The 72089-nt window shown below is 35.5% G+C and overlaps 4 protein-coding genes and 1 long non-coding RNA gene across 5 annotated transcripts; 2 read left to right on the plus strand and 3 right to left on the minus strand.

Moving 5' to 3' along the window:
* Positions 1-10691: 10691 nt before the first annotated feature.
* Positions 10692-20493, minus strand: LOC101249593 (transmembrane emp24 domain-containing protein p24delta3). Its single transcript, XM_004248767.4, has 4 exons — positions 20055-20493; positions 13240-13446; positions 11132-11208; positions 10692-11049 (listed from the first exon to the last, which is right to left on the minus strand). Exons 1-4 carry the CDS (start codon positions 20271-20273, stop codon positions 10905-10907), a joined length of 648 nt encoding a protein of 215 aa, XP_004248815.1. The 5' UTR covers positions 20274-20493; the 3' UTR covers positions 10692-10904.
* Positions 20494-21163: 670 nt separating this feature from the next.
* LOC138339099 (uncharacterized) lies at positions 21164-43152 on the plus strand. The gene is made up of 3 exons (XR_011212150.1): positions 21164-21411; positions 42460-42505; positions 42596-43152. It is a non-coding gene; the product is annotated as an uncharacterized lncRNA (long non-coding RNA).
* Positions 43153-58346: 15194 nt separating this feature from the next.
* Positions 58347-58924, minus strand: LOC138338801 (uncharacterized). The gene is made up of 2 exons (XM_069289887.1): positions 58744-58924; positions 58347-58561 (listed from the first exon to the last, which is right to left on the minus strand). Exons 1-2 carry the CDS (start codon positions 58922-58924, stop codon positions 58347-58349), a joined length of 396 nt encoding a protein of 131 aa, XP_069145988.1.
* Positions 58925-61436: 2512 nt separating this feature from the next.
* Positions 61437-61997, minus strand: LOC101260487 (uncharacterized). Its single transcript, XM_004248904.1, has one exon. The coding sequence runs from the start codon at positions 61995-61997 to the stop codon at positions 61437-61439; it is 561 nt and encodes a 186-aa protein (XP_004248952.1).
* A 1340-nt stretch (positions 61998-63337) lies between these two features.
* On the plus strand, positions 63338-64213 carry LOC109121264 (uncharacterized). The gene is made up of 3 exons (XM_019215932.1): positions 63338-63431; positions 63518-63626; positions 63811-64213. The coding sequence occupies exons 1-3, from the start codon at positions 63338-63340 to the stop codon at positions 64211-64213; spliced, it is 606 nt and encodes a 201-aa protein (XP_019071477.1).
* Positions 64214-72089: the final 7876 nt, after the last annotated feature.

Consider the following 72089-nt stretch of genomic DNA (forward strand, 5'->3'; position numbering starts at 1 on the left):
TGGATATGATGCAGAAGTGTAGCCATTTGCACCTCTAATTTTTGGACCCTAGCAAGCGGGACCAGCGCCGGTAGAGGGGTTGTGCGAGAGGAGCTCGGGGCAGTGCTACTACCTGGGATAGACTCGACCGGGGTAGTGTTAGTGGACACCGCCTGTGTAGCCGTGCGGGCCTGGGCTACCGTATCAGCAAGTGAGAGCAGCTCTGAACAGGGCCCTTTGCGTGGAGCCTGATGAGGCCGACGTCAACAGTGCCCTGCGGGGTCTTGAACTGATCTGCGTGCCATATACACACCTGCGGACCTACAGAGAGAAAAGATCATGCTCGGGAAAGGGTAAGTAGTAGTGACCTTGAAAGCCCTCTCGTGCATGAATGCCTGTAGAAGCCACGCGAAATCCACCTCGAACCCAGCAATCATCGCCGCCATCAACACTGCTCGATCCCATGTAACAATATTATCAGCGGTTGTGGGGGAAACCCAGTGGCGGACAATCAGCCATAAGAACTTCACCGTGAAAGTTAGGTTGGCCTTGTTGATGGCCCCCTTTGGCTCCGTCACCCAGTCGGCACCCTCTCCATCAACTGACATGTGCAGGGCCATCCACTTCTTGGGGGTCTCTCTCAGCGATGGCTCGCGCAGGAACTGGCCATCTTTAACAATCTGCCATCGGTAGTCAAACTCGGCAGTGAGAGGGGTCCGAGTAGCATCAACACCCTCGTCGTATAGAAACCGGCGGATGGACGGCAGAGAAATGTCAACCTGCACGCCTCGTACTCGGACCTGCTCGAGTGGGTCCTGTTTGGCGGGGGCAGCCCGCCTATCTATCTGTGATCGGAGAGTCGCTACGTAGGATGCGTAAAACTCTCGGACCATTTCTTCACTGTAACGTCCCAACGGACGTGCTATCCACTCCAGGCGATGCCTGGTGAAGAGATTATGGATCTCAGGCATCGTCATGAGACTCCCTGTAAGGACCCGCCGCTCCAAGGTGAGTGTTCGAGTCATTACTCCTTTGTTAGTGAGGAACTTGGCGTCAGAGTAGACTTGCAATTGCCCGTCAACACACCACCGGTTGGGCTGGTCAGTAGCTGGGGTGGGGGCCTGAGCTGGTGAACCTGATGTGGATTCCGAACTGTCAGCCTCATCAGACGAGGCCGAATCTGCAGCGGTGGTGGGTGCGGGAACCTCAGCAGAGCCGGAGGCTTCCTCCGACCAGGATACTCCTAAGGAGACAGACGCTCCTTCTTCATTTGTGGCTGACCCAGAGGGTGTGCCGGTCAGTGTGCGCTCCTCATCAGACTGGGAGACAGTATCTACGTCGAACGCCACCTTTTTGGGTGTGGCTCTGGGAGCACGTGTAGCACGGGAAGGGGATGAAGTGCCTGAGGGCACGTACTCGGGGTCACGCTCATCATTAGAGCCAATGACCATGCGGGCAGACGGGGCGCAGACTTCGATCGCCCGCGTGCATAGATTTGATCTTGCTTGGGTGCCATAGTAGATAGTACCTGTAAAGGATCAATATTATTACGAGAAGTGGCAAACAAGAGAAGCAAAACCACACAAAAAAATTAAAACAGTATGACATTTCTATGGTAACAGTGACACACGACGGGCCTGGTGACGGCTCGTCGTGACTATGACGGACCATCATGGGGTCCATCATGTTTTACTTAGACTATGTATATATGGAGAACCCTGAAGGAGAGTCTCTGACTAATATGGCGGTATGTGCAGGACGGACCGTCACAGGTACGATGGTCCGTCGTAGGTGTCTGTCAGAGGACACTTTTAGATAAAAATGAGAGACCCTTAGGAGAGGGGTCTTTGACCGTCATAACGGTCATGCAGAACGGACCATCGTGGGTACGACGGTCCGTCACATGTGTCCGTTGAAGGATACTTAGAAAGAGGGAGAGACCCTCAGAAAGAGGGTCTCTGACAACCAGAACGGTTGTGCAGGACGGACCGTCGTGGGTATGATGGTCCGTCACATGTGTCCGTTGAAGGACACTTGAAAAAAATGGACATTGGGGCGTTAGGGATTTTGGAACAGACCCTACGACGGTCCTTCGTGGGTCCGACGGTCCATCATTGGGGTTTCGTTCTGTAAATCAGTGACATAACTGGGGGTACCCCATGCAGTCCCGACGAACCCAAATCAACTTGTAGTGTTTTTGACATACATTTGTCTAACCCAGCTACCTAGGAAACTAGCAATGCGAAAGCACCTATGTCTAGGGTTGTAAACACAGCAATTTCGAACATTTTTAACCTAGGTTAGACAGAATCTTATATAAAAAAACAAACATATGACGAAGAACTATGCTAATACTAATTAATAAATAAAAATGCAAGATAAATGAGTAGAAATTAGAGACACATACCTTAGAATTGGAGAAAAACAAGATGGGCAAGTACTCGGTGACCAAGAAGACACCCACAGCAGCAACTCCTACTAGTAGATTGTAACTTTTAGGGCTTTGGAGAATTTTGGGGGAACAATGATCGGTTGATAGAGGGAGAGATTTTGGAAGTTGAAAAGAGAGGGAAATAGGGGGAGTAGTGAAGGAATGGGGGTGAAATGAGGGGTTGGGGGGTTTAAACGGTCTGATTTTGAAAAAGACTCCAGCTGGGTCGGGTCGAGCATGACTCATTAATGACGCAACGACTCCCCGACGATGGTCCGTCTCATTTGTGATGATCCGTCGTTGGGTCCGTCATGTGTGCCCTAGTTTGAGAATAACAGAAAGACGTACCTGGTACGACGGAGGCATACGACGGTCCGTCGCTGGCGCAACGGTCCGTTGATGTATCCGTCAGTGACTGCTGCAGAGTAATTTTCTGCAGAATTTCCTGGTGATGTGCCTGCAAATTTAAAAACCCATTAGTAGAAAAATGCTACCATTACTAAAAAGACTATAAGTATTGGGTTGTCTCCCAATAAGCGCCTGATTTAATGTCGCGGCACGACTGGGGACACTTGATTACTCAGACTTCATCAAGATGGTATGCCTCTATCACTTCATTCCCCGATGCTTTATGCCCAAAATAGAGTTTTATTCGATCTCTATTCTTCTTAAACCGCACTCCCTCCTAGGCTTTTAACTCAACTGCTCCATGAGGGAATACTTGGTAATCAAGTAAGGGCCAGTCCATTTGGTCTTGAGCTTGCCCGGAAGACAAGGCGACCCAGAACTGTCTACAAGTACCAAATCCCCAACCCTAAACTCTTTTTTTGCACTTTTTTGTTCATTCTCCTTCTTCATCTTTTCTTTGTGGATATGGCGGATACTGATTGGAGCTCACCACTCAGCCTCATAGTCCTACACACGTTGAAGGTCGCTTCTTCATTGTTCAACCGAAATTTCATCTGCCCCTTTTCCATATCAACTAAGGCTCTACCTGTAGAAAGGAATGGCCTCCCAAGAATAATAGACACTTCAAATCGAATTCACAATCAAGAATAACAAAATCAGTCGGAAAGATGAACGACTCCACTTTTACTAGCACATCATGGAGTATCCCTATAGTCCATTTCAGTGTCCGATTAGCCATCAGTAGCTGCATCGCAGTGGGTTTTGGGTCACCCAAACCCAACTTCTTGTAGATCGAGAGGGGCATGAGATTTATGCTTGCCCCCAGATCATATAATGCTTTCGCAAAATGTAATGACCCAACTGTACAAGGAATAGTGAACGCACCCGGATCTTCTTTCTTTTGTACGAGGGATCTTGTAGCAATAGCACTACAATGTTGCAGTCTATCATCATCCTCAAAAGTGACCGATCTTTTCTTTGTGACCAGATCTTTCATAAACTTCGCATAACCGGGCGTTTATTCTAAAGCTTCTACCAAAGGCACATTGATAGAGAGATACTTTAGCATTGTTATAAAACGCTGATATTTACCATCCTCGGTCTTTTTCACTAATCTCTGAGGGAAGGGTGGTGGTGGTCTAGGCATGGGAATTACCTTCATAGGGACTTCTGCATCTTTTCCATTGCTCTCTTCTTCCTCACACTACCCTTTACCACCTTATCATCATCCTTTCTCACATTTTCCTCATTAGATGGCATAGGTGGGTCAATGGTTTGCTTACCACTCCGAGTAGTGATCGCCATACACTGCGCATCATTTTTTGGATTTTGGACAATGTTGCTAGGAAGAGTGCCCGGTTGCCGTGTGTTCACTGTCGCAGATAATTGGGCCATTTGCAACTCGATCTGTTTAATCGATATTGCATGTGTATCAACTTTTTGCCCAATACTAGCTAAATCACACCTTAACTCTTTAATGTGCTCATCACTAGTATCGAACCTCCTCATCATTTTGTGCAACATATCCTCAACTCGCGCCATACTATCTCCACTATCCCTAGGAGTAACTTCACGATTTTGAGGAGGGACATAGAGCCCATTCCTATCATTTCTGTTACCGTAGTTACCCCTGTTGAAGTTGTTGTCGCAGTTGTAGTTTCCATCTCGGACATAATAACCCTCACGGTTATAGTTACCATAGTTTCGACCTTGGTTCCCTTGACCTTGGCGCCAATTATCCTGATTTGAGCCTTGGGCGCTTGGTCGGAAACCCCCCGTCTTCTCATTTACTGCATAAGTGTCCTCCGCATAATAGCATTCATCATTAGGAGGTGGTGGTTTAGCCAAGTAGTTGACTGCATTTATCTTTTCTGTACCCCCAGTGACATGTTTTAGTACCAACCCAAGGTCAGTTCTCATCTGAGCCATTTCTTCACGAATCTCATCTGTGGCTGGGTTGTGAGTGGACTGCACTGCGAAGGTGTTTCTCCCTGTATCAGACTTCCTAGTACTCCAAGCTTTATTATTTCGAGAGATTTTCTCTAATTTTTCGGCAATTTCAGCATAAGGACATTCCCCATAAGATCCAACTGCTATAGTGTCCAATACCACTTTATTATTATCATCATGTCCCCGATAGAAGTATTCCTTCAGTGACTCATCATCTATACGGTGATTTGGAACACTTCTCAAGAATGAGGTGAATCTATCCCAAGAACTACTAACTGACTCTCCTTGTAGTGCCACAAAGTTATTCACTCTGTCTTTGTGGTTTAGTTTCTTGGAGACCGGATAATAGCGTGCTAAGAAAACATCCCTTAGTTGGTTCCAAGTGAAGATTGAGTTGTATGAGATCTCAGTGAACCATATAGCCGCCTCTCGCGTCAGTGAGAGAGGAAACACTCTGAGCCCTATTACATCTAAATCTAAATCAGGCTTTCCTACACAGCTTTTACACATTGCCCTTAACTTAGCTATATGGGCATGTGGATCCTTAGAAGGTAGCCCTGAAAACAAACCTCTGGCAGTGAGCATTTGCATCGGGCTACTCGTTACCACAAAAGTGTGGCCTGTGGGTAGAGGAGGCAAAACCAGTGGCCCATCGGAGTCTGCTATGTTATCATAGCCTCTGTAGTATGCTTGGGGCCGTGGAGCGGGATTTTGTCCCTTCTATTGGTGTTCACCCGGAGCATCGGGTAACAACTGACCATGAACATCAACCAGAGTTGGGATGTTCTGGTTCGGATAATCATCATTTATTTCCAAGTTTCGATTCATATTGCTCAATGTACGCTCTAATTCGTGATCATAGGGAAATAAGGGTTCTCTTCCTCTCCGTGTATTTTTGGCATACAAGGAGGATAGTTCTTAAAAAATCAAAAACAATAAAACAAAGTAAAATCAAGAAAATATCAACTAAACTATAGTAATAAGTTCAATTTAATCTAAAAGTTATAATCCCCGGCAGCGGCGCCAAAATTTGATACGCTCAAACTTACTTCTCAAATAAGAAGTAAAGCGGTTGTGTCAAGTAAATAACCCAACTAGTGAGGTTGGGATCGTTCCCACGAGGAAAATAGTCTAGACTTAACTTTAATCTTTTATTACTTTTGTTCAGTCAATTACTTCCTTGGAAAGTAAAAACAATAAAAGGGGGTTTTTATTTCTAAATGAATGAAAATAACTACCTAAGTTGAAAGAGACACTTAACATCTTTGAATGTTGAATTTTAATCAATTAATCAAAGTAACTAGGGTTTACGTGTTCCCCACAGGTTCATAACTTCATAATTCTAACTATAACAATTTTTTCCTAGTATCTTGCATGCAAAGTGATAAGTTATGTATTTCTAAATCCTTGGTCCGGCATCTAGAAAATCTCACTCCGCACCTTGGTCCGGCTACGTGTGTTTCTCTCCTAACCCTTATCTTTACCTCATATTAAGCATCGTATTCGATATTTGACTAAGTTATTACCTTGTACCAATCAATACTAGCCTATTAGATAGTATATACTAAATCTATGTTGATAATTCTTTTCCTATTATCTACCTCCTTGGTCCGGCAAGTAGCATTAATGCGAGTTCTAACGCTGGTCATCCGTTAAAAAGACTTCTAAGCGAAAGAATTATTAATACAAGCAAGACACAATTCTAGAATCGTTATTTTAGTTAGGTTTTATCTCATTATTTGCCTATGGATCTCACAACCCTAGTTATGGAGTTTAGTTACTCATAGTCATAATCACAATATTCAAATATATTAAATAAGAATTCATGTACTTACTTCAATGAGAAAGAGTAAAATCCGAAAGTTTGTTTGATTTATCACCAATAATCACTTGCAAGAATCTCAAAATAATCAACAATCTCACAAAAAGTCTAATGATTCTCAAAAGTCTAACAATACAGTGTCTACTAATATGATGTCTAACAATACGTTGTCTAACAATGGTCCCGAGTCTAACCTCAAAAATGAGGTTTTTTGAACTATTTATAGAAAATAAAAACCTAATTAAACAAGGACTCTATTTGCTGGAAATCTGCGAAAACGCGGTTGGGTCAATGGACCTCGCGACGGATCGTCATGGTCACGATGGACCGTCATGGACTCCGTCGTCCCATACTTATGCAGTTTCTTCTGCTTCTCTCTTCATTACCCTCGACGACAAGTATGACGGACCGTTATAGGCACAACGGTCCATCGAGGGTCTTCGTTCCAAAACACTTCAACTCTTGGAATATGGGTACTGGGATTACTTCTCTGAACTTCATGACGAACCTGCAGGACGGACTGTCACAAGCTTCGTAACCCCACACTTGGTCAGACTTCCCCATCTTCCTTCAGCAGCTGCACTACGCTGCCACCTACGGACCGTCACAAGCACGACGGACCGTCACAAGCTCCGTAGGTGGTCTCTTCTGCATTTTTTCGCTCAAAATCTCCGCATTCATCTTTGGACAGATTTCCTGCAAAATAAAGAGAAACTTATATAAACATTAGCACAAAAATGCTTTTGGACACACTAAACTTAAGAAAAAAATATTAATAATACCGTGAAACCATGGTATATCAATTTTCACGTAGAATCTTGGTGTCATTATTTCTCTTTTATTCTCGTTTATTAACTGTATTGTTGCGTTTTACTTTTATTACCGCAAATATTATTTCTGTTACGAGTTTATTTACAACATATCAATCATCCAAAACCAAATTTTTTGGTTGAAAAACAAGTTGCCACAAATAAGTGATCTTCTTCTTTAGTAGTGACTTAGGCAACTGTTTCATCTTTTTGAAATTTGCTTTTGCAAATCACAACTTCATGACAAGTTGTTTGCAGTTCTTCTCTTCCAACATTTATATGGAGGATCTCCTTTTTTGCCACAATGCTTACCAGGTGGTTAGTTCTTCAAAAAATTACCCTTGCTTTGAGTTTTGTGGTTGGCTTCTTCAATTATGTCATCTTGCCTCATAAGCCTCCTTTGTTCCTGTGCCTGCAAAGAATTAAACAATTTTGCCAAAGTAATTTTGGACAGAACTTGTATGTTTTCCAAAGTTGTAACACATGTTTCATATCTTTTGGGCACTATAAAAAAGAAATATTTCAACAATTCTTGTATCTTTAAATTCAGTGCCTAGTAATCTTATCTTGTTGACAATACCAAGCAATCTGTCAGAGTATTCCTTGACTGTTTCTAATTCTTATTTGAATATCCTCATTAAATTTAATACTTCCATTCCTATTATTCTTTTACCTCTAGCATATTATTTCTTCAGATAATTCCAAATATCTTTAAGTGATGTGAGAGTTATGATTTTCGTGAAAATAGTTGTCGAAACAACAACAAACAAAGTTGTGTTTCCATTCGACTTAATGGTTTTCTTTTTCTCGTGACTCTTGATTTGGGCTACGGTAGAATTATTTGGCAGCGGATTAATTTCATAATCCTCTTCCACTGCTTTCCAAAGATCAAGAGTCTGCAAGTAAGTTTCCATTCTCATAGCCCATAGTTGATAGTTCTCACCATCAAAAATAGGAGAAGCCATTCGTCAAATACTATTTTCGAAATACATTATCCTACTCAACAAGTCTCTCAAGAAGAAGGCTCTAGATACCAATTGTTGTTCTTTTACAAAGAAATTAAAAAAATAACATAGAAAGACTCTGAGAAGAAAAAAATTGTAGAATTGTCAAAGGGAATTATTTTATTAATAATGCAAAGAGTTACATTTGTAGATATAATTTCTATTTAAAAATATAAATTATCAGTAAAATTCAAATAACAACTTAAAGAATTAACTCCTAAATATAAGTCAAATAGAATTCTAATAACATAATTTTAAAATACTAAAAATAGCTAACTAATTTATTTTTGCAATATCTCTCTAACACCGCTACCACTTGTTATGAAATGGCAGGGATGGGATCTTCTAGTGGTTGAATATGACTTCTAGTGGAGTATCGGGAATTAAGATGAGTCTGTGGAGGTTGGTGGTTGAAAGGAATCATGTATTTGTAAAGATGAATACTTTAGTTTTAGATGGGCTCTTTGTAGTAAGAAGAATCATATGTAAAGATGAATTTCTGAGTGGTGTTGGAAGAAAAATCATTGAAATTAGAGGGGGTATCAGTATCAATTTCTTGTACATGATTAAAAGTACTGAAATTCAGAAAGAAAAAAAAAACGTTTCATTTTTAAGTTGTCTTTTAGTCGATTAAGGTTAGGAGTTGTACTTGTGGGTATTGGTTGTTCCTCCAAAAGGCGATTCATTGGTGGCGGTTAATTTGCTTCAATTGCGATAGGTGTTTCTTTTCGCAAAACTAATTTTTTTATATGTATCATTTTTGTAAAAGAAGGTAACTCATGTATTGTCAAATCTGCTGAAATTGTTGGAATGTTCATAATCAGATCGTGTAGCGTTGGTGAAGGCATTTTGGTGTATGCACAAGTAAGTTTTGTGTGTCCTAACCGTCTATAGCAAGTACATAAGATGTTTCATCCTTTGTAGAGTATATTTTGTCGGTGATTCCTGATTTAAATGTGAGGCTTAAGGAACTGCTCTAAAAGTATCTTGATATAGAAGCGGAAGTACATCTGATCAGGAAGGATGTGCAAGTGAACACCCTTCATTAAAAAATTAAATATATAAATCAAAATTTATAGAATATACACATATACCTATGTTTGCACACCATTGACATAATCAGTTTGTTTGGCGTAGCGGTAAAAAGCATGCCATAAGTCACATTGAGGTTGGGGAATTTGACTTTGTTCTTTAGGACTTATAACTACTAATTAATTACTATTGAACATAATCGAAGCTTCAATTAGATATATTTCTTTGTATTAGATATTAATAATGTTACTAACAAGTTTCTACCAAAATAATTAGAAGAAAAGATTAGATGCAATTAAATATATACCATTCCCTTCAAAAACAAGTTATTATAAGAGTTATATTTGGATGCAAAAGAGTTAATAAGGAGTTAACTTCTTGCATAATTTTAAGTAAATTCAAAAAACTAATAAAGATTTGAATTTTTTAATTAGAATTCTCCTTCATTTTCTGTCAAAACTATATCCATTAAAATTAAGAAATAGCACTAAATTAATTTTTTTTTTTAATGTGTCATGTGTGTTCTCTGAAAATCTTGACCTGTCCATTTTAAACTATTATTTTAGTTTATATAATTATAGTATATTTTTATCACAATCTCATGAAAAAAAATTATTGACATCGATCATGGTACAGTCACTAGGTTAGTCAGATGGATGCAGATGAATATCCTCTCCATTACTTGTTCTCTTCATTTCCTCAAGTACACACTTGGATAAAGTTATGTGTCATAATTAAAAACTAAAAATAAAGATTTAATTGTTATTTTAAATCTCCACCTTTAGTGTTTAATTATGACACGTGACTTTCATCGATAGATGCTAACCCACTTGCTCAAATATTTTATTAGTTACTCTCTAAATTTTGCACACCCTTCTTATAGTCTCTAACTCCGCCACCACTGCAGACATATTTACCTCTAGTTGTAGAGGAAGTACATGCATCAATTTTAAGTAGCTTTCCAAGGATGTTGCCCACTCGAGTCAGTATTTTATGGTCGTAGAATTTTGATTGTAGATCCAGTACACGAACCCAGATTGCCTGAGTACTATAGTTGAATAATAGAAGCCACAACTTTAGAAAGTAATTTTGAATGAACCATGTAGAGTTGTGGCCATGTTTGTTTCTTGGTGAGAAATTATTTCCAAGATCAATCATATCAAATTGATCGGTAGGGTGTCCAGAGATAAATTAATGCTGCTGCTTCAGAGAACGTACAACAACATTATCAACTAATAAGTAACAATAAACAATAATAAAAGCAAATGGCTCCAAGTTATGTTGCATTATGTCTGAGTCCTTGTATACACAAAAAGCTGGACAGTAAATCTTATCTTTGTCGTATGACACGATGAAAGCTGGATCCACTAATATAACCAAAAAAAAAATGAATTGTTAAAGAAGAGTGAAAATATGGTAGTCTAAGGTTCTTTCTGCTATCCAGGAAAAAAGTTTCACCTAAAGATGGCCTAAATTAGCTTTTTCTTTTGGAAATATTGCTTCAAGTACAATATTTGCAGAACTGATGCCAAAATGCAGACTCCCAAAGACATGATACTGAACCAAGCTACACGTGCATTTGTCGTTTCACTCACTGACCGCATCTCTGATTCCCTGAAGGGGCAAAAAAAGTTGAGAGATGAAGAATAAATGCAAACAAATAAAAGTTATTGCCTCCATAAGCTAATATATATACCTGGTCTTCAGGTAAATCAAATTTTCATGAATGGCTTCCACAGCTCCTTCAAGCTTTCTCAGCTCAAGCTCAACACCCTACCATATGTAGAAAGTGTGAAAAAATCATAGAATTTTGAGAATACATCTGGATATCAAGTTATAAGAGCACAAAAAAAATAAAAAATAAAAAAGAATCATATATGATCCTTTCCCAGTGTGCAAATATGTAGGCAGGAATATCCATTATAGTATGCCAAACATATACCAATTTCAACAAAAACTTGGAAGTATTTTCTATAGATGATTTTCTTGAATTAAGTCATAAGGTGATTATTTTGTCTTCCCCCACAAGAAGAGGCGTGATGCTACCACGGTGGCACACCTTCATGTAAGATTGACAGGTTTTAACGGGAAATCAACAAGATACCTATTGTGGAAAAAGCCCAAGAACAAGTCCAAGAATTGTGGAGAATAATCAGCTAAGGCCTACACATATTTCATGTTTCAAGTCCAAGCCTTGGAGTAAGATTGGGCCTCAAAGGAGAGCCCAAGGACCAGCCACATGGAGACCCCAAGGAGCCAAAGTGAACCTGATTCGCATACCCAAAGATGCTGAAGAAATCAAGCCCAAAAGGCTGAAGTTCATTCCCAAAATAAGGCTGAAATCTCATGTTCAAAGGGGCTGATATTAATGCAACTTTAGGCTTGTGTTATAGTTAGTAGTTTGGAAACTATTCCTCATTCCGTAAGTGTTAAAGTGGGTAAAGTCTCACATTGGTTGGAGAATGAAGAAGCGGTTTGCTTACATGGACTAGGGCAATTCTCCCCTTATGAGCTAGCTTTTGCGGTTGGGTTAGGCCCAACTGTCATATTCATGGTTCTCAGAGCCAGGTCAATCCCCGTTTGGCTCCCGGTCCACGCTCCAATCGGGCCTGGGCGTGAAGGGGGATGTTGGAGTGGGTAAAAGTCCCACAATGGTTGGGACGGTATAGTGGTTTGCTTATATTGACTTGGGCAATCTTCCCCTTATGAGCTAGGTTTTGGGGTGGAGTTAGGCCCAGATATCATATCTTTACGGTGAGTGACAATCTTTTTGACCTTGCTTCCTTAATATTTATTATTTCCATTAAAATAGAATTCAAAGCACATCATATTTGGGATAGGATTGCCCTATACATATAACGATAAATTTTGTTATTTTTAGTTTGGATACAAATATTATGAATATTATTTGAGAGGTTTTTCTTCTTTACACATTTGTGAGTGTTGACTTGGAATTTATCTTACTCAATTCTTTAAGAGGTAAGATTAATTTTTAACTTGTATCTTTTTTTAAATATAACTGTGGTGTCCAGACTTAGCTTGAGCGCACCTCGACTAATTTCACAAGATACCTGCCACTTCCCATAACAACATGTACTACTCAACTCTATCCACCAAGGTTAAGATAGATGAGAAGAAATCACCTAGTGGTTTTTGTCTCTGAAGGGATTTGAATCAGATACCTTAAAGTTCTCAACCAATTCATTAACCGTTAGGCCACACCCTTGGATATCTTAACTTGATATCTTCAGTTTCTATTAAAGTTAAAGGAGGTAACTGAACTTACACTGATTGTTATCTCTTAGCCGCTAAAAAAAGGATTAAACCCCCAAATACCCAAATGTTTACTGTTACCAACTTTAAACACCTAAAGGAGTTTGGCAAAGAAAGTAGTAGTAAATGCTTCATTCGCAATTGCAACTTTCTATCTATCATGATCAACATATCCACAGGACATGCCATTCAAAACTTAGAATCACGAGAAATGCAAGAGAAGATCTAGAAACAATCTTTACTATTCTTTTCAATTTCATATATTCTCGATTAATTCCAAGATTATCATCAACTCAAATAGGTGTTGCCTCACTAGATGACCTGTCCATTATCATCCATATTGTTGGCAGTAGGACATTTCATGCTACCAACAAGCAACATGTATCAGTGTCATTTATTTATCTCAAAGTATGGGATGAATAGAGATTTTCGTAATCTGTAGTCTTGCTCTTGCAGTGACTACTACTCTCTCTATGTGGTTGGATCCAAGATAACAGGTCTGTACTCATTTTGAACTACTCAATTTCTCACCTCTATCTTCTCTTTTCTGGCAACTGATTCCCAATCCTTGGCAGTAATTCCATTTTTCCAGTCAATGTTTACACTGAGACTCCCACCTCCTGGATTATCAGCCCAAAAACATGCTAGGTAGTTGCCAGCCTCTGTAGTTGTGAAGGCAAACTGACTGTGTGTTACGTTCTCCTTATGATGAAGAGTATTTCCATATGGCGAGGTGACCTGCATAGTAACACACAAGACATGATTTTTGGTATTGCAACGAAGCAGTCAGATAAGCCTGTCTGAACAGTTGACATAAATCTATCCATATAAACCAATATACAAGCAAACTGCCATCTCTGTAACATGGCAAACCCTGAGAGGTTTAAGGGACAAGACGGAAACACACACTACCTCAAATTTAGTGGCTAACCAAAAGTTTTTGTTTACATGAAAGGTCTTCAGTATTCATTATATAAATATCAATACCACCTGAAACTACATAGAATTCCAGAACCCTACTCTACTTTCATGAGCATGTGCGAGTGAGTTTTTGACTTTTTTCTTTAGTTGTTAACAAACTGTGTGAACAATAACTACGAAAAAGATACAATATCCAGCCTTTTATTCTATATCTCTAGATTAATACTAATCCTGCAATGTAGATATGCAGATATGGATGTAAAGCAAAATAAACACATGATAGAATTTCAACAGTAACACAAATTACACCGAGCAAATTGAAAATACTTTAAAATGCCTTCAAAGCTGCCCCTAGGGATTTGATCTAGTTATAGCGTTATGTGTGGGTTAGGTGCATGCCAGGAATTCGCACCTCGCTCAAAAAAATAACCTGGAATTTATGTGGAGAAGGGTATAGGGGCTGCGGCAGCATTATCCAGAAAAGAATGTATGCATCAAACTTTTATAACGATATAGCAAGAAAACAACCTTCAGCTACTACAGGATCTTTATCAACCAATGAATGAGCCTACTTTACGCACTTCCACACTAAGCAGGCAAGGCTAACTACAAGCAACAAGGCATCACCTGCACCCTCCAATCCAATGACTATAGTTTCGAACTGTGCACCAAGTCGACTGTAAGGAATTTCTCGATTATCACAACGTAGCATTTAAAGCTGTACTTCCAAAATATATGGCAAAAAGTACGCGGAGAAAAAGCACTCAACATAACCATCTATTCTACTTAATTACTGCAGAACATAATGGTTTTGGTGTCACCATATTGCAAAGGACTGAAAATGTTATTTACCAACTTGCCATCATGAAGTTTCAACTAACCTCAACGTTAGATGTCACTATTTGCAATATACAAGGATGGGTAGGAAAGAATTGTAGCTCTCTCGGTACTGTCTTTATACACCAAAACTTTCTCCCAAAAGCAATTAGTGTTTGCAGATGACACTTTAGTTTCTGTGATTTTTATAGGACTCATCACTTAATTGGATACTTGGTATATGCATTAAACATGGTTTCAGGTGGTGTCAGACCCTAAGATCCACATTAGAAAGGGTGAGATCATACAAGTTAGAGATGTGGAGGATATTGAGATTCATGCACACGTTTTGAATTGTAACGTTGGAACTCTCTCCAGAGCATACCTTGGTTCTCCATTAGGTGCTTCAAATAAAGATCGAGCTGCATGGAATTTGGCTATATTGCTCGGACTCTCCAAACTGATGCCGCACCAGTGTTAGATTCTTCAAAAGTACACTATTTTTGGAGAATCCGACATGCACCCGTCGCAATTTTTTAAGAGTCCAAACAACATAGGAATTTGGTACTTCAGAGGTTTGAGAAAATACTTGTAAGTTAGAAGAAAGATATTTATACAAAGGAGGAAACGAAGTGCTTATTAAGAGTACACTATTGAGTATTCACACATACTTCATGTCTGGCTCCAGTCAGTGTTACAGAAGAACTGAGAAGATTTCAAAGAAACTTCCTATTGGATTCGGCAAACAGGGCAAGGAAGCTTCACTTGGTGTGGTGGGAGACTGTTACAACTTCTATGTATTGTGGTGGCCTTGGGCTAAAGACTTCAGAGCTTTCAATACGGCATTATCAGCCAAATGGTTATGGAGATTTTGGAATATGCTTCAAGGAGGGAGATGATAATGGAAATATATGAGGTCTTGGAAGGAGCTTGGAGGACTAAAAATATTAGTATGCCTCATAGATGCTGGTTGTGGAGGAATATTTTGAAAGGATGGGAAGTACATTGTTTTGTGTCTTTCAAGATAAGGGGATGGGAGGAGATAAAACTTTTGGGAGCAAAGGTGGGGTGAGGACATACATTAAGGCGTGCATTTCCAAACAAATTTAGAATGTCATGCAAAAAGGAGATGAGACTCCAACGTGTCCGGATGATACAAGGAGAGGTGTTATGGATTGAGGTTTATTACAAACTTTCATGACTAGAAAAGTGGCAGAATTCCAAACCTAATCGAGTTGTTTTACAATAAAGGAACTCGGGAGTATAACCCTGATGTATAGAGGAGGAACCAATGAATAGTGTGGTATTGTTAGTTATTTATCATTGTATGAGAAGCTTCTGGTTAGGGAGCAATGTTATCAAAGGCGCGGTTAAGCCCTGATGGTAGGCTCAAAGTGTGTTGTGCGCTTTGCCTCGTTTAATGTGCACTTCAGTGTTGTCACCAAGGTTCTAAGGCATACTTTCCTTGCCAACGAACCTCTTATGAAGTGGCAACACTAAACAATTGATATTTCACCTTATCGTAATTATTTTTCAATTTATTTGTTCATATATTTGTCATTCATGGTTATGTATTATTACTCTTGGACTAAACATATACATTTGGGCTTTATTTATAAAAGTTCGTGCTTTATTTGGGCTTAAAGCCCCAATGGACCTTAGAGCTTTTGCGCTTTTTGCTTTTGATAACACTATTAGGGAGGAGGTCGCATTTCCGCATAGTTTGATTTGGATACCTAAGATATAGAGAAAAAATGTGATTCTTCACTTGGCTAGCTACAAGAGGAGCGATATTGATGGTCGACAATCTAAGACAAATGTTACTTGCATTAGTTGGTGCTTCATGTATAAGCGTTCGACTGAAGATGTTGACAATCTAATCCTTCGTTGTCCGGTAGCCTAGAGGTTATCGTGAGAATTTTTGTGTTTGTTTGGAATGACTTGGGTGGTACTAGAAACTGTAAAGGATCTCATGCTCAATTATAATTGTGATAGGTGGTGGAAGAGAAGATGCAGGGTTTGGAATACTACTCCACTAGCGCTTCATGTGGGTCATATTAGGTGAAAGAAATAGGAGAGCTTTTATAAGTGCAGAGATTAATCTTGCTCAATTCAAAAATAACCTTTTATCCCTTATTTGATTTTGTGCACCCATGAGAATCTTTATGTATGGAAGATTGGGTGGTATATTTCATTAGGTTTTGTCTATTTTTTGGTGTACTTCTTGTATATGGGTAATTTTTTGCCCAGACATTATCAACAAAATTGTTACTATATCAAAAGAACAACAATCAGGCCTTAATCCCAACTAATTGATATCATGTAATTGGATTCTTTCTTTCATTTACTCTATTATAAACTATCAAGATTGATTGCAAATGTATGTCCTTTGACACGACTTTATAACCCACTCTACCTCATCCTTTCAACACCTTCACTCATATTGCACCGACGGACTATTGCATATAGAGTAATATAAAGATTAAAGACCTACTCTTATTTTATCCTCCATGTATAATTCTTGCACACTCTTTTAGATGTGACTAATTAAATCTTGCCAGATTACCTAAATCTTCTATGACACAAATCTACATCCGCATATTTATAACATTCATGTTAGGAATATGCTGAACGTTAGAGGCCTAACATGCAGTCCAATATGACTCTGCTGGTCTTACAGCCATTTATAGACTTCCTTTAACTATGTTAGGTATCTTATCACATAACATTTCTTCATTTCCATCATTGCAACTAAATGTTGCATGTTGCATTTTCATACACTATGACATTCTCCTATATTTGAGACTCGATATCTGAATAGTTTGTATTTAGGTACCATACTTTCCTTCTGATCTCATTCATTTGAGGCTTGATATCTTACAAATTATAAACGGTAAAGGGTCAAATATACCCCTATACTATTGAAAATGATTTATATATACCCTTCTTTATACCTTGGGGCCATATATACCCCTCCCGTTATACTTTGGAACATACCCCTAATTTTAACATAATGACACATGATAGACTGAAAATTAAATAACCCATCCCCAATTTCTTTGAAACGACCCATTTAAAACCCATTTTTCGGATGACCCACCTTCAACCAAATCCAATTACATAAGTCATCTTCATTTATTTAAAACCTCCATTAAAATCAGCCACAAAAGCTCATTGTGGAACTAAAGGAGGGAGTGAAGCCTCCATAAAAATCAGGGTAGAGGAGGAAGTGAAACCATTGCTTTCATTTTCTTTTAACTAGGATAAAGTAATTTTATTAATAGTAGACGACTAGTAGTACCAAGGGAGGACTGCATAAGTAAAAAAATAGAAGTTCTCACACCATCTCATTCAACTGTAATTTCAGTAAAAAAATAGAAGTTCCCACACCATCTCCTTCAACTGTAATTTATATTATAAGCTTCAATATCAACTTTTCTTAGAAGGTATTTGCATTATTTGTGTTACGAAAAGTTTTCCATTTTATCTTGTGAGATGCTTTTGCTGGTGTTGGTCGCCGAAAGTCGAGGATTCAATCTGGGTGGTATTAGCTTTTTTCACTTCTTCCTTGAGTTTCATATTCCTTGAGTTTCATAGTGAGCTTTCACGGAGGCTGATGCCTAATTTTAATGGAAATTTTAGGTAGAGAAGATGACTTCAAAAAATGAGTTTCTACGAAGGTGGGTCAGCAGAAAATGGGTGGGTTCAACGTAATTGGGTAATTAAAATTTGTAATGGGTTATTTGATTTTTAAGCTGACATGTGTCAATCTGTCAAAGTTAGGGATATATGTGGACCAAAGTATTACGGGAGGGGTATATATGACCCCAAAGTATAACGAAGGGTATATATAAAGTATTTCCAATAGTACAAGGGTATATTTGACCCTTTTCCAAATTATAAATCCTTTGTCTTCAAGCACCCTGAGTCACATTTTATTTCTCTAACATCTGAAAATTTATATTTCCGCTAGACCATTAGTAGCTAGAGAATAATATTAAATGTGTTTAGATATTCGACTACATGTGCATATTTTGTTGGTCAGGTTAAAATTTCCACAATAATAGTAAGAAATCACCATTTTCACATGTTGAATCAGGTAGAAACATATAACCCTTTTAGTACTGAAATCCTATTATAAAGATAACCAAATATGAGCACAAGAAGTTCAATGTTACAATTGGTTTGATGTAGAAGGACTCTGTTTACAAGGATATTTAACTCTGGAGAGCCTTAACGATTTGGAGGTTGGAGAACATTCAACAGCTTCTAATCCTACTCTACAGTCAGAAGGGGTGTTGTGCAGAATGATTCTTTGATTTGTAGAACAGAAAGGCACAGGTAATTCTCAGGTGAGTCAATCATGAAAGCCGAAGCCCTTTTCATAAAGGAGTAAAAGGAACTTTCAGCTACTGATATTTTGTTACTACAATGCCCAGAAGAATTTCCATTTTGCACCTTTTTCCTTCTTTGTGTGTACGCACTCAGCTCCCATGAAGAGCATTCTTACTGCTGAGGAATTGAAGAAAAGAACGATAGTGGTACCAGGTGGCAATGCTTCATTCATAAAGAAAAAGGGGGAAATGTGGGCCTTACGCTTTTGCATTGCATCAGAAATGTGGAACCTAAAGCTTCACACCAAGAGCTAGCTAGTTCATATCACGCAATTTAAACGATCTCTTCTGGTGCTGGAAAGGAAAATGAGGGGGGGAGGGGAAGAGAGAGACAATGTACCTCGTGAATAAATTTGCCTAGAGCACAAATGAATTCAGAAAATGAGAAAATAAAGCTTTATCGTCACTCTCAACCAAACAATATGAAGTCTAAAATTAAGCTCATACTGGTTTAGACCATTGAAATCTCAAGCTCCCACAGTTTCAAAAGAGAAACATTTCTAAATACAAGTCAATGCAAAATCAGGACTACATAAAAAGAAAAAAGAGAGATACAGCATTATGTGAAACTAGACTTGTATACAATAATGAATAAATCATCAGATGGATTTGTCAGCTTGCAAGGAAAATAAAACAATCATAGTGATTAGATAATCATCTGTAGACTTCGACCAAGCTAAAATTGGCTTGGTATACTAAGTCCAAAAATTAAAAATCAGCAAAAAGACATCTTGCTGGCACCTTGACTCTCATACAATATCCAGAAAATAATTGGGCAATAAATAGCCCAATCAGCTCCAAATTCACCAACAAATATAAGAAACTCAAGCTCGCAAGTTTTAACATATCATTCAGCAGAACTATCATTCCAGCTCATTCTAGTGGTAGAAAGCAACAAGATATTTTTCCAGTTTACTAATAATAAGCCTATAATCCTGAAGCTTAGCATATCTAAAATATTCATTGATATTAGGGCTGAAGTATAAATTTTTGGAGGGACCTACACTTTGATGTAGTATACTTCTATATACCTTTCTCAAAAAATAAAATATTCATTCATCTCAAATAACCAATTGAGGATTCCATAACTATTTACAGCTAGGTCAATTTCAAAATATATGTATATCCAGCATAAAAATGTTGGATCCATCTCTATGATGGATCAAGGAAAAGGAAATAAGATTTAAGAGCAAAAGTAGTAAAAAGTCATCATACCCTAGCGGAAATGGTGGGGGTAGGGTGAACATGATCGTCGGAGATGACAACATAATCTGCCAAAACGACGACGTTATTATGGAGTTCTTCGGAAACGCACTTGGTACCAGTCGGCGGCAGACTCAACCATATTGCTTCACCCTTGTGCAATAAACACAGAACCATCAAAGGCACCGCAAAATACATAAATCTTGGCAGGTTGCCACTATCCCCCATCATTTCCTTACTTGTCTTTTCAAAATTACTCCCTCTTAACTCTTGATTCTCTATTCTCTTCTGTAATTAAAAAAAAATATACTCTCTGATCTTTTGCTTGCCTGGGCCTGGAGGGCTATGTAATTCTATTGCTGTCATTCCGACCCTACACCTGGATATGGTCCATTTGCACAAATACCCTTCTTCTTTTTTTAATGTTTTTTCATTACTTTTAATACTAGTTTTTGACAAAGATAATTAACAATCAATAATTTTGGGTTAGACGATTATGAGTGTGTTTGGAAACCCACCTTGTTATTGTATTTAGACGCAATTATGTTGTCGGTTCTGTTTGACTAAAGCGTAATTATTGATCAACAGGTAATTAGTGTAATTGACAGGGATAATTACACGAATTAATATCTAAAAATGTTACTCAATTTTAAGAAATTATCTAGTTAATTCATTAAACTTTGTTTTGTATCAATAAAATCACTCAACTTAGATATTTGTACCAATAAAATTACTTACCTAAATTTTATTATTTAAATAAATTTAGCATGACAAAATAAAATATTTTTTATGCCAGGTTCATTACTAAAATAATTTAAAACCATGATTCCGACGTTCACATTGAGGATCAATCGAAATTTATCCTGAACCGCACTAATTTACACATTGAGGTTTTCCATGTTGAAGCATCCAGAAATCGCAACTATGCATGTGGATTGTTATTGCAGTAATTGTTTTTCCACTTGTATATATTGAAAAAATGCAAACAGAAAAAGGTAATATATCACCAAAAATCTAATAAACTCGACGTCAATACATAATACTGATAAAAAAAGCATATAAAATGCATAAATAATATTATAATAGGCATATTTAAAAAAATAGAAGCAAACAAAGTTGAGGTGGTGGGGTTTTAATTTTTATATTTAATTTTAATTTTAATATTATTTTAACTATATTAGAAGCATGATTATAATTTGGGTATCAACCAGTCTATTTCTTTGTAAATAAATTACTGATTGAGGGCATTTTGTCAATTCAGTCCACAGTTTTATCTCCATCTTGCTCCACGTGGTAGGTAGCGTGGCATATATGTTTGCTTTCACCGACCCCTACATTTTGGATTCAACTCTTTGCCTGCATTCTTAAGGTAATTCATCGTCTCTCTCTTCACATGCTTTCTCTTCCTTTTGTCTCTTGGTTTCAATTTTTATTTGCCTTAAGATTGTTTGTTGCATTTACTTTTATATATGAGTTTATAAAGTTCGAGGCTAAGTAGAATTAGAATTAGGGTTGTAAGATTGTTTGTTGCATTACTTTTATAAATGAGTTTATGAAGTTCGAATCTAAGCAGAATTGAAATTAGGACTGTAAGATTGTTTGTTGCATTTACTTTTATATATGAGTGGAGGAATATTGATTGTATTGAAGTGTTAACCTAATAAGGGAATACATGGGAGATATATATAGGAGATATAGGGGAGTACTAATCCTAATAGGACTAGGATTAAGGAGTACTAATCCTAATAGGACTAGGATTAGTACACAGTAAATACTAATATTATTTAATACTATTTATTTAATACTATCTGTTATTATCCCCCTCAAGCTGAGCTGAGCGGAAGCGAACGAAAGCTTGGAACTGAGGTAATCGTGTTGTCGGCTCGGGAGAGGCTTGGTGAGAATATCAGCCGGTTGTTCTTCAGTGGCTACATACTGCACAGTCATGGTGCCGGCCTGAACTTCATCGCGAACAAAGAGACAATCGGTATCAACATGCTTCATTCTGGTGTGTAGGACGGAATTCTTGGCCACACAGATGGTTGATTTGTTGTCACAATAGAGAGCAGGAACAGTGTTAGTGGCGCGGAGTTCGCGAAGAATATATGTGACCCAAATGGTCTCAGCAACAAGAAGAGCAAGGGCGTGGTATTCAGCTTCAGTCGAGGATCGAGAGACATTGGGTTTTTTTTTGTACACCAGGAGATCAGGTTCGGCCCCCAAAAAATGAGAAACCCCGATGTAGATTTTTTGTCATTTTTATCATTCGCCCAATCTGAATCTGAGAAACCCCGAAGCTCCAAGTCCTTGGGTTGAATGAGTAAACCACGACCAAGAGTGCCAAAAATGTACGTGAGAATGAGTTTTAGACAATGGTAATCATGTTCACTCGGTTGATGCATGCGCTGAGCAACTCGGTTGACAGCAAACTGAATGTCAGGACGGGTAATGGCCAGATACTGTAGAGCCCCAATGAGGCTGCGGAAGTGGGTGATATCGACAAAGGGGGTGTCGGCTCCATTTGTAGACGAAGAGACTGCCATCGGTGTTGGTTGACTGGTGCATTTTTCCAGTCCAGCTTTCTGCAACAGATCTCGAGCATATTTGACTGATGAAGAAACAAGCCGCTGCCTGTCCGAGAAACCTCCATTCCCAGAAAATAATGTAACGGGCCAAGGTCCTTCATTTTGAAGGTAGTATGCATAGCTCGAGTGACATCCTGAATCAGAGCTGCAGTAGAGCCTGTAATAATGCTATCATCTACATAGACAAGAAGAATGACTGCACCTTATGCTGAATGTCGAGTAAACAGACTCGTGTGGTGTACGCAACACGTGAAGCCGAGTCCCTGGAGGAACGTTTTCAGACGTGTGTACCAAGCACGGGGGGCTTGCTTGAGCCCATACAGAGACTTCTGGAGTTTGCAAACATGTTGAGGGAAGCGGGGATCAACATAGCCCGGTGGTTGCGTCATGTAGATAGTTTCATCAAGCATGCAATTAAGAAAAGCATTAGAAACATCCAAATGATTGATGACCCAATTGTTGCGCACAGCGAGTGACAGTACCAGGCGAATGGTTTCCTGCCGAATAACAGGAGTGGATGTCTCGGAGTAATCAAGTCCATACTCCTGATTGTAGCCTTTAGCAACCAAACGAGCCTTGTACCTGGAAATACTGTCATCTGCATTGTGTTTAATTTTGTACACCTATTTACAGCCCACCGGTGCCGCCCATGGGGCTTAGGTACAAGAACCCAAGTTTTCTGATCAGTCAAAGACTTAAACTCGTCATCCATAGCATGACGCCAATAAGCATTTTTTGAGGCAACAGAGTAGGTTGTTGGTTCACTATTGGGAAGGGGTATATTTGGTAGTATGGTAGCCTGAAAGGTTTTGGGTTTAAAGATATCGGCTTTGCCATGAGTTAACATGGGATGAGTATTGGGGGGTGGCACGGGCGGTGGTGATTCGGGGGTGGCCGAGAAGGACCTAAAACGGATCAGGCTGGAGATGTTGTGGGTATGGGGTGGTTCGGGTTGGTTGTGAGTGTGGGTGGTGGTTGCGGGTGTATTGTGGGTGACGGTCGAAGGGGTGATGAGGGGTGGTTGGGTAGTGGTTGGAGGTGTGGGGGAAGGTGGTGAGGGACCCCGTGAGTATGTTGGAAAAGGGGAAGGACGCCAATGAATGATGTATTTGTGGAGGAGGAAATAGACTCGTAGGGAAACTCATTTTCGACAAATTTGACATGACGAGATATATAGACTTTATGAGTTTGTGGGTCAAGACAGCGATAACCCTTGGAGGTAGGATGATAGCCCAAAAAAATACAAGGACGGGATCGGGGTTGTAATTTGTGAGTAATATGAGGGCGTAGCCAAGGGTAGGCAAGACACCCAAAGACGCGGAGGTTGGTATAATTGGGAAGTTCTTGGTATAGGAGTTGATAGGGTGATTTATTGGAGAGAGTGTGACTGGGCATTCTGTTAATGAGGTAGTTTGCGGTGGCTAGAGCTTCTACCCAAAAGGAGACAGGGAGATGAGATTGATGTAGAAGAGTAACCACCGTTTCAATGAGATGGTGATGCTTACACTCAGCCACCCCATTCTGTTCGGGAGTGTATGGACAAGAGGTTTGATGTATAATTCCCAGGGATTGCAGAAACTGGCCAAAGATTTTATTGACATATTCCTTTCCATTGTCACTTCGAAAAAGTTTAACATGAGAATTGAATTGTGTTTTGACCATTTTTTCAAAAGTGACAAAGGTGGTGTATGCCTGTGATTTGTGTTTTAGTGGGTACAACCAAGTGTATTTTGTAAAATCATCCACAAAACAAATATAATAGCGAAAACCAGCAAATGAAGGAACAGCAGTAGGACCCCATAGGTCAGAATGATTAAGTTGAAAAGGTGCAATTGTACGCTTCTCAGATAAAGTAAAAGGTAATTTATGAGATTTAGCAATTGAACAGGAGTCACAATTGTTTACATGAATGGAAGAAAAACCTAATTGAGACATTAAAGAATTTATTATTTGAGTAGACGGGTGACCCAAACGACTGTGCCACAACAGACTGTGGCCATCAGCCGAAGAGCCACCGGAGCCACAGGAATGCTTTCTGAAACTTGGTGGGCAGACGAACTTGTGCCAGGAAGAACGTACAGACCATGCTCACAGGGGCCCTGAAAAATCACCCTCTTGGTAGTATTGTCTAGGATCTGAAAACCATTAGAGGTGAACAAGAGTGAGCAATTATTGTCTTTTGCGAATTGGTGAACTGAAAGGAGATTAATTTTAATAGCAGGGACGTGGGTAAGGTTACCTAGGTGAAAGATAGCGGTGGGGGTTTTAATGGTACCCGTGCCAGTGTGAGAAATATGAAGGGACTCACCGTTGCCAACAGTAATACCATTGGAGCCATGATATGGATTTGGAGCGTTAAGCTTGGATAGATAAGAAGTAACGTGCATGTTGGCCCTAGTATCCAACAGCCATTCAGAGGAAGGGTCGGCTTGAGATGCATAATTGGCACGGTTATCACTATTTGGGCTCTCCTCATACCGAAACCAGCAACGAACAGCGGTGTGTCCTGTTTTCTGACAGATTTGACAAGTTGGATGATCCCGCTCGTAGGTGCCCTGCCCGCCGCTGGAAGATGACTGCCCGCCGCTGCCGAAGGAGTGTAGGCTGTTGTTGCTGCCGTGCTGATGACCGTCGTACGGCGGACGACTACCCTGTCGACCGTCGCGCCCGCGTCCTCCGCTGTTTCTGCCGTAGCTGCCGCGGCTCCCCTGCCGGCCGCCACCACGCTCCCCGCGATAGTTTTGGCTTGCGGTGAGGGCGGTGGCCGGCTCCATAACAGCGGCTTCTCGGAGAAGAAGTTTGCTCTCCAAATTCACGTTGATTTCTTCACTTTTTAGCCATGAGGAGAGAGTAGTCAGGTCAACGGGCGTTGGACTGATGCGAACCGCCTGTTTAATGGAGGAGTAAGCTGATGGGAGCCCCCGAACGACGCACATGACGAGATCTTTTTCGGGAATGATTTCGTTCACAGTGTTGAGGGCTGTGATGATGATGGAGACCTCGTCTAAATACTCCGCCATAGTTTTCGTGCCTTTGATAATTGTGTGGAGACGATCACACAATTGAAAAATATGAGAGTGAGAAATTGATGCATAGCGTGTTGCGAGGGCCGTCCACAGGGCTGAAGCAGTTGTGTAGGATCGGACGTGTTTCTGAACCGTGGGAGAGATGACCGCAATCAAACATGATCGGATTTGGCCATCCACGACTTTCCAGGCGGCATGGGCCGGATTGGTTTTTTCTGATTTGTCCGTGGCAGTGATGACTGCCGGCGGTGGTTCTGTGCTTCCATCGACGTATTTGAGAAGGTAATTGGCCTCAAGGGCTATAAGAACGGTGATTTTCCATGTAGGGTAATTTATGTCTGATAATTTTTCGGGAATCAGGGCATGAAGATGCCTGAGAAGGAGTTTAACGCCAGAAGGAAGTGAATCAAGAGGATCCACCTCGGTTGTCATGGCTGCCGCCGCCCAAGAGAAGAGAGGGAACGATCGGTGCCCTAAAGAGAGAAAAAAAACTAGAGAAAAGAAGATCTAGGTTTTCTAGCTCTTGATACCATGAAGGAATATTGATTGTATTGAAGTGTTAACCTAATAAGGGAATACATGGGAGATATATATAGGAGATATAGGAAGGAGTACTAATCCTAATAGGACTAGGATTAACGAGTACTAATCCTAATAGGACTAGGATTAGTACACAGTAAATACTAATATTATTTAATACTATTTATTTAATACTATCTGTTATTAATGATTTTATGAAGTTCGAATCTAAGAAGAATTGGAATTAGGGCCGAAATGGCTATACAAATATTCAGACAACCATTAAAAAGAAAAAATAAACAAACTTCTTTTCTTCTTCAATCCATTTTCCTCTAATATGGGTTCTGTCAAAATTAAACAAGAAAAACAAATAAAAGATCACTTTGAGCTTATTACTAAACTAAATTGGGAAAATAAATAAGTAGAAATCAAGAAAATTGTAATTGGAAGTCTTCGACATGAAGTAAACCGTGGTTACAAAAATGATGAGCAAAGAAGAGAACAAAATTGTAGCACACCAAAGTGGAGTTGATTCCATATGATTGGCAATTCTTCAGGGTCAATTCTTAATATATGTATGGTAACACCAATTATAATAGGCACAAGCAAAAATGTTAGAAGTTGATTAACAAGATATTGCTAGCCAAGTTTGACATATTTCCGCTTTACTAAAAAATTCATTTTTTATGATTACATAAGCAAAATCCAAAAAAGTGATTGATTGCTTGAATGTCGAGCCATCTACTCGCGAAATCACCCTGGAATAAGAGAAATTTGGGACGACATATTTTGGAGAAGAATGAAAAATATTACAAGTGAAGAAGTTGAAATTTATATCATGAAATTATTGCTAAATAATTAGCCATGTAAATGTCGAGTTAAATTACTGAGACAAATTATAGGCTACAAATAGAATATTATAATTTAAGCTGCAATATAAGATGTGATGTTTCCGGGTCGTTGAGAGAGATATTGAAAAATTGAACCTTTGGGAGATGATGATGATCATTCTACTTACAAAACAGTTTATGTCGAAGTCATTAAAAGAGCTTTTCCCATATTATTAAGCTATGACTTTATTTATTACATACATCATTATAATGTTCTCTAGCTTTTCAAAAAATTTCAATATATATATTATCGTATTAACGTACACTTCTTTTGGTAATGTTTATATGTAATCTCGACATGAAACATATAAGGTTGTAGACATATATCAACCCATAGACATTAGACAATCAGCATAAAATTAAAAAATATCAACTGCTCCTTCTACAGGATTAGGAGGTCACTCTGCAAACCTTTACATATATTATTACACTTAGGAATTCTATATGCTAAAAGAAATAACAAGTAATTCTCGGACCAAGAACCTGCAATAAGTACAAATAGTGTACACAATTACTTATTGGGACTTAATCCATGTTTTGGTACAATTGTACAAAGTTATTGACCTCTTATCTACTAGCTTTGACTTAAAATTCGTCTCCCTTCAATATTTTGTCCATGGGATATCATTAGTGATAGCCTAGAGTATCCTGTGTATAATAGTTGTTTTCTCTCTTTTATACCTTTAATTATGCTTCTTATGCTTTGGATATACATTGGTTCACTACTCTTATGTCAAACAACTAAATATGTTTTCTTCGTCCGAGATTTTCATCTGCGTCATTGTAATTACAGTTCACGCATATATTCAGGTTTCTTAACTTTGATAAATACCTCTCCTTTGTTTTTTTTAGTTGTCACAGTTAATCTTATTCGATTTGCCCATCTCTTCTCTGTTTCTTATTCTTACATTCCTGAAGAAATCTATTGCCATACAAAAATTTCAATAATGTCGAACAACTGTGATTAAAACCCCAATAGTATAACCGCCAATAAACAAGATAAGCGTCAAGAATTATACCTACTGATGGTACTAGACAGAAAAATAACTTCTTTGGCTTGGAAAAAGTGTGCAAACGTAGCTTATCTAAAAAATTGTGGCCTGCTTCATAACACTTTGTTTACAGATCAAGCTTGTGATGAAGGATAATACTGATAAGTTTTATTACGTCTTGGTTTCTTGTATCCTAGTGTGTAAAGGCTTTTAATCTTGTCGTACCTAAGTAATCTAGGACACTTGGTTATTCTCTACGTATATATATATATCTCGTGTATGCTGAACATATTATTATTGAAGAAGAGTTTTCTTGTATGGTATCGGAGCCCCAAGAGGTTAAAACAACCAAAAAACAGAATAGAGAACTGACTCCAGTGGCAAAGGACGATAATATCTCTAAAGCAGCATCTGGCTCGCTAGGACCAGATTTGATTGCAACAGCACAAACCTCATTCACTAATATACCTTTATTGTCACCAAATCGTGCACACCAGTTACCAGTTAAACTCACATCCTCAAATTTTTTATTGTTGAAGACGCAATTTTTTCCGATGGTTCGAGGATGCAGACTTGGTCATCATATCGATGGTAGTGCAGTGATTCCAGATCAATTTCTGACTGGTGATCAACCTAATTTTGCATACCATGGTTGGATAAGACAATATCAACTTGTGTTAAGTTGGATCGTTGCTTCAATCTCCGAAGGTATTTTAACTCAATTGATTGGTGCAAAGACGGATCACAATGCATGGAGCAAACTTGTGGCTGCCTATGCATCTGGTTCAAAGCCACAGATTTGTGAGTTGAAAACACAATTATACACACTACGAAGATATAATGAAATTATTAAAACCTATGCACAAAAGGTAAAGGGAATTTCAGACAAGTTGGTTGCATTGCAGCATCCCGTTAATGATGATGACTTGGTTGAATTCATTATCACTGGTTTGGGACCAACCTATCGTCCCTTTACAAGATCACTTGAATCGCGTCAAGAGGATATTTTTTAATGCTTTATACGGATTGTTGTTGAATGAAGAACAACAATTAAAAAGAGATGAGGCTCTTAATTACATAGCGCCGACAACACAATTCACTCACAACTCTGTTGCTCACAATCGTGGACGGGTTAGAGGTAGAGGTAATAGAGGTCGTGGTTTCGAATAAAGTTTACTCCAAGATGGATCATAATAGTGGTTTTCAACACCATACTCCATCCTCTAATATTCAGCCTTTAATCACAGTGCATCAACCATTATTTGTCACAATTGTGAAGGAAAAGGTCACATCGCACGAGTATGCCCGTCACCTAGAACAATTAACGGAACTCGATCTTTGGGCAAACCCGTCTCTAACCTAGCAAAGACGCAACCCTTGCCTACCCAAGATTGGTTTATGGATAGTGGCACCATGAATCATATGACGACTGACCTTAATAAATTTGATATTCACTCTGAATATAAAGGTCCAGAGGAGGTAACTCTAGGTAATGGCTCTAAACTACCAATTTCACATATAGATAAAAGTTCCATTACTTCTTCTGCCAAAAAGTTCAAACTTGACGATTTTCTTCATGTACCTACAGCTACTCCAAATTTGGTATCCGTAAATTCTTTTGCCAAATCTAATAATGTCTCAGTTGAATTTTTTCCTAACCATTTTTCGATTAAGGACTTGGCAACGAGGGCACCACTACACACACAACGTTGAGTAGTGACGGGCTATATTTGCTCCCAGTTACAAAGTTATCATCTCCGGCTTCCTTTGTAGCTTCTTTCAGTACTTGTCATGCTCATTTGGCTCATGCGTCCTATCCTACCGTTCGTCAAGCATTACCATCAATTGTTTTAAAGTCTAGTAAATCTTCCAGTGTATACACTACTTGTGCAGTCAGCAAAAGTCATATGGTCCCTTTTAGTGATCTAGTTTTCAGGCCTCCGACCCTTTTGATTTGATTTGTTCAGATGTTTGGGGTCTTGCCCTAATTGATGTAAATGAAGGTTACCGTTATTATGTGTTTTTCGATCACTTAAATAAATATACTTGGATATATTTTCTTTTCTTTAAGTCTGATGTTCTCTATGTGTTTATTCAATTTTGTACCTTAGTTGAAAAATATTTTGATTGTTCTATTAAATCTTCTAAAGCTGACTAGGGTGGAGAGTTTCAAGCCTTGACAATTTACTTACGTGATAATGAAATTACACAACGTTCTTCTTGTCCTTATACGCTTGAACAAAATGGTTGTGCTGAAAGAAAACATAGACATATTATCGAAACTGGTAGAGCATTACTACATTATGCTAATGTTCCCTCTCATTTTTGGACTAATGCTTTTGAAACTGCAGTCTACACCATTAATAGATTACCTACGCCAAGACTGCAAAATCAATCTCCTTTTTTTGATAATATTTCGAAATGATCCATATTATTCTCTATTGCGTGTGTTTGGTTGTCTTTGCTTTCCTTGGCTTCGTCCTTATTCGAAGGACAAATTATTACCTCGCTCTAAACCTTGTGTGTTCTTGGGATACAGTAAAATTCATAAAGGATATAAATGGTTTGATCCTACTTCCTCCAAATTTTTTGTATCTCGTCATGTTATCTTTAAAAAAAGTGTGTTTCCTTTTCTGATAGAATATATGCCTTCACTTAACAAGTAATGGACCAGGTCCCTTACTACACTTATGAATAAAACATAAGGGTAAATGCAGTAAAATCAACACAATGATTTTACGTGGAAACCTCCTTGCTTAAGGGAGTAAAACCACGACCTATCTCACAAGATTTTCAATCGTTTTCACTAATCTTCAAAAGCAAAAGCGAAACACGATTACACCAAACGTAAGAAAGAGTTATCAATCTTACAGTTAAGCAATAGTCCTCTATTGCTTAACAAGCCTAAGTAGAAAAACAATCTACCCACTAAGCTATCCCACCTGGACAAACTAGACTTCTAAAACAACACACCAATTCCTTTATAAATTCAGGAGTGGTTTACAATTTAAGAACAAGAGAATAAATTCCTAAACAACTAGACGAAAAGCTCCAGATATTGCTGTTGTCCTTGGAATAATTCTGCCTTTGCTTTGTAGTAGCTTTTGCAAGAGTTCTTGAAAAGTTTTTATCAAGTTGCAAAAAAAATTGACTAAAATGTTTAGGAAAGTGCCTTTTATATGGGCAAGTCACTTTCCTAAACTTCTTTGCCATTGGCTGGAAAAGTCACACTTTCTGACGCCATCGGGAAGTGTGCACCTATTTTCTGTACCGTCTCCAGCTGGCAATCGACTGGCTCATCATCATGAGAGCCTGGTACCTCTACTAGGTCCATGGGTTTGTTTCATCTACAATACTCAAATAAGAACCCTGCAATGCTCAAGTAAGAACCTGCAATACTTAAGTAAGAGACCCGGTACCTTTACAATGTCCCTAAGTTTGTCAAATCATCAAAACTACAAATAACATTTTCCCCCTTTTTGATGATGACAAACTATGATCTGAGATCTTCTCCAGAATTGTTCCCCCTGACTGTATGTTCCCCCTTACTGTATGTTCCCCTTTTGACTTATTTATCATTTAGCTACTCAGAGTTTACCTCCCCCTTTTGGCATTATAAAAAAGATATGCAGTAAACCAGTGATGTCAACATAAATACTGAGTAAGATCAAAGCTAATAAGCAATCAAATAGTAGAGGAAGAGCAATCACAAAAGAAGATTTCAAGAACAGCAAAGGAATAAAGTAACCAACATGCCATCATAACATAAATACATTAAAAACAAACTAAAAATCCATCAACACAATGATCAGCCACACAAAAAAAATGACACAGGGAAGGATTGATTAACAGTCTAGGAAGAGGGGGGAGTTTGAGATAGGGACTGGATAACAAGAGTGAGTCGTGCATTGGCAGCATCATTATCCTTGATGGCCTTTTCTTGCAGGGCAGTTATCTTCACCTTTAACTCATCATTCTCTTTCTCCAGAGCTTGAACAACTGAAGAACCAGGTCCCTCACTCTGTGCAGTAAGCAGTTCTGCTTTGAGTATAGCAATTTCTGCTTCTTTACCACTCAACCGCACAGTGAGCTCTTCAATCTCGTGTTTAAGCTGATCCAGGTCCTCAAAAAGTTGAGCCATCTTGCTTTTTGGAAAGCCTCTGCATTCAATGCATTCACATTCAAACAAGGTATGCTCAGAGATAGTTTGTTTAACTGTCCCAACCTTTCCAACACTAAGAGGAATTAAAAAATGCTTGAATACTTCAGTGAGAAAGTATCCATAACCCATTCCATGAACACCTTTCCTCTCAATGAGAGTTTTGTGAATGTGCTCAATCATTAGACTAGGAAGGCTCAGAGCTTCAAAGCTGCACAACATCTCCATCACATACAAGTCAGCAGCAGTAGCAAGTGTCCTCTTTTTTGTGCGAGGAAGGAGCACCTTGTTGACGAACTCAAAGACCAGCTGATACTCACTCTTCATGATTTTCTTATAGATCCCAGCAACCTTAGTTGTGGGTGTCTTAGAAATTATAGAGGCAAACTTTGAAGAGCAAGTTTTGCCCAGCACAGACCGGGTCCCCTCTGTAGGCACTCTGAAGATTTTTCTCAACACCTCCTCATCCAAAGATATGGCAATATCGTTTACCCGTGTGAGGAGACTCCCATCTTCCATGAATTGAACATTGTAGTAAAATTCACGAACCTCTTCTTCATAGAGGATGGGGGATTTCTTGTCGAACAGGTGCAGCCAAGATTGAATCTCCACCATGTTATGCAGAGAATCCATGCCAGGAAGAGTTATAATCCCCATATCAAAAACTCTTCCTGCGAGAACTGCTTGTTTCCTCAGGCTGTCAACTACTTCTTGCATGTTGACATTCTCAACTTTCCTGGCTTGAGAACCAGGTCCCTGTGATTGCTTTCTCTTCTACCCTTTTGACTGTGATTGTTCAACCTTCTTTGTAGCCCGTTCCCTTTTCTTTTCTGACTTCTTTTTCTTAGTTTTCTTCTCTGCTTCTTCTCCCGACAACTCAACCAATTTTTCTTCAGGTATTCTAAAATTTGATACCTTGAAGGTTCTTGCACTTCTAACTGCAGCAGCAGAACGTGCACTTGCCTTCAAGGCATCAGCCATCAACTTTTGTGCAGCAGACCTTGTAGTAGGTCGTCTCCTAGGAGCCTCCTCCACAACCTTTTCCTTCCCTTTTCTTCTCTCAACCTTCCATTTTAATGGTTCTTCCTCACTTGAAGATTCAGAGGAAGAGGAAGAAAAGTACCGTCCTAAATCAGGGGTTTTATCAAAAATGGGTTGAGAAGGCCTTACCTCTTCTCTTTCCAGGACATCAGTATGCTCTGCTCTGGCTTCTTCTCGCATCATTGCCAGGCTTTCAATCACGAGTTCCTCACTCGCTGCCAGTATGTTAGACTCGGAAGCCCTATGTTTTGGTAGATCTCCTTCAAACATGTTGTCAGGCAACATATCTTGAAATAGACCAGGTCCAGTAGGCACTGCAGAAGTGTTTAGATCTATGGAGAAGAAAGGGTTATCAGGAGTGTCTTGTGGAGGACTGGGTGGGGGAGGAAGTCTGGCTTGAGCAGTTGTTGGAGAATAGAATGCAAGGGGATCTATTTCACTACGAGCATCCAACATTTGTTTAGAAGAAGATGAAGAAGAAGACATGTTTGTGATACTGGAAGGTTTCGTTGAAAAGCAAAAAGAGGAAGAAGAAGACAGATTTTGCCCTTGAATTTGATAAGCCTTTTGAGAAAAGAGAGATGAAGTTAAGAGATGATGAGAGTTTCAAAAAAAAGAAAAAGGCCTTTTAAAAGAAGTGAAAGGGTGCCAGGTCCTTGATTGGATGCGTCGTTTGAGGGAGAAATGATGGGACTGATCGGTCAGAGTAACCGATGACTGACACGTGGCATTTTCAACGGTCAAATTTTTTCAGTTTAAATTTAATGTATAAATGCTAACCTGGACAGGTACCAGGTACCATGATAGAGTTTAACTTCATTCCTTAATTGTTCTAGTCTCTTCTTTTGTTGAGCAGGTCCCTACTGAGAGTATACCTACTAAAGATACAAAAAGGGATCTTTGTTCAGATATTTAAAATTCACACAAAGGATACCTGCACTGCAATTCTATCCATCAAGGGAGTTCCACTGTTGGAGGCTAAAAGCATCACTTGGAGATCAACATCCCCAACTTTAACCGATTCCTATCAAATTGATCCTTGCTGAGAGCCTTGGTGAAGATGTCTGCAATCTGTTCCTCCGTTGGACAATATGTGAGCACAATATTTCCCTTCTCAACATTATCTCTCAAAAAATGATGTCTAACATCAATATGCTTTGTTCTCTTATGGTGGACTGGGTTCTTTCCCATACTAACAGCACTAGTATTGTCACACATAAGAGGAATTGCTTTGATGTGGATTCCAAAATCTTCTAAGTGTTGCCTGATCCATACCAATTGAGAACAACAGGCTGCATCAGCTACATATTCAGCTTCAGCAGTTGAAAGAGCCACAGAGTTCTGCTTCTTGGTACCCCAAGAGATAAGTGATGATCCAAGGAAATGAGCCATTCCAGAGGTGCTCTTCATGTCAACTTGATAACCTGCAAAATCAGCATCTGCAAAACCAACTAGATCAAAAGTATCACCTACAGAATAGAAGAGAACCAGGTCCCCTGTTTTCTTCAAGTATCTAAGAATACGTTTTGCAGCCTTCAGGTGTGAATCACGAGCACATGCTTGAAACCTGGCACACATTCTAACATTATACACAATATCAGGCCTGCTAGAAGTCAGATATAACAAGGAGCCAATGATTCCTCTGTACATTGTCTGATTCACAAGGGGATCAGATTCTTCTACTATCATCTTGGAATTTGTTCCCATAGGAGTATCAATAGGTTTAGAATCAAACATATTGAATTTCTTCAGCAGCTCTTTGATGTACTTCTCCTGGCATATTGAAATCCCATTTGATGATTGCTTGATTTGCAGCCCCAGGAAGAATGTCAACTCACCCATCATACTCATTTCAAACTCCCTTCCCATTAGTGATGAGAATTCTTCACAGAGATGTTCTGAAGTAGCTCCAAAAATTATGTCATCCACATAGACTTGAATGATAAGCAATTCTTGTTCTCTTTTTAATAAGAACAAAGTATTGTCTATCTTGCCTCTTTTGAAACCATTCTTCAGCAGAAACTTTGACAACCTTTCATAGCATGCTCTTGGAGCTTGCTTCAGACCATATAGTGCCTTATTTAATCTGAACACATGATTTGGTAGCTCTGCATCTTCAAAACTAGGAGGTTGCTTGACATACACCTCCTCTTTGAGATCTCCATTCAGAAATGCACTCTTCACATCCATTTGATACAGATTGAACCCCATAAAAGCAGCAAAAGCTATTAAGATTCTAATAGCTTCCATTCTGGCAACAGGTGCAAAAGTCTCATCATAGTCAATTCCTTCTTCTTGATTGTATCCTTGCACCACCAGCCTGGATTTATTTCTAGTACTCACTCCATTTCCATCAAGTTTGTTTCTGAATACCCACCTAGTTCCTATTATTGTTCTGCCTTCAGGTCGAGGAACCAGGTACCATACCTTACTTCTTTCAAACTGATGGAGTTCTTCTTGCATAGAATTGATCCAGTCTGCATCACCTAATGCTTCTTTAACATTCTTGGACTCAATAGACGATATGAATGCTGAGAATGCAACTAGATTTCTTGTTTTTGATCTAGTTTGAATTCCAGAATTCAAGGGAGAAATGAGATTATCAAGAGGATGTGATGAACTATGCTTCCATTCTGACTTTGCAGCAGACTGATTTGGCAGATCAGCATGTTCTTCTTCATCAAGAGTGACATCATCTTCTGGGGAGTTTGATGTACTCTGGCTGGAGTTTTGAGTAGTACCAGGTACCATATCATCCTGTTCAACCTCAGCATCCTTTTCAGGTAGACTATGATTCTGATCATCACAATCATTTTTCAGTTGTTGATCTGCATCAGCTTCAGCTCATTCAATCTTCTTGGATTTGAGCATTTTCAGCACATCATCATCATCATTTGATCCATCATTCTTCAAGATTCCATTTTCATCAAAGACAACATGAATGCTTTCTTCAATGCATTGTGTTCGTTTGTTGAATATTCTGTAGGCTTTGCTGGATGAAGAATATCCAACAAATACTCGTTCATCACTTCTGGGATCAAATTTTCCCAGATCATCCTTCCTATTATTCAGCACAAAACATCTGCATCCAAATGCTCTAAAATAGCTCAGCATTGTCTTTCTGTTGTTGAGCAGTTTGTATGGAGTCTTATTCAACACAGCTCTTATTAGACACCTGTTGGTAACATGACATGCTTTGTTAACAGCTTCAGCCCAGAAACTTTGAGGAAGATTTGATTTAATAATCATAGTTCTGGCAATGTTCACCAAGGTTCTGTTCTTTCTTTCCACTACTCCATTTTGTTGAGGAGTTCTTGGAGCAGAGAAATTGTGGCTTGTACCATTTTCCATACAGAATCTATCCAGTGTTGAGTTTTCAAACTCTGTGCCATGATCAGATCGAATGCTGCAAACAACTTGATTCAATTTGGTTTGAATCATTTTGAAGAATACCACCAGCTCTTCAGCTGTATCTGCCTTTGATCTAAAAAATCTCGTCCAGGTGTATCTTGAATAGTCATCAACAATCACCAAAATGTACTTCTTGCCATTTCTGCTTTGAACCTTCAAGGGTTCACATAGGTCCATATGAAGCAGCTCTAAGGTTCTTGATGATGTTACCTGATTCTTGGGCTTAAAAGATGATCTGATTTGCTTTCCCTTAACACAAGCTTCACATATTTTATTTTCAGCAAACTTCAGCTTGGGCAAACCTCGGACCAGGTCCTTAGAAATCAACTTGTTCAATAAAGATGAACTCACATGCCCCAGCCTACGATGCCAGAGATCAGCATTTTTATTTTGAGCACTAAGACATGTTAAGTCATCTCCATGAGACATTTTTAAGTTTTCCACATACATATTTTTACTTCTGTGTGCAGTGAGAATTACTTTGTTTGTAGTTAAACTCACCACAGTGCATTTCTCAGAAGTAAACTTGACCTCATTTCCTCTATCAAAGATTTGTGACACACTTAGCAAGCTGTACTTCAACCCATCCACATGGTAAACATTGTCAATTGAATCTTCAAGAGATCTTCCTACTTTGCCAACTCCCAAAATGTACCCCTTCTTGCCATCACCAAATGAGACACCTCCTCCTTGGAGGGTCTTGAGTGAGAGGAAGTTCTTTACATCACCAGTCATATGCTTAGAGCAACCACTATCCATATACCAACATTGACTGCTGCTCCTCTCACTCACCTGCACCAAAAATTACTTGTTAAGCTTGGGAACCCATTTCAGCTTGAGTTCCCAGTAGGCAGACAAAGGAGTGATTAGATTGTATTTGGTCCAATATGGTAGATTTTGAAGCTTTCTAACAAAAGACATAGGAGTAGGGACAGATTTTTTCTTTGAAAATCTGTGAGTTGAGACAAGCTCTGTAGGACCAGGTCTCTCTTTTAGTATATTTTGCCTTTCAGCATAATTAGAGAACCTTTCACATGAGTTTCTCCAGCTAGCACACTCATCCTTCAAATGTCCATTCTTACCACAATGAAGACACAGCAGATTGTCAGACACAAACACATACTTACTGTGAGGATTATAAGGAGGACTTATGTTCAGACTTCCTAGTTCTTTCTTATTGAAATTACTCTGATTTGTTGCATTTGACATTAACTTTGAGGATTTGGTCAACTTAAGAGATTTTTCAAGTTCTTCCTTAAGTTTCACAATATCCTGTTCTAATTTGTTACTCTTTTCAAGTGACAGACTATGATTTGTCTCAGAGTTTTTTAATTTTTCTTGAATTTCAGCTTGCAGACTATTTGACCTTCCATTCAGCTTTTCAGCTTCTTCAGTAATCTGATTCAACTGGTTCTTAAGTTCAGAGTTATTTGACTCTAGAGACACCATTCTTGACATTTTCTCTTCAAGTTTAACTTTGTTTTCAGTTAAACTTTCAAGTTTAGCATTCATGGTGTCTCTTTCAGATGTTAACTCTATCACAAAATCATGCATGACTTTTGCCAAAGTTCTCAATTTTTAAGAGAATATTTATCCAAGTCATTTTTCATATCTAGAAGAGTTACCTGATTGTCCTCTTCTTCATTTTCTGTGTGAGCCATGAGAGCAAACATTTCATTGAAGACAGTTTCCTCCTCATGCACAGCAACCATGGACACATCTTTTGGCTCATCAGGGTCTTCTGAATCACTTGAAGAATCCCCCCATGCAGCAAGAGCCTTTTTGACAACCATATCAGTAGCATCTTTACGATCTCTGTTACCAAGTACCAGTCCCTTCTATTTTCTTTGTCACTCCTGTGTTTTTGATGTTCCTTGTTTTCATTCTTGAGCAAAGGACACTCTCTGATGAAGTGCCCAGATTTTCCACACTCGTAGCAAGTATCACCTTAAGCAGCATTTCGAGTCCCGTTTGTTCCTCTTTTATAAATTTTGTTTTTCCTCACAATTTTTTGAAATCTACTGATGAGATATGCCCTATCATCATCATCACTTGAATCTTCATCTGATTTATACTTCAGCATCAATGACTTGTCCTTCTTGGCTTCCTTCTTTGACAAATCATAGTTTCGATTCATCTCATGTGTTTTCAGATTACCAATCAAAGCATCCATAGTCAGCACCTTCAAGTCCTTGGCTTCTGTAATGGCATCAACTTTGCTCTCCCAAGACTTTGGAAGAATTCGAAGCACTTTCCTGACTTGTTTTGTCATGCTTATAGGTTCACCCAGACTTCGCAACTCATTTGTAATGGAAGACAACTTGGTGAACATGTCATGTATTGTTTCTCCTTCCTTTATTTTGAAGTTCTCATATCGTGAGGTAAGCATGTCAATCTTAGATTCTTTGACTTGTTCAGTTCCTTCATGTGCAGTCTTCAAGTAGTCCCAAATTTCCTTAGCAGACTCACAGGCTGACACTCTGTTCTACTCATCAGGTCCTATCCCACAGACCAGAAGAGTTTTAGCTTTGAAAACTTTTTCAATTTTTTTCCTCTCACCATCATCATATTTCTGCCTAGGCTTTGGAACAGTAATGGTCTTCTCTCCATCCTTTTCTTCCATCATTGGAACAAATGGTCCATCTAGTACAATATCCCATAACTCGCTTTCTTCAGCCATGAGGTAGTCATGCATTCTAACTTTCCACCAACTGTAGAAATGTCCATTGAAACGAGGAGGTCTGTGTGATGACTGACCTTCTTCGAGGTTAAGTGGAGCTGTCATTCTAAAGCAAATATCACTTTGTTGGTGTTAACCAAATAGAAAGTGCCTGCTCTGATACCACTTGATAGAATATATGTCTTCACTTAACAAGTAATGGACCAGGTCCCTTACTACACTAATGAATAAAACAGAAGGTTAAATACAGTAAAATCAACACAATGATTTTACGTGGAAACCTCCTTGCTTAAGGGAGTAAAACCACGACCTGTCTCACAGGATTTTCAATCGTTTTCACTAATCTTCAAAAGCAAAAGCGAAACACGATTACACCAAACGTAAGAAAGAGTTATCAATCTTACAGTTAAGCAATAGTCCTCTATTGCTTAACAAGCCTAAGTAGAAAAACAATCTACCCACTAAGTTATCCCACCTGGACAACCTAGACTTCTAACATAACACACCAATTCCTTTATAGATTCAGGAGTGGTTTACAATTTAAGAACAAGAGAATAAATTCCTAAACAACTAGACGAAAAGCTCCAGATATTGTTGTTGTCCTTGGAATAATTTTGCCTTTGCTTTGTAGTAGCTTTTGCAAGAGTTCTTGAAAAGTTTTTATCAAGTTGCAAAAAAACTGACTAAAATGTTTTGGAAAGTTCCTTTTATATGGGCAAGTCACTTTTCTAAACTTCTTTGCCATTGGCTGGAAAAGTCACACTTTCTGACGCCATCGGGAAGTGTGAACCTACTTTCTGTACCGTCTCCAGCTGGCAATCAACTGGCTCATCATCATGAGAGCCTGGTACCTCTACTAGGTCCCTGGGTTTGTTTCATCTGCAATACTCAAATAAGAACCCTGCAATGCTCAAGTAAGAACCTTCAATACTTAAGTAAGAGACCCGGACCTTTACAAGGTCCCTAAGTTTGTCAAATCATCAAAACTACAAATAACATTTTTCATCACAAGATGCTACAGTTCCCGAAACATCACCTAATGTCACCACTGATCCTCTCATGTTACACCTTCCAGTTACATATCCGCCTCTAGTTTCACCAATCTCCTAACCACATTCACTATCTAGTCATCTTGATTCTATTCCTACAACTACATCTGGAACTCCACATCCTTCGCTACTACACTCCTCTACTAATGAAACTTCTCCGTGTGTTGACCTCTCTAAGTGTGAGTTGTCGGTTGTTACCTCTGACTATATTCCTTCTTTGTTGCCTTCAACACCAGCTCGTCAAATGGTTACGCGATCTTAAACAGGTTCATTACAGTCGCAACAACCATTCTCCATGTCTGCTATTACTCCTTCATATGAATAACCTACATGTTACACTCAGGCTATTAAGACTAAACATTGGTGCAATGCTATGGCTGAGGATTATAATGCCCTAATACAGAATGGCACCTGGCAGCTTGTGCCTCCTTCTCCATCACAAAATATCATTGGTTGTCGCTGGATATTTAAGACAAAATTGAAGGTTGGTGGTTCATTAGAGCATTACAAGGCACGACTCGTTGCAAAAGGATATCATCAAAGGCCTGGGGTTGGTTTTGTGGATACATTTAATCCAGTTGCTAAGACTACCAGTATTCGTTTGTTACTCTCGTTGGCTGTAACTAACAGTTGACACAACTAGACATATCTAATGCTTTTCTACATGGAAACTTGGATGAGACAGTATATATGTCGCAACCTCTTTGTTTTGCTGACTCCTCTCGTCCAGATTATATCTGTCTGCTCAAGCACTCTCTCTATGGTCTCAAACAGGACCTTTGAATGTGGAATAAAACGACTCACTGATGCTCTTCTTTCTCTTGGATTCATGGGTTCAGAGACTGATACTTCTCTATTTTATATGTCCACTCCAGGTGACAAGCTTTTTTGCTTGATATATGTGGATGATATTTTAGTAATGGGTAATAATCTTGTACGTATCAATGCTTTGGTCGCTCAACTTCAATCTCAATTTGCTGTCCGCGATTTAGGGACGTTGTCCCATTGTTTGGGTACTGCAGCAACTTGGACGAAAGAAGGATTATTTCTATCGCAACATGAATATGTCACTAAGCTTCTTCATCGAGCACAAATGGACTCATGCATTCCTGTTACCACTCTAATTTCCCTTGCTTCAAAGCTTTCCTCTTCTAGTGGAATTCCCTTGAGTGATCCTAGTATGTATTGTAGTATCATTGGTGCCCTATAGTATATGACATTCACTTGTCCCGACATAGCTTACACAGTGAATAAAGTTTCACAGTTTATGCACTGTCCTATGGACACTTATTGGGTGGCAGTGAAGCGTATTTTGGGATACATCAAATCTACATCTTCTCATGGTCTATTCTTATCACATACCACGACCACCCTACTTCATGGTTACACAAATTTTTATTGGGGAGGCGATGTGGATGATCGAAAGTCTACCACTGGTTTTGCGATATATCTTGGCAACCACTTGATCTCATGGTCTTCACAAAAGCAACATGTTGTCTCCAGATCGAGTACTGAGGCAGAATATAGGGCCTTGGCAGTTGCGACTTCGGAACTCACTAGGTTGAGTTCCTTCTTTCGTGATATTGGTAGCTTCAACTCTTCTACTCCTATTCTTTGGTGTGATAATTTGAGTGCTACATACTTGAATGTCAATCCCATTTTTCATTCTCGCACAAAGCACATGGTGATTGATTTCCATTTTGTTCGAGACAAGGTTCATGCTAAATCTCTTTCGATTTGCTATGTAGTTCACATGATCAAATAGCTGATTTACTGACTAAGACATTTTCGAAGTCACGATTTCTTGAATTAAATCCAAGTTGACAGTGGTTCTTGACAGTGGTGTTGAACCACACTCAACTTGAGGGGGAATGATGAAGGATAATATTGATAAGTTCTATTACTTCTTGGTTTCTTGTATCCTAGTGTGTATAGGTTTTTGGTCTTATGGTACCTAAGTAATCTAGGAATCTTGGTTATTCTTTATGTATATATATATCCTCGTGTATGTTGAACATATTATTATATAGTTTTCTGATAGCTTGCACTGCCTTTGAAAATCTAGAATAAATTTGAACATAAATATGAACGATCCTCAATGCCTCAAATAGGTACGTAACAACCTATCATACTCCTTTTTTAACTACACAACAATTTTTTTGCATTTTAATATGAACTGTCACTTTATTTTCTTACTGCAGGTATTTTGTCAGGCTTCGCTGCACGACGAAACTTTCAACTTCCGCAAAAACATATGGCGACTATAAGAAAAAAAAGTAAATATGCAAATATGATGTGTGATATGTATTATGCATGTCTATCGGCACAATACATATTGTGCTCGTGCGAGCACACACATTCACCATCTAGTACTATATTAGAAGAGTTAAATAAGAATTGAGTATCAACATGTGTGTTTTCTGTCATTAAATTTCTAATTATAGACATTTTTTTCATTCCATTTTTTAGTAGAGTAGTATCCTAAACATTATGTGGCTTTTGCTTGTATTGCCAACAATAAAGCATATCAAGCTATACGTGGCATATGTCTCCACAGACTATATAGCCACTACATGTATGCATGTATATAGATAGGTTTCTAATTTGTTTCTCTCTTTTTTTATTCCATTAATTTTTTAATTTTAGAGTCATAAATTCTCAGGTTGCATAGTCAATGTTGCTTTGATTGACTAATCAATTGTTTGAAGAACAAATATTGTTGTTATATCTTATCTGATTTACTTGACGATGTTCAGTTTCCCGCCTTGCTCATAAAGCTCCAAATAGAGTAATTTGGCCAAATGAGTAGTAAAAAAATTTATGTGTGGAATTCTAGTTTAATGAATTTGGTTATAGTATCTCATTTGAGGTTGGTAAATAGTCTAATTGATCATAGAAATAATTGTATATCTCTATATTAGTTATTTCTTTCACGTTTTGTAGGGGAAATATTTGGTGCTAATGGTTCATTTTTACCGACTTCAACTCTACTTCAGCCAAGAATTTTCCAGATATCTCAAAATCAAGGTACATCAAGATCACCCAGCCATTTGTCTTTCGACATGCGTTAAAAAATTCACCCACCCATTTGGCTTTCGACATGCGTTAAAAAATTGTCATTTGTTGAATACTCGAAAATAGGGTGGAAAATGATTGGATTGGATAGAATTTGAATGGATTGAGAAAAATGATTTGGATTACAATCCATCCAAATATAATATGGAAAAATATGAATTTATTCAAATATGGTTGAACGAAATATTTTTAATCCATTTAAATAATTTTTTTTCGAAAACAAAATTTATCACTCCCTACCGGCACCCCCCTTGCCCCGTGTGCCCCCTGCCCCGATCTTCAACAACTTATTCTTAATAATTTTTTGTTTTTGAAAAACAAAAAAGATAATTTTTTTAAAAAAAAACTACCCCTCCTCCGAGCACCCTTCCCCCTCTCCACCAACCTACCTCTAATTTTTATTTTTATTTTCAAAAACAAAAACTTTTTTTTACCATCTCGCCTCCCCCCTCTTACATCAAACTATCCTTATCTTTTCTTTTTTTTTTTTCAAAAAAAAATGGTTTTTCAAAAAAAAAATTTACCCGTTCCTCTGGGTGCCTCCTGTTGGGAAAACATGGACAAACACAAAAATATATATGGTAAAAGTAATGGAAATAATATGAGAAAATAATGATACCTAGAATTTTACGTGGAAGGAAAAGCCACGGGCCAAGAGAAACAACTGATATTACTATAGTAAGGAAATTTACACTGTGTAGTCACGAATACAATACTCAAAGTTCCTACTACACACTCAAAAGGAACAACACTCTTTTAATTTTCACCTTACTAAAATATCGCTCATACTCTATTTTTCTTCACAGACTATTTTTCTTCTATAGTCTATGAAATACCTCACTTTGCTCTCGAAATGATTTTTTTTCTCTAACTTGGTGTATTCTACAAATGAGCAAGAATGCTCTATTTATAGAAGGATAAAACTATGTTATGCCACTAATGACATAGGTAAATATAGCAAAGTCAAAAATGGTTGTAAATCTTACCAATTTGCCAACCACCAAATCTTTTATTTTCAACTCCAATTGCTATTCCTTTTTAACAATTGTTTGTAGCAACTGAATAGCAAAAGTTGACCAAAAAATGATATGGATTCAACAAATCTCCCGCTCCAGTCCCATTTACTGGAAGAAGGTATCTTCATCTTTTTTAGAGAGAGCTCATGCCCACAAATTCTTTGCATAACTCGCCCTTGTCATTCGGTATCGTCTTGGTCAACATATCTGCAGGATTTTCACTTGTGTGGATCTTTTTGACGTGAAATGATTCACTCTCCACTTCCTCACGAATCCAATGATATCTGCCGTCAATGTGTTTTATTCTTGCATGGTACATGGAGTTCTTACTCAAGTCTATTGCACTCTGGTTGTCACAATAGACGATATACTGCATCTGATTTAAACCAAACTCTTGAAGAAATCTCTTTAGTCATATCATCTCCTTGCCGACTTCAGTAGCCTGCATATACTCAACTTCATTTGTAGATAGTGTAACACAAATCTATAACTTCGAGGTGCCATGATATAGCTTTCCCTGAAAAAGTAATACCCAATAGTGGATTTTCTGTTATCAAGGTCACCTGCCATATCAGAATTTGTATAGCCTTTCAAGATTGAATTTGACGCTCCAAAACACAAGCATTCATCTGAGCTGCCTCTAAGATACCTGAGTATCCACTTCATAGCTTTTCAATGCTCTTTTTCCGTATGTTGAGAAATCTACTGACAACACCAACTGCGTGAGCAATATCAGGTCTAGTGCACACCATTGCATACATTAGACTTCCGACGACGGAGGAATTAACTTTGTCCATATTCTCTTTTTCCACTCTAGCTGTAAGACACATTTTCTTGCTCAACTTCATATGACCCGCAAAAGGTGTACTAACAGGCTTAACATTCTTCATATTGAAGCGCTCAAGTACACATTCAACGTACTTCTTCTGAGACAAATAAATCTTTCTTTCATCTCTTAGACGAGTAATTCTCATGCCAAAAATTTGTTTGGCATGACCCAAGTCTTTCATAGAAAAAAGACTTAAATTACTCTTTTTTTAGCTCGTCAATCTTGGAAGTATTCTTGCCCACAATAAACATATCATCCACATACAACAAGAGTATAATAAAATCACTGTCAGAAAATATTTGTACAAATACGCAATAATATGAAGAAGTTTTCTTATAGCCTTGCTGCCCCACAACAGATTCAAACTTCTTTTATCACTGTCAGGGAGTTCGTTTTAGGCCATAAAGAATCTTTTTGAGTTTGCATACAAAATTTTCTTTTCCTTCTACTTTGAAGCCCTCAGGTTGTTCCATATAAATTTCTCCGTCTAGGTCACTGTGAAGGAAAGTCGTCTTCACATCCATCGGCTTTATCTCTAAATTAAGACTAGCAATCAAATCTAGAACTGTGCGAATCGAGGACATTTTTACAACAGGAGAATATATTTCGTCAAAGTCAATACCCTTTTTTGCCGAATCCCTTAACAACCAATCTAGCTTTGTACTTGGGCTTCAAATTGTGTTCTTCAACTTTAACTTTGAACACACATTTGTTCTTCAAAGCTCTCATGCCCTTAGGTAATTTTACCAACTCACAAGTGTGGTTCTCATGCAGAGACTTTATGTCACCTTGCATGGCTTCAATCCATTGACCCTTGTGCTCATATTCTACCGCCTCCTCATATCATTGAGATTCTCCCCCGTCAGTGAGTAGCACATACTCATTGGGTGAATAACGGGAGGAAGGAAATCGCTGTCTTGTGGACCTTTGGAGCGGAATATTTGATTCGCCACAACTTCATGAGCAACAAGATCATCAATAACAATATCATTATTATTATCAACATCAACATGTTGATTTGATACATGATTATGGGAGTCGCTATGATTATCAAGCCCAACAACATCATGCACACTTGTGTGAGGAATGTCATCATGATGAACTATACCATCAAAACTTGAAGATTCTACCTTCTCCGCTTTGTCAATATCTTCAATTGTTTGATTCACCATGAAAATAGTATCACGGCTTCTCACAAGTTTCTTTTCAATTGGATCATATAGCCTGTAACCAAATTCATCTAGGTCATATCCAATGAAGAAGCATTGTATTGTCTTGGCATCTAACTTCGACCTCTTATCTTTCGGCATATGTACAAAAGATTTGCAATCAAATACTCCCAAATGGTCATAGAGAACATCCTTTCCATACCAAACACTATATGGTACATCATTTTGCAAAACAACAGCAGGAGACAGATCAATAACATGTGCAGTGGTCAATAAAGCCTCACCCCAAAATTAGTTCGACAACTTTGCTTCAGAAAACAAACATCTAACTCTTTCCATCAAGGTCCTGTTCATCCTCTCAGCCAAATCATTAAGCTGAGAGTCTTGGGAGGAGTCTTATGGTGTCTGATACCTTGATGCTTGCAGTATTCGTCAAATGATCCACAATATTCTCCACCATTATCAGTACAAATACATTCAGTTTCTTTTCAGTTTCTCTTTCAACTGAAGCCTGAAACTGCTTGAAGACATCTAACACTTGGTCTTTAGTCATCAAGACATAAACCCAAAGTTTTCTCGAGCAATCATCAATGAAAGTGACAAAGTAGAGTGCACTACCTAATGTCTTTGTCTTCATTGGACCGCATAAATCAGAGTGCATCAACTCAAGAAACTCTGTCTTTCTCGAAGGGGGATAGGACTTACATGAAACTCTATTTTGTTTACCAAACGAGCAGTGCTCACACTTTTCTAATTTAGCATTTTGGAAATTTGACAATAATTTATTTTTGGCTAGGACATTAAGACATTTCTCGCTGATGTGGCTAAGCCTCTCGTGCCATAATGTTGAAGAGCTATCGTTCTCAACTGTATTTGCCATATCAGCACAAGCAGAGGCCATAGTCCAGTATAGACCACGACGTCTATTACCATGAGCCACAACCAAGGAATCCTTAATGAGCTTCCATTTTCCATCACCATTGGTACTAACATATCCTTCATCATCTAAAACACCAACAAAAATCAAATCCATACGAACATCAGGAGCATGTTTTACATTGTTCAAAACAATTTAGTTCCAACACTAGTTTCCAAACGAATCGTACCAACACCAACCACCCTAGAAACAGTCTCATTACCCATAATTAAGGTTTCAAAATCACCATGAGTATAGGAAGAAAAGAAAACCTTCCTTGATGTCACATGATATGCGGCACCAGTGTCCACAGCCTAGCTTGACTCATCACAAGCAATATTTATCATATCTGCATCAAGGACAGTAACAAAATCTTCGGTGGTGATGGTGGATCGGCAATTTTCTTTACCATCTTCCTTAATTTCCTCTTTGTTTTTGTTCTCCCTCTTCAACTTCCTGCAGAACTTCTTTGTGTGCCTTTTCATGCAACAATGATAGTACTCAATATCCTTAAGTATGCCTCTTGATTTGATCCTATTTTGTTCTCTATTTTGAGAACCACGTGTTTTGTTTCTCCTTCTGGGACCAGTTATCAGGACATCCGACGAAGAAGAACCTAGAGATTTTCTTCTCATCTCTTCATTCAAGACACTACTCTTGGCGGAATCCATAGAGATCACACCATCTGGAGCAGAATTGGACAATGATGTTATAAATGTTTAAAAAGAGTCTGGTAGGGAACCAAGTAGAAGCAAGCCTTGAATTTCTTCACAAATTTGATGCCCATAGCAGATAATTGGTTCATGATCCCCTGAAAATTATTCAGATCGTCTGTCATCGGAGAACCATTATGATACTTTAAACTCAACATCTGCTTTATTAAGAACATTGTGTTATTGCTTGTCTTCCAAGCATACAAACTTTCAAGATGCTCTCATAGGGTTCGAGCATATGTCTCACCAGAAATATGGTTCAACACATTATTGTCGACCCATTGCCTAATGAATCTACAAACCTGTCTATGCAACAGATTCAACTCTTCATCTGTTTTATTATCAGGCTTTACAGTGGAAAATACTGATTTATAAAAATTCTTAACATAAAACAGATCTTTCATTTTCCCTTCCAAATGTCATAATTCACACCATTCAAAGTAACCATTCTACTTGTGTTAACTTCAATTGTTTCCCCCAAAAAATATAGTTATAGCAAATCAAAGTAAATAATCTTTTTTGATGTGGATGTTCAGACTGTGCTGCAACCACAGAGCATACTCAGATAAAACCTTGGCTATGATACTAGTTTGTTGGGAAAACGTGGACAAGTACAAAAATATATATGGTAAAAGTAATGGAAGTAAAATGGGAAAATAATGACACCAAGAATTTTACTTAAAAGAAAAAAGCACGCGCCAGAGGAGCAACTGATATTACTATAGTAAGGAAATTTACACTGTGTAGTCACGAATACGATACTCAAAATGACTGTTACACACTAAAAAGGAATGACACTCTTTTGGTTTTCACCTTACTAAAATTTCGCTTACACTCTATTATTCTTCACATACTATTTTTGTTCTATAGTCTATGGAATACCTCACTTTGCTCTCAAAATGGTTTTTCTCTCTAACTTGGTGTGTTCTACAAATGAGCAAGAATGCTCTATTTATAGAAGGATAAAACCATGCCCATGTCACTAATGTCATAGGTAAATATATCAAAGTAAAAAATGGTTGCAAATCTTATCAATTTCTAAACCACCAAATTTTTTATTTTCAACTCCAATTACTATTCCTTTTTAACAATTTGTTGTAGCAATTGAATAGCAAAAGTTGAGGAAAAAAATGGAATGGATTCAACACCTCCCCCTCCACCAACCTACCCCTACATTTTTTGTTTTCCAAAAACAAAAAAATTCTATTTACCCCCTCCACTCCCACCTTCCACCAACCGACTCCTAATTTTTTTATTTTTCAAAAAAAAAAACTGTTTATTCATTTCTCACTTATATGGGCTAAATATGGATTCTCATATTAATCCTTTTTATCCAAATTTGTTTGATATTAAATAAGTTGAAGACCATATTAATTCATTTAAAAAAGTGAAAGAAAATATGAGTGATTCATAAAATTAAATATGGGCAAAATGATTTCATTTCACATATATGGACTCAAATTACAAACCATACTCAAAATTATTAACAGTTTGTGCATACCTTTTATCAACCAGGGAAACTTTAATTTAACTAATCAGAGAGCTCAAATTTTAGATAATTAGAGTTGGTTCTGACTTCTGATAAGCCACCTTAGAAGAGTACTAACAAAATGTATACATCATTCAATGGGAATTTATTTTGAAGCACACAAAAAAAATGTTTGAAGCATTAATTAATTAACGATAGTAGTCTAATCGTATTTAAATATATTATTAGAGACAATTAGTATTTTGTAAATGTCTATAACGATGATTTGATTTAATGATTATTAGTTAATTCATAGATACTATATTTTGTATTAATATGTATATTACTATCGTTAAAATTTGTTTTTTATCAGTTGAAATGGAAAGTTGGTTTTCCGTCTTTAAAACCGGTTGTGCAAGAACAACTAGTGTGGGTTCGTGCCTGCACATGCTAATTCTTATTTAGTTTATTCATAATCTTAGAAATAAGAATTGTAGAAATAGGCTAATTCTTATTTAGTTTATTCATAATCTTGGAAATGAGAATTGTAGAGCGATCAAAGAAAGGTAGAGTTGATCCATTTATTTACTATTTTAATAATGAAATGTCATAAAAACAATTTATTTTGTTATATTAAATTTATTTTAGTAGTAAGAGTTTTGGTTTATTTATGTATAATTTTAATAGTAAACATGATATAATAAAATGATTTATTTTATCATGTCAAATTTAATCATTCTAATAATAAATTTAGATGAGTGATTTTATTTATACAAATATCGAAGTTGAGTGATTTTATTGATACAAACAAAGTTTAATGACTCTTTTTGATAAATTCTCCAAGTTGAGCAACCTTTCGAAATATTAACTCATAATTACATTCTCCAATTCACTGGGAGAAACTGTGAATTGTTGGTAATTACATGGTGAAATTAGTAGCTAATTACTTTTATTCTTTTTTTAATTAGTTTTTCAATTTTTTATGTCTATTATTTAAAGTTCTTTTTTTACTGTTCTAAAAAGTTTATTTTATATTTTATATTATTATATTTCATTTTCTTCTTATTCTCAACCTTCACGTGTTTATATGCAATTTTTTCAGTACTAATTTTATACGATGATTAAAACATAAGTAAAATTATTTTTCTAATTCATACCTTATAAAATACTTCATGTGAATTATACAAATATATATAGATACTTTTAAAAATAAAATTAATTCCAAGAATAGTAAAAAAGATTTATTTAAGTCTTATTGATTAAGTAATGTGATCAACTAATATAAATTAATTATATTTAGATAATTATATATTAATATGCAACAATTATATTTTCATAAAAATTAAAAAAAAATCCATATGTCTATTTTTAATTTTCATGTTTTTTTATAGTAAAGAATTTTGACTAACAATTCGTTTTATATTTTTTTTTGGTAATATTAATATGCAAATAATGACTATTTATAGTGATTTTCGTTAAATTAATTCTGTAATATATACATTTTTTCTTAAAATATTAAATTAATTTAATCTTTGTTTAATATGATAAGTGGTCAAGAATTTTGTAAAAATAAAAATCACAATTACACATTGATGAGGGAGGTATAAAAAGGAGGAAGTATAATTTAAATAAATAACTTTTTAGATATATAAAATAGTGTCCCGCAATAAGTATGCACACTTTTCAATAAATCATTTTTCTTTCTTATTTCTTAATTAAACAAAATGGTGTTGGCCCATTCTAGAGAATACCAAAATGAAACAAAAAGACGTCAGAAATTAGAAACTAAAAAAAATCAAAATGAAAACTTGAAATATATAGATCTTTTCAGATTGTTGAAGGAGCATAAAAATGGCAAAGAAATATAATTTTTGAGCTTAGAAAATTGATTTTCCTCTTTAGATGGTAGTTGGTGAGAGATAGTTACATAATCTTTAAGCTCATGTGTGTTTTTCATTGTAGTTTATTTTCTTGTAAAGTTTCTTGAAAGATTAAAATTTATAATTTGAATCTCGTCTTGACTTCGAACATTCTAATTAGAACATAGCATAAGAAAGACTTTCTTAAGTTAGTATCACATTGCAACTTAGATTTTGATCGGAAATGTTTTTAGATCTAGAGTCGTTCCGTCAACAATTGTATGTTTTGTGAAATGGTGAGTTTAATTTTTTTTAATGGACCTTGATAAATAAAAAAATTATTGAAGCGTAGTTGCATGCATCGACTTCTTGTTAGTGACTTTAATTTTGCAACATTTATCAAGAGGTGTTTTCTTCAGCTCCATTTTACCTTGATGCTACTCTTTTTGGGATGGACACCTAAGGTAATATTTAGATAAGAGAGTATATCAGTTGAAGGAAGACTATTATGCATAGTGAATGTGTGCTCTGCGTTAAACCTGCACTTAGTGAAACAATAACTTTTACTCCAGAGTCGTAGTGGTCTCAAACTTGAACTATGACGCTTACGGGAAATAAAATATTACTGCTCACACATAATAATCATTGTGTTGACATGAGCTTTAACAGCCAGCACGTTATGGTCATGTGCTATCCCGGTTTCATGAGTGCATTTGAGAATAAGACCCATTCTCATAGGAAGCGACCTACTTCCACACATCACAAAGGTGAAATCTGTCGAGAGTGCTTCTGTAAGATTAACACTCCACCCATACGGGCTACAGATATTCATTAAGAGTTTTATCAACTCAACCTTCACAAACTACAAGAAACAATGCACTCACATCATAGGGAGGGAAAAAATAGTGCATTTTTCACAACAAGTCATCATATGATTAGTTTTTCCCTTTGAACCTGGTTATAGGATCTCTAATCCCCAGGCCAGGTTGGATTTCCTCATATATGACTCAAGAATTTGTAGGCTTCAATCTCACCCCCCTCGATGTGCTCCAGACCTTTTCTCTTGTTATGGCCTTCGTAAGAGGATCTGCAAGATTATCACAAGATTTGACCTAATCAACATCAATGGTACCATTTGTCAAATACGATAGGTCTGGATTTACCATTGTAATAACGGTGTTGAACTCTACCAATTGCAGCGGTGCTATCACAATGAATTAAAATAGAAGGAATTGGTTTTTCAAAATAAGGAATATGAAACAATAAACTCTTAACCAATTCGCTTCCTCACTAGCTGAAGCTAAAACAATTAGTTCAGCCTCCAAGGTAGAGTTAGCAATTATAGTTTGCTTTTTCGATTTTCAACAAACAGCACCACCACCTAAAGTAAAGACATAACCAGTGGTAGAACAGGAATCACCTGACAAAGTGTTCCAATCTGCATCACAAAAGCCTTCAAGTACAACAAGATATTTTTTATAGAACAAACCACAATTTTTTGTTCCAACTAAATATCTCATAACTCTTGTAATAGCATGCCAATGTTCATTACCTGGCTTGCTTGTAAACCTTCCAAGTACTCCTACTACATATGCAATATCAAGCCTAGTGCAATCAGTCACATATCTCAAACTTCCGATTATACTAGCATATTCCTTATGATTTATTATATTATTTTCACTTTCAACAGGAAATAAGTGAACACTTGAATCAAAAGGAGTAGCAACATACTTGCAATCATGAAATTTATATTTTTTCAAAATTTTCTCAACATAATGTGACTGGTCAAGGAAAATTTCCTCACATGTTTTTGTTAATTTTATTTCAAGAATAAAATTTGCCTCACCAAGATCTTTCATATGAAAATGACTTCTAAGAACATTTTTAGCTTCATCGATAACATTCATGTTAGAGCCAAAGATCAACAAACCATCAACATATAGGCAAATGATCACATGTGAATTATTCCAAGACTTATGATATATGCACTTATCACACTCCTTTGTTTTAAAACCATTTTCAATCATGTAGGAATCAAAATTTTCATGCCATTGTTTTGGTGCCTGTTTCAAGCCATATAGGGATTTAGTAAGTTTACATACTTTGCTTTCATGGTCTGCTTCAACAAAACACTCCGGTTGATCCATATAAATTTCTTTATTTAGGTCTCCATTTAGAAAAACAATTTTTACATCCATTTGATGAATTTGCAAATAAAAAATTGCAGCCGCAGCAACTAAAAGTCTAATGGATGTAATTCTTGTTACCGGAGAAAAAGTATCAAAAAATTCTAGGCCTTCTAGTTGTTTAAAACCTTTTGCAACTATCCTAGCCTTGTATTTATCAATAGAACAATCCGGTTTTAACTTTTTCCTTAAGATCCATTTGCAACCAACTGTTTTACAACCCGGTGGTAAAATGAACTAACTTCCAAGTTTCATTAGAAATTAGAGATTCCATCTCATCATTTACAGCCTCTTTCCAAAAAATAGAATCATGTGAAGATAATGCTTCTTTCAAAGTTAGAGGGTCATTTTCAATATTAAACACATAAAAATCAGAACCAAAATCTTTTTCTAGTCTAGCTCTTTTACTTCTTCTTAACTCAAAATCACCAACTTCTTTATTTTTCAAAGTTGAAGTAAAACAACTAGGTAGTGACAAAATATTTTGTTCAATCCTTTGACCCCCACTATTTTTAGTATCAAAAGGAAATTTATTTTCATGAAAAATAGCATCACCAGATTCTATTACAATATTATTTTCAAGATTAAAAAATCTATAGGCTGTACTATTTGAAGCATAACCAAGAAAAGCACAAGCAGTAACTTTCTTACCCAACTTTGTAATCTTGGTATCCATTAGCCTTACAAAGGCTAGACAACCCCAATCTCTTAGATATCCAAAACTTGGATTGTAACCTTTTCACAATTCAAAAGGTGTCAATTTAGAATTTTTATGAGGCACACGATTCAACACATAACAAGCAATTAAGATAGCTTCAACTCAAAAATTTAAAGGTGCATGCGACTCAATAAGCATAACATTAGTCAATTCAACCAAAGTTCTATTTTTCCTTTCTGCTACTCCATTAGACGAAGGAAAGTAAGAAGGAGTAGTTTCATGAATTATTCTCAATGATCTAACAAAAGAATTAAACTCATTTGATTCATATTCACGGCCTCTATCACTTCTAATTCTTTTTATTTTTCTTCCAAACTGATTTTCAACCTTATTGAGATAAGTTTTGAAATTTTCAAAAGCGTCACTTTTATTTTTCATCAACTGAACATATGTAAACTTAGAAAAATCATCAATGAAAATGATAAAATATCTATTACCTCCACGAGTTAGAATTTCATCAAGTTCACAAATATCAGTATGAACTAATTCTAACAAATCAGTTTTCCTTTCAACTTGAAAATGAGGTCTTTTAGTGATCTTGACTTTACTACAAGCCTCACACTTTTCAAAATTCTTTTTAACCATTGAGATTAATCCTAAACTACTCATGATTCCAACATAACGATCATTAATATGACACAAACGAGCATGCCAAAAATTAGTAGAAGAAAGCATATAAATAGAAGTAGAAGTTTTATTCATTTCAATTTTCAACTTAAACATCCCATCACATGCATACCCCTTTCCCACAAAAATACCTTTCTTCACTATTACATATTTATCAGATTCAATAATCTGTTTAAAATCTGCTTTATTAAGAAGAAAACTAGACATCAATTTTTTTCTCATAGAAGGAGTATAAAGTACATCTTTCAATGTTAATATCCTTTCAGAAGTAAAACACAATTCAACATCTCCCTTTCCAAGCACTTGCTAGTGTGAGCATCACCAAGCATGATGATTTTGGGCTCCTCAAAATGAGTATATTTTTTAAACCAGTCTTTGTCATAATAGACATGACGGTTTGCACCATAATCAGCCCATCATCCATCAACATTCTCAACCATGTTTATGTCGGTAATCACCACCACAAAAGGTTCTTCGGTAACGTTTACCTGACAGTTAGGACCACGTTTTCGAAATCTGTAAAATCGAGCAATATACCCACTCTTGCCACAAACAAAACATGGTCCATTTTCTTGAACTTTTTGATTTTGTGCTTGGTGATTTTCACCATTATTTTTCTTGGGAGATCTACCATTATTTTTCTTGTTTTTTCTTCTTAGGCTTTAAAGAAGTATTTTTGTGAGTTTCAGGAGTAGCATTATTCGAAGTAATTAAATTTACCTTCGATGTGATGTTGTTCTCTTCTGTTTGTAAAAGTTCATCTTGGCCCCTTGCTTCTTCTTCCATGCAAATTTTCATTATCAAGGTTTCAAGAGAGGTTTCCTTTTGTTTGTGGCGCATAGTTTTTCGAAATTCCTTCCAAGAAGGTGGAAGTTTATCCACTATGCCACAAAAAATAAGGTAATCTCCAATTTTAACCTCTTCGAACCTAATCTCTCCAACAATCATGATGAAGTCTTGAGCTTGATCTAGCACTGATTGTCCACCATTTGAAAACGAAAAAATCTACTAGCTGCATATTTTTTCGCTCCAGCCTCTTTGGTATCATACTTACTCTGCAATGTCTTCCAAATTTTCTTTGCACTAGAGTAAGTTTTATCATAATAATCATAAAAATTATTAGATAGACAATTAAGAAGAAATACCGACACTTATAGGAATCACCATCGTACTTTTTCACTTTCTCTAGATGAGAAATAGTTTCATCATCATTCATAGTAGTGATGTCTTCTTTATTTGGATTCTTCCCAGTTAATGCATAAGAAACATTGAAAAGACTTAAGTAGAAAAGTACTTTACCCTTCCATCTCTTTAAATGATTACCATTGAATCAAAATGGATTGTTAAGATCTCTCATCTTGACATCCGCGGTTTTTTCAATTGTAGCCATCTGTGAATCTCCTTAAAATTGTTGGTGAAAAAACTTACAAGATAATAAAATTGCAAGATTACAATTGAAAATAAAATGAAGAAATTAATCTCTTCAAGCTGAGGCGCGGATATCTCACTCTCTTTAAGGAGATTCAAGCCCACTGCAACAAATGTTTTCACCGGTCCAGCAGTAGTCCTCTTTGACTTGTCCCCTCCAGGATACAACAGCCTTTACAAAGTATAACTCAACAACTCTGGACAAGAGTTGAGTCCAAAGCTCCACAAAAAAGAACACCCCCCTTCAACTAATAAGAACTCTCTTTTAGACTAACTCTTTCACTCTTTGTTTTCTCTTATGTTTTGTGTATCCCAAACCAAATGAAGACCACCACTATTTATACTACAAAAAGTCTTCCTAGCAATGAATAGGAAGATAATGGAGGTAGTAAATAGTGAAAATAATGGCCTTAGGAGTTTCATAGGTTACATAGGTTACAATAGGAGTTACATAGGTTACAAAGAGTAATGGAGGAATTACGAATGAAATAAAGTGATGGACAACCAATGCTAATGGATGATGTAGAAGTTATACATTCCAATGTTTATTGGAATGTTTTTATCTCACAATGAATTCAACCAATAAAGTCAAAAGTAATGGCATTACATGGCTACCAAGTCAAAGATAAATAACATGATTAAATTGGTAGTTTAAAACACAAATGCCTACCAATAGTCATTCTTATAACTCCAAAATAAAGCAATTTAATATGTTAAATATTAATATTAAAATGTTAATAACCTAATATATTATGACATGCATGCTATAACATAGTTGAATAAGCTTATTTCTATGCAGATTTTGTTATTTTGCTTGGTGATTGAAAGTTTCTGCTGAGTTCGTATCAATTTATTCGTGATTTGCAATTATAGTTAGATCTCTATCTTTGTTTTTGTTTTTATGTTTAACCATGTTGTTTGAATATATTGTGATGAATTCTTGCTTCTTGTGGAAGCAAGGAACTCATTACTTGTTTTTTAAAAAATTAAAAAAGATGTCTTATATCTACGTACTCTCTAAATTTCAATGTGTTTTATATTGTTATTTTATGTATTTTAAATGTGGTTATACTTATATTTTGATGCATGCTTCATATGAAGATCTAACTGAGCTAATTAATATGCTTGATGGATTATAATTAGGTTTATTGAAATTAACATAACATAAATAGTGTGTTTACTTGTTTAAACTTATTTGAGTACTTTTTTAATGTGTTACTTTGTAATAGCAAAATTATAATATGAACTACTTTAATACTTGTAATAAAATATCAAGATTAAATCTAAAGTTTTAAATATATCTAGAACATAGCCCTGGATTGCATATACATATTAATGTTTATAATAAAATAATATCAACATGTAGTTCCATTGCATATAATGAAATAATATGATACTATCTGTAAAGCACACTCGATTACTTAAGTGTGGAAGTGTTCACCATATGCATAAGTGTAGTATCTCTCTCCATTGTTTCAGACTTTGCCACAAGTTCTATAATTTAAGAACTGATTTGCCATAGTCAATAAAATAACATACCTCTAAATGATTACATAATATACCAGCAACTTCATCTGAATTATTTTATAATGATTATCAACAATAAAACCTGATATATAAAAACATCCAAAAGAATTGGAATATCACAATAGATTTTGGAACACTTCTTTATATATTGCATTTATAGCCTCATCAGTTAACTGACCATTATCATTGTAACTCATTATTTTAAATCCCTTTCTACTTGTTACTCTAGAAACAACTGCATAAAGTTTTTCATGGGCAAACACTGTTTTCTTTAATAAAAATCCAACATGAGATAAAGACTGTCCTTGGCTCTTGTTGATTGTCATGGCAAATGATACAATTCTAAGAAATTGTCTTCTTTGAAACTTAAATGGGATTCTAGAATCTGAAGGTGTTAAAGTCATTCTTGGAATAAATACCTTCAGTCCAGCCATCTGTCAGATAAAACCTTCGCTTCAATTACTTGATTTCCAAGTTTAGTAACAATCAATCTAGTTCCATTACATAATACTGTTGTCTGATCAATATTTCTTAGTGATATCACTGGAACTCCAACTTTTAAATTGATTGAATGATTAGGAACTCTAGAACATTTAATAGTATCCAAAAATTCTGGTGTGTGTACATGTTCCAAAGCTGAATAGGTATGATCAAACTTGCATAATTTGTCAGAACTCAAATATGTTTCTTAGGACTATGATTTAAGGAGATCATATATTGATTGATTGATTCCACTATATCAAGAGTCGGAGCTAGAATGACTCTTTGTTGTACATATCCAACATCATCGCAATTATTACTAAAATCTGGATACATACTTTCCACAATAGCTGCTATTGGATCAATACACTCAGTTATCAGAAGATCCATTCGTATTACAACTTTATCAATACTATCAAATGAATTACCAATGCTACCATCCCGAAATGTCAATATCCAATCAAAAAACTCTTTCAACCCCTTTAAGTCAGTATCACTGTCACTGTTTTGCAATCTCATATTCTTTGTCAATGTTAATAATTCACAATGGGCCCCATAAATATAAAGAGTTGATAATTGCATTAACAATATCTTGCCGGCTACCTTTTGCGATCAATGGTAGAATTTTTCTGAAGTCACCTCGAAAAATAACTATTTTACCACCAAATGGTAATTCTGACTTAATTCTCTCTTTGTAGCCAATAATATCTCTTAAGGTCTTATCAAGAGCTCCAAAACAATGTCTACGCATCATTGGATCCTCATCCCAACTAATCAACTTAGTCTTGATTATTAAGTGTGCTAAAGGAGTACCTTAGTTGTTTTAAATGGTATGTTGAATATTCAGTTATATTTAGCGGGATAACAAATCTAGAATGTGTTGTTCGTCCACCTCGTAATAAAAGAGATGCAATTCCGCTATATGCAACTGTTAAAACAACATCTCCTTTGGATCGTATGACTGCTGATAGAGTCTTCCAAAATCCATCCATATTTTCATTGACTGTTGCCATAATTTTTTTTATACACTGCTTTCTACTCGTCGGTTAAATTTAATATCAATTGTTGATGTTCATCACCTAATGCTCGTTTATTGTAACAGATTTCATCACAAATTAATGTATTTGTAATGTCAACATAATCCTCAGTGTATACAGTATCGACATTGTAGAAAAGTCCGAAAAACTTCTTCCACAACTTTTTAAAAAACTTTCTATCTTTTGCAAGCAACATTTCTTTAAATCAACATCTAATAGATACGCTTCTGAAAATAAAATATAAATATATATTAAAAATTAATATTTAAACATCTATGTAATAAACTAATAAGTCAAACAAATATAATATAGAATTCATGATAAAATTAGATTAATTTAAATTTAAACATTATTGGATACCCGGGTTATCTAGTACTCTTCTTTCTTCATAAAGAATATCTTAAGATAATTAATGGCATGTTGATTGTCAAACAACTTCCGGACGTGACATAAATTTGATAGAAGTAGTATAGCAAATAATTATCTTAAATATAATGGCATTCTCCAATGACTTACTTCTACTATAACATCAACATATTCTTTGTCATCATCTAATAATCCTACAGCATAACATGCATCTCTAAAAGTCTCGTGATCTACATCATTTATTCTTCTGAGATCTTAATATGAAGTGGGACCTCTAACAATATTCAATAACAATCTAACATAATATTGCTCACTAGATCCCGGTGGAACAAAGAAAGTTCTTCCAATTGAAAATGTAGAATGTTTTATTTTATCCTATCTTTATGATTGTTGTTTCTAGACAAACTTTAAAGAAAATTATGCATAGGTTAAATCGCTTGCTTCAGGAAATTCCTTGTTTGCTTCAAACCAACTTAAAAACTTTGATTCCCTTACGGTTTGTTTGTTGATGGCAACATCAATTGGATCATCATTTGAAAATAAGATATTCTAATTGCCTGATAAATGAAAAGATAACCTTTCTACAAAAGGTTAACCATGGTGGATTGAAAATTTAAAGATTCTCCAAACTGTTTCACATGGTGATATATACTGACATCCACAATACATATTTATTTCATCGACCCCTACTTGATATGAAGTATTCGCACTACCTCCAAAAGTAGTTGTAACACGGTCATGACCTTTATTTACATACTAGATCAATATAAAAAAAAAGCAGGTTCTAGGGCAAGTGAATTTGAAAGCAGTCTCTTTTAAAGAGAGTTAGAAAAGCCAATCCAGTTGTTTCCTTGTTAATTGACCTTTATTGATTACACCATTCGACATTATTATGCGCCCCATATTTCAATAACAAAAATCTAATGTGTGATATAATATATTCATTATCCAAATCAATAAATGATCTCTTTGTAGATCTGTCATCATCTCTTCATCTATATACATGATATCCATCCTCATCAATTGAGGTAGAAGAAATAAACCTGTTTAGAAAATGTTTAGAACATTTTCCATTTTGCATGCAAGGAGATGAATTTCTTACTGAACCACATGGGACATGCATCATAAAGTTTGTAACAGCAACATTATAATCCGAATCAAGTAATTTATTTGATAATTCAATTGAAATAATACCATCTATATCACCAATATTTGGAGATTTATTATGTTGAAATACCAAAATATGGGCATGAAGTAAGCATAAATCACTGCATAAAAGGATAAATATGATATGATATGTTTATTACTGATTTGGAGTTAAAATAAACAATTATTATGTTATAATAATAAGGCAATATATACCTGTTTTTACTTGTCCAAAAATTTTGTTGTCACGCAAATCCTTTATCAGGTGATCTATTTGACTTTAAAGACTCTTGTTATAATGTCTGTCCGATCTTCTCGATCCAATCCCCTACTCTTCACAGTTTTTGTGGTCTCAGGCCATTTAGGATTGCAAGTAAATGTAATAAGTAGAGTAGGATATCCGGCTCATTTACATATTGCCATCGTGTCTTGATAATTTTGCAACATGTAACGTGTACCTCTAGTGAAAGAAGAAGATAATATTACTCGTTGTCTTTGAGAAGAAGGTTGAGTGTCTCCCTGCGAAAAACTTCTTGTAATCCCTTATAGAAGTCAGCTCCCAAATTTGTTTGATGGAGCATATAAAATAACAATCGTGAAGATTCTATCGTTGTATATCCATCAACACAGAATTGTTGAAATAACCTTTTAGCTGATATAATTGCTAGTACTTCATTCTGTCTTTCTTGAATTTTGTATGAAAAATATTCAAGAGAGCTAACATATTTCCTTCCATCAGCTGATTCATCAATTCCATTTAAAAAAATATGTTCTCTATATCCATCTTCACCAAATGGATAAAGTAATGAATATTGCAAACCTAAGTATGCTGCATTCAATTCACTTATTCTCTTAAGTTGTCCAGAATGACTTTCAATTATTATATCTCTATCTGAACTATTTGGTTCAAAATCACCAACCACCAAAGCTGCTACCTCAGAAATTGTTGGCAAATTGTACAATTTTCCATCTGATCCTCTTTTTTCTACCAGTCTTAGTTTAACATCAACATGTTGATCAATTTTAAATCTATCTCTTACCATATGAAAAGATTTTTTAAGCACATTGTGTTTATCTAGCATTTCCTTGAGATCATTAACAATTTGAGCATGAACTTGATTGTTACTTTTCCTACGACTAAAAAAGAAAAAATTATATATAATAGTGATTAATAATTACAATTATATTTAACATTGTAAAATTAATATATTATATAAATCCTTACCTGATAACATTCAGGGGCGGAGCCACGTAGGCTCCAGGATGTTCAATTGGACACCATTCGTCGAAAAAAAATCCCTAAATATACATGTAAAATTTTGATTTAATATTGGTATATATAAAAGTTGGACCCCCTAAAATAACTAAACAAGACGCAGTCGAGTTGGCAATGGCTGGCCGCATCCCTACACTTTGTCCAGGTTCATTTTTATAGTTATTTTTGTCTTCTTGAATTTAATTAATTAAAGAGACATGCATAATTTTAGCATAAACGTTTAGTGGCTTGTTGGCTAATTGTGTCATGAATACCTCCCTTGACACAAGGTCGAATCCCCCCTAACACTAACTTTTTTTTTTCCAATTAAAATTGAATTGTTTCCTTAAATTTCAATATCTTTTCACTATGGAATAAGGTTTCCTAAAATTTAATGTTTTTTCCTTGTGGATTTTTTTCAACTAAAATTGAATTGTTTCCTAAAATTTTAATACCTTTTTCTTGTAGAATAAGATTTCCTTAAATTTTAATACCTTTTCCTTGTTGAATAAGATTTCCTTAATTTTTTTTTAAAAAATTCTTATGGAATAAGGTTTTCTGTATCTATAAATACAAGACGGAATTTTCCAAATTATATCACCATATTATTAAGAATAGAATCTCAATAATTCTCTCTCTTTTTCTTCTTCTCGTTCTTTTATTGTATAACAAAATAATTAACTTAATATTTTAGTTTCAAGTGTCAATGGACATGAGAAATTATTATAATAGAGTACCAAAAAAAAGTTCGACTTCTCTAAGTCAACCAAATAAAGAAACAACGATAGATCAATTAGAGATGTTGTCACATTCTTCTAAAAAACAAAGCATTGATTTAAATACTCTAGAAGTTGATTCAGAAAAAGCTTCAATTTTAATCATGATTTAAATCTTCGTGATGAAATAAGAAGCGCATACCTTAAACTTGGTCCTTGTCGATCAAATATTAAAGAATACCCTCAATCATATATTGGTAAAGCAATGCGTCGTTTCAACCCTGATTGGTATCAAGCGTATAACTTGTTAGAGTATAGTGAGAGTGCATATGCAACATATTAAAAGGAATAATATTCATCAAGGTGGAGATGAAGTATTTTCAAAAACAGGATTTAACAATTGGCATAAAAAATGAAGCTTGACGAACATGTTGGTGGACCGAATAGCGTTCATAATAAAGCAAAGAAAAAATGTGATGATCTAATGCAACAAAGACAGTCCATTCGTGCTGCATTTGATAGACAATCTGATAAGATTCAAGGACTCGCTTAAATGCTTCAATTGATGTGATAAGATTTTTCTTGAATCAAGGGTTGCCACTTCGCGGTCATGATGAAAGTGAATCCTCATTGAACAGAGATAATTTTATTAAATTTCTTTCCTGGTACACAGATAGGTGTGAAAACATCAAACCGTTCGGGTTAGAAAATGCTCCATGAAATAACAAATTGACTTCTCAAGATATCCAAAAAAAAATTGTGACTGCATGTAAGATAGAAACATTGAAGTCTATAATGGAGGATCTAAATGGTGATTATTTTGCTCTATTAGTTGATGAATCTTTTGATGTGTCAAGTAAGGAGCAAATGACTATTTTTTTTAAGATATGTTGATAAAAAAGAATTTGTAATGGAAGCATTTATTGGACTTGTTCATGTTAAAGATACTAGTGCTATATCTTTAAAGAAAACACTTGTTAATGTGCTTGATGTACGCAGACAATGTTATGATGGAGCAAGCAATATGCAAGGTGATATCAATGGTCTTAAAATGTTGATTAAGAAAGAAAGTAAATCGGCTCATTCTATTCATTGTTTTGCTCATCAACTTCAACTAAATCTTGTCACGGTTTCAAAAAAATGTTTTCAAGTGGGAGAACTTGTGCTATTGGTTTCAAATATTTTGAATGTGTTGGGAGATTCTTTTAAGCGAATGGATGAACTACGACAATCTCAAAAAGATAATCTTCAAAAGACATTAGATATGGATGAAATAGAAATAGGTTGAGGCTTAAATAAAAAACTTGGCCTTATTAGAGCCGGTGATACTCGTTGGGGATCTCACTAAAAAGCATTTCAAAACTTTTTACTTTTGTTTGACTCTATTATTGATGTACTTGATACACTTGTTGAAGATGCAAATACTTTAGATGAAAGAGCTAAAACATCAGGATATCTTAGAAGTTTTCAAACTTATGAGGTTGCTTTCATGTTACATTTGATGAAGGATATTTTGAGAATCACTTATGATCTTAATATATCACTATAGAAAAGGAACAAGATATTGCAAACGCCATGATACTTATTGAAGTAGCCAACAAAAGACTTCAAAAACTAAGAGATGATGGATGAGAGCCACTTATCAATAAAATATCTTTGTTTTGTATCAAACATGACATCTTGATATCTAATTTTGATGAGCCATATGCTAACTCTGGAAGAGAACGACGTAAAATTGTTGATCATACTGTTTTACATCATTCTCGTGTGGAAGTATTTTATAAGATCATTGATTGTTAACTCCAAGAACTTAATGATTGTTTCAATGAGGTGGCAAGTGATTTATTTCATGGAGTATCTTGCTTGAATCCAGTTAATTCATTTTCTAGTTTTGACATAGGAAAAATAATGAGAATGGCTGAACTATATCCTGATGACTTTGATCAATTTAGTATGGGCGTCCTTCAAAATAAGCTTGCCAATTACATTATCGATGTACGAGATACTCATAAAAGATTCTCTGATTTAGGTGGACTTGGTGAACTTTCAAGGAAATCAGTAGAAACAAAGAAAAACTTAACTTATCCATGTATGTTTCGCTTAGTGAAATTTGCTTTGCTTTTACCAGTTGCTACTGCAACAGTCGAAAGAGTTTTCTTGGTAATAAAGTATATTAAAAATGACTTGCGAAACCGAATGGATGATGAGTTTTTAGACGGTTGTATAGTGCCTTATGTAGAAAAGAAAGTATTTCGTACTATTTCTAATGAGTCTATTATAAAAATATTTCATGATATGAAACCACGTCGAGTACAAAAAATATTTTTGAATCATGTTTTTAATAGTAATTGTTTTTATGTTAGTTTGAATTATACACTTGTAATTCTATTAAAAATATTCTTATATTCAATTAAATATTGTTTAACTTGATTATTGTTTTGGTAGATTAAATTATCATTTTATTTTTATAAAAAATACTATTAAAAATTTGGACACCCTTGATGAAATTCCTGGTTACGCCACTGATAACTTTAATTCTATTTTGCACCTCATTATATATATATATATATATATATATATATATATATATATAGAGTTGTGCAAATCTTGGAGTAGATCCCTCGATAGGTAATAAGCTTCCAATTTTATGATAATTATATCCAGATAATCTGAATGTACTTGACCCTTTTGTTTGATTGACATATGCATCAATTTTTCCTCCCATTAATATAAATGAAAACATGGAATTATAAGTTGTGATATTCTCTCTGAAATGTCGACTTTTGTCATCTAAAATAATTTTATATTATTCAAATATTTTAAAAGAATATATTCTATAATTTGATAAATAATTACAATTACCTGATCCAAATAATAATTCCTTTAGAAGTGTAGGAGAATCCTTTGGATTTGGAAGCTTTATTTTTTCCTTGCTACAACACAACGTGAAAACATGTTTTATTTATTTATATCTCTTCTCAATTCTTTCTTCATACCAAAAGTGTGCACCAAAATGTTCACACTCATAAGTAGGATCGCCCATATCCCAAAAATCTAATAATACTTTATTTCAAATTTAAAGTTAGAATGTAATTACTTATAGTATATAAATAATAAATTGAATTATTGATGAAATGTAATATTGAAGCAAATACCTTTGTTATAAATCATACCACCTTTATTTTCATTCCATACAAATATAATAATAAAATATTAAAAAACAATTTCAAAATTTTAAACATTAATAAATTATAAGAACATAAATGTGTTTAAGTGTAGATTCATACCTTCAAGCATATCTACATATTTATTTTCAGTAATATCTTGCTCATTTGATTGAATGTTAGAATGTTCCACCGCCAACAAAGGTGAAAATGCATTCTCATCCACCATTATATGTTAGATTGCCTAGAATATGAAGTAGAACTACTTGACAAATCTAGCATAAAGAAATATGAATTAATTAACGAATAAAACCTAGTTAAAGTGTTTCTAGTACATTAAAAAAGAAACTAAATTAAGAAAACAATAGAAAGATATGAAACATCTAACCATTGGATATTACCTTTAGTTATTGTCTTGCTGGAATATATGTAAGTTATAGGTTCATTAGATTAGTGTTTGATTAGTTCAAACATTCTTGTTAGTGATAACCTTTTTTATAATTAAATATGACATTTATATTTTGGTTTTATGAGAAAACTATATGTTGGTATGTTAGTAACATGTTAAGGGGGTTCTAGCTTTACTAATGAACATGTTAAGGATATTTGTTTAGTGATTAGGTATTTAATTGTGTTTTCAAAGGGAAGGACGATATAATCACTCATTTTTTTTGTACTGATTTAGTTAAATGGTATAACAATATTCATTTTTTTGCTTTTATGGTTTGCTAATAGGTTAGAAGTTGAGTGTGTGTGAATTTGAAAAATGTGTGCTATCTAGTTTTTGAGTAAAATATTACCTAATATTTGATTTACTTCAATTATTATATTATTTTATCCGTCTTTTGTCGCTGCTATGTTCGATTTTCATGTTTGATTTTTCCTAATTTCTTACGTGAGCCTAGTGTCTATTAATAAAATATACTCTCTACTTGTAATGTCCAAAATCTATTAGTCGGATTACAATGAATGTATTATTGTTTTTATTGTTGTAACGTGTTTGTGTATAAGTATTCCCTTAAGAATATACTAATAGTTATTTGTTTTGATTTTAAAAACTACATAATTTGAAAGTAGATGATGGTTCCAGAAGAATGAAGTTCTAGGAGGAATTTGGTATATCATTAATTTATGGAAATTAAATTACAGAATGCTGGTCAATTCTACCGCTAAAAGGTAATTACTAAGGCACCCATACTTCAGGCGATTTTTATGAATAGTCAACTGTACTATGATATAGAAAAAAGATATGAAAAATAACTTAACTTTCATCTCAAATGAGATTAAAGATCTAGAACAGTTGAATAGGTTTTGATTTATCTTGTTTAGATCTATTTATAATTTGACATTACTTTGCTTGAAATGATCAAGTGAGTAAACCAAATGTTAGCTATTTTGTTTTGTTAAGTTATCTGTTAGATTAACTATCATTTTTCCAAATGATGACTATTGAAAAATTGCTTAAATAGTCCAACTATTAATTTGCTAAGTTGCTAAGGCTTACAACTAATTTTAAGTTCATATATTAATCTTGGAACTCTCACACAATGCAATAGACATTTTATATGTTGTTTCTCTTAGAAAAAAAAATGATATGCTCTTCCTGCTGATTGAGGGGGTCTACCAATATACACATTTATCTAATTATGCAAGTAACGTTTAACTGATCATATATTATTGTGAATGTTTTTTTGTAATAAACATACATTTGGATTTATCATAGTGATAAGAGACTATAAATATAAACATTTATTGGATATTACCTTTAGTTATTGTATTGTTGGAATATATGTAAGTTTATAGGTTCATTAGATTAGTGTTTGATTAGTTCAAGCCTTCGTGTTAGTGATAGCCTTTTTATTAATTAACTATGACATTTATATTTTGGTTTTATGAGAAAATTATTGTTGGTATGTTAGTTAACATGTTAAGGAGGTTCTAGTTACTAATGAACATGTTAAGGATATTTGTTTAATGATTAGGTATCTAATTGTGTTTTTTCACAGGAAAGGAATATATACTCACTGATTTTTGTTGGTACTGATTTAGTTAACTGGTACAACAATATTCATTTTTTTTAATGTTTTTATGGTTTTGCAAATAGGTTAGAAATTGAGTATGTGTGAATTTGAAAATTGCGTTATATCTAAATCTTTGATTTAAGTATTACTTAATATTTGATTTACTTTGGTTATTATATTATTTTATCCGTTTTTTCTCACTGCTATGTTAGCTTTACATGCTTGATTTTTCCTAATGTCTTACGTGAGCCTAACGTCTATTAAGAAAAAAATAGTCTCTACTTGTGATGTCCAGAATTCATTAGTCGGATTACAATGAATGTTTTTTTTTTTGTTGTAACATGTTTGTGTATAAGTATTCCTTTAAGAACATACTAATAGTTATTTGTTTATCTTATTATTTTTTCTTCTTATTTCTAGTAAACTTCTGATTGCAGTTACCAAATATGTATTGATTTAAAAAACTACATAACTGATAAGAGATAATGGGTTCCAGAAGAACCAAGTGATAGGAGGAATTTGATATATCATGGATTTGTGAAAAATTAATTTACAGAATGCTGGTCATTTCTACCACTAGAAGGTAATTACTAAGGGACCCATATTTCAGGTGTTTTTTTATGGCCAGTCAACAATATTATGCCATAGAAAAAGGATATAAAAAGTAACGTAATATTCATCTCGCATAAGATTAAAGATCTAGAACAATTGTAGAATTTTTATTTATCTAGTCTAGATCTGTTTATAATTTGACATTATGTTGCTTTGAATGATTAAGTGAGCAAACCAAATTGTTAGCTATTTTGTTTTGTTAAATTATATGTTAGATTAGCTATCATCTTCCAAATGACGAATATTGAAAAATTGCTTAAATAGTCCTTCTATTAATTTGCTATGCTGCTAAGGCTTACACTAATTTTAAGTTCATATGTTAATCCTAGAACTCTCACACAATGCAGAATATATTTTACATGTTGTTTCTCTGAGAAGAAAATATAGGTTCTTCCTGCTGATTGAGGGGGTCTACTAGTATTTTATACTAGTTTATCTATTTGTGCAAGTAATGTGCAAAAATTTGAAGCAACCCATCTATAATGGAGGGTGGTCACAAATAATTATTAATCTTTATTTGTGAAGTTGTTATTTATGCAGAATAGTGGAGATAGTTACCATTTGGTGCTATGTATGCTATGCAATTTAAGATTTATCTTCATTGAAGATTTAATTCAAGAAAATACTATCATCTGATATATTACGGTATCTTTTGTTGAGGTAATATGTTCTATAATGTTCACTTGAAGGTTGTTTATTGGAAGAAATATTTCCTGCAAGCATATTGATGGCAAAGATAATAGCTATATATGGAATACTTAAGGTTAGTATATTTATTATTTTTAGAATCATTCTGTATTATTTGTATTCTACATATTGTTATTTAAGTTATCTGACATATTTTGCTAAAGATGTTTATTTAGTGATTAGGTACGTAATTATGTTTTACAATGGGAAGGAAGATAAAATCACTGGTTCTATTTTATACTTATTTAGTTAGTTGGTACAGTTCACAATTACAAATCTGAAAATATAGATTTATCACAAGTAATTGGAGACTTTTAGGAGTGTACTACTATGGGCTATAATCTTACAATTTGGGCATTACACATTTCTAAATTGAGTTGAATAACAATGGGTAAGCTAGATCATAGGTAATGATAAATATTTATCAGTCAACTATAACAAGTCGTGTTGAATTTATCAAACCCCATCATGTAGTACACTAAAATCAATTTAAGACTTTAATTCAGCCAAACTTCTTTAAACTTCACCAGTCAAATGAATTAAATCGAGTCATTATCAACCATCTCTTTTCACTCTAATGGTCTTCCACAAAGTTAGAATCGAAAGTAAACAAAAGTTTTAAACTTCAAATTATAAATAGAAACACAAAGAGACAATTGATTTCATATCAATTCAACATTTATTAAGTAATTAAACAACAATCTAAAAATTTATTATCCCTACAATGCACACCCATAAAATATAGGAGCGCTACTCATACCGAAGGGTAAATAAGTATACCAAAATTTTTCATCCATAGTTACTACTTGATTCCTCTAAGATTTCAATCCCCAAACATTCAACCTCAAAAAACTTCTATCCAATCTTAATGTGCAGACTTATTCTCCAATGGTAAGAATTTTACAGAGAGTATTAAAACTTAAGAATGGGAAAAAATGTCTTTCTCTCTCTACAAAAGTGATTTATAGGTTTACAAAATCCATGCAAAATTGCCATCCATGTAATTTTGGTGAACTAATTCGAAATCACTGAGTAGGTCGGTGATGTGCCGAATGGTATAGGTCATCGCTAATTGGGCTTCAAAATTTTTATTTTTCCTTTAGATTCCTATGTTTACACCCAGGATCTCCACATTATAGATTAATCATCGAATTTCTCAATTTCAAACGATTTAAAATAATTATTTTTATAAAAATTTCAAATAAAATAAAATAAACTAAATATAGTTTGCAAATTTATTTTAAATAGGTTAGTCCCTTTTCATAATTTTTAAATAATATATATATATATATATATATATATATATATATATATAAATATGTATATAATTAATGTATTTGATAAATATTCAATAATCATCTTTAAAAGATTTTATATTTTATATATTTTATCAGTGATGAACATAATTTGAATTAATGAGTTTTATGAAATTCAAAACACGTTCAAGTTATTTTTAAAGTAATTTTGTAATTTTTAATAATTTCAATAACTTTAAATAATAAATATGTATATATTTACAATAAAGTTATTTTATAAATACTTGAAAATCATAACAAAGATTATACAATTTAGGTAAATATTTTAGTAATTTCCTTTCAGTTATAAATATAATATCGAATTAATTCGTTTATAATTAAGTTAATTTTAAACAAATTAATTTGATATTATATTATTATTTTAGAATGGAATTAATTATTATATCTCGTTAAGATTTATAAGCTCCTTAATTAGTCAATATTAATGCACATAAATTAAACTCAATATGACTATTTCTTAGTAAAATTAAAGGAATCCCATAGTGTAAGATAAAATTACATCATATCTCAACTAATTTACATATTACAGAAAATCCCTAAAGGACGCGTTTGATACATGACTACCGTCTGATACATATATAGTAACTGATACACGGTAAATAAATAACTGTTGAGATGAAAAAGGAGAAAAATAAAAAATAGTTAATTCTGTTATGTAAATTAGCTTAAGTTACGGCTAACTGGTCCTAAACACTCCATATCTTAATGGTAATTGATTCACACGTTACAAAATTCAACTTTTCAAAATTATATCATTTACATTGAAGACAAGTTTATGAACATCCATTGAAAAAGCAAGAAATATGAATAAATTTTTGTTTTTTTTTCTGCTACGTGATGAATATATCAAATTTACTAAGACATTCAGGAATTTGGATCAGAAAGTGCAATATGAAAGTTACAAAAGCGATGAAATTGTTGTCGGATAATCAATTTAGTTTTTGAATCTCAAAGCAACAATTGCACCTGAGTTGGATATCGATGTATCAAGGAAGTATATTGAAATTCGTGACATCGTAAAACGTGACTCATCTCCGATGAAAGTTAAGAACGACATGGGTGTTAAACTATATTTAGAAGTGAAAAAAAAAGCCAGGATTTGCAATGTATCTATTATGCATTGATATAAGTGAAAATATTACAGGTAATTGACATAATTTTGATAGAACATGTGGAGAAATTACGTATGAAGAATGCACAACAAATGATCCACAAGCTCTGGCGATAGTTGAATCAAGAATTTATGATTCGTATGATATTCGAGAATTGGAAGTTACAAATTACATAATCGATTCAAAAAGTAAAGAGGCGAAGACAAGTTAGTTATATAAGTATAAAGCAGCACTCATAGATGTGATTGAAAA

Source organism: Solanum lycopersicum, chromosome 10 (assembly GCF_036512215.1).
Source record: "Solanum lycopersicum chromosome 10, SLM_r2.1".
NCBI lineage: Eukaryota > Viridiplantae > Streptophyta > Magnoliopsida > Solanales > Solanaceae > Solanum > Solanum lycopersicum.

What these genes read in the sequence shown, in the direction of transcription:
- LOC101249593 (XM_004248767.4), bottom strand. Translation starts at nt 20,273, where the DNA reads ATGATGGGGGATAGTGGCAACCTGCCAAGATTTATGTATTTTGCGGTG. An exon ending in CCCCCACCATTTCCGCTAGG is followed by an intron (nt 13,447 to 20,054) that starts GTATGATGACTT and finishes GTTACTATGCAG; the next exon opens with GTCACCTCGCCATATGGAAA. An exon ending in CCAGAAAAGAGAAGATAGAG is followed by an intron (nt 11,209 to 13,239) that starts GTGAGAAATTGA and finishes TACATATGGTAG; the next exon opens with GGTGTTGAGCTTGAGCTGAG.
- LOC138338801 (XM_069289887.1), bottom strand. Translation starts at nt 58,924, where the DNA reads ATGAGATTGCAAAACAGTGACAGTGATACTGACTTAAAGGGGTTGAAA. An exon ending in AATAGCAGCTATTGTGGAAA is followed by an intron (nt 58,562 to 58,743) that starts GTATGTATCCAG and finishes ATACCTATTCAG; the next exon opens with CTTTGGAACATGTACACACA.
- LOC101260487 (XM_004248904.1), bottom strand. Translation starts at nt 61,997, where the DNA reads ATGGTAAGAGATAGATTTAAAATTGATCAACATGTTGATGTTAAACTA.
- LOC109121264 (XM_019215932.1), top strand. Translation starts at nt 63,338, where the DNA reads ATGAAGCTTGACGAACATGTTGGTGGACCGAATAGCGTTCATAATAAA. An exon ending in GCAACAAAGACAGTCCATTC is followed by an intron (nt 63,432 to 63,517) that starts GTGCTGCATTTG and finishes TCTTGAATCAAG; the next exon opens with GGTTGCCACTTCGCGGTCAT. An exon ending in GAAAACATCAAACCGTTCGG is followed by an intron (nt 63,627 to 63,810) that starts GTTAGAAAATGC and finishes ATTTTTTTTAAG; the next exon opens with ATATGTTGATAAAAAAGAAT.